Below are 72,089 nucleotides of genomic sequence, written 5' to 3'. Positions count from 1 at the left end.
GGGGAATGGGACAGAGGTAGGCTGCGTGATCTCTGGATTGTCCAGTGTTAGGATGGAAAATCGGAGGTGATTTTGGAAGGAGTCCTTTGACCTTTTACCCAGTTTTAGCATAGGCAAGCCTTTAGTGAAAGCTAGCCTGAAGGGCCGAACTGTCAGTGCAGTGGGTAGGGAAGAGAGTAGGTTAGCAAGTTGGTTTCCTTGCTGAAAAAGCTTCCCCTGAGCAGTGTTAGCCTTTCACAAGCCCCCACCACCACCACCACATCCCCACGCCAGTGCCTTGTTTTTGTGGGTTGTGACAGGAATAACTTCATTTGTATCATGAATTTCACAAAGCAAATGCACATAAAAGATGAAATAAACAAAAGTCAAAACCTTGTGGAAGTTGGTTCTCACCGTCTACCATCGGATCCCAGGATCTGCTTGTCAGGTTTAGGCCCTTCTCCCCCAAATAAACCAGCACAGTGTAGTACAACAATTTGAAAAATTCAAAACTTAAGCCACGTTTAGATTCACTTTCTAGCCATGTGGAATCCACATCTGTTTCTCTCAAGCTTATATTGTTTCGCTTGTCAACGTTTTCCCACCAAGTCTGCAAGGCAAATAAAATAAAAGTGAAGAAACTGGGGAGGAAAAGAACATGGAAGAAAAAAAAAACAGTATTTCAAGACAATTCTTGCCTCTAACTTGGTTAAAAATCAAGCTAAAAAGCAGAATTTCCTTATCCAAGTAGAAAAGTCAGGCCGCAGCTTGTTAACCTCATACTCGCTTTGAGAGCAACAGACTGACCTGTAGTGTTGGCTTTAGAAAACTGTGGGGTGGTGTGAAAGACCAGAGTACTGGGGGCAGCGAGGTGGGAAAGACCGGGAGTCCCGGGGTGCAGAGAAGCAAAGAGGGAAAATGGGGGGTCAGACGCAGGACGGAAGGGACCCCTAAAGAGAAGGTGGGAAAGGCCGGGAGTCCCGGGGTGCAGAGAAGCAAGGAGGGAGAATAGGGGTCAGACTCAGGCGGGGAGACGCTCCAAAAGTGAAGGCGGGAAAGGCCGGGAGTCCCAGGGGAGAAGCAAGGAGGGAGAAGGGCGGTTAGAAGCAGGTCAGAAGGGGCTCCAAAAGTGAAGGAGCGAGTAGGTGTGGTTGGTTTCTTCAACTCGGGGAACCTTCTGGAAAGTGGTCTGTGTGCTGCTAGCGTTGTGTTTAAAGACAACACAGTCTTGTAAAGACCAACAGAACTCCAGCGTTCCTTTCCCGAGAGAACTGATCTTTTTGTCCCCTCAGCGATGTTAGGATTGCAGCACCCGGAGTCACAGACCAGAAGCCCAGCAAATGGGAGGCAGAATCAGTGAGTTCGAGGCCAGGCTGGTTCACACAATGAGAGACAGCTAGTGCTGCAGAAAAAAAACCCTGTGTCAAAACAAAACAAAACAAACAAGCAAGCAAACAAACAACTCCTCCCCCAAGATTCTGAGTTAGTAGAGGAGCCTGTCTCCTTGACACAGAAGGCTGAAGTTTGAATCCTGTGGGAAAGGAATGACAACATCTGTGGATTGGGAGCTGCCAAGAAACATCATGTTTTTGAGAGTAAAAATGATATTATAGTTCAAACCTTTTGTGTAGAGAAATGTTTCCATAGCCACAAGCACTATCTGTGAACACTATTTTAGATTGAACCTTGACCTACGTGGGCCTCAATTCAATCCGATAAATAGCTTGGCCTAGAGCTGTGTCTTTGAGATTAAAAAAGAAAAAAATGACCTTGCTCTTAGGTTTTGTTTCATTCTCCAGAGAAAACTTTAATTTAATCATTTGGTTACCATGAAATGTAATTGTTGGGCTCTTTTCAGAGAGACTCCCTGATTGAAAGGCAAGCATGCATTCAGTATGGAAATAGATTCATTTGTGTTTATGGAGCGATGGTTGGTAACTCATGATCAGGCATTGAAATACCTGTGGTACAAAGAGAGTGGGTGTAACAAAGAACTGGAATCAGAAGGCAGTGCTGTTGTGTCTTGTAGTACAGTTAAATTTCCTCAGTGAAAGTGTAAAAATTGTTCGTGTTTGTAGACTCCTGCTCATTGGTGCTTACTGCATGACCTTTAGGTTTCGTCTCACAGAGTGAACGCGGATGGAGCATGTAACCCGAGTGATTGTGCACAGCACAGGGCCTGGTGCAGAGTGAACACGGATGGAGCATGTAACCCGAGTGATTGTGCACAGCACAGGGCCTGGCACAGAGTGAACACGGAGGAGCATGTAACCCGAGTGATTGTGCACAGCACAGGGCCTGGCACAGAGTGAACACGGGAGGAGCATGTAACCCGAGTGATTGTGCACAGCACAGGGCCTGGTGCAGAGTGAACACGGATGGAGCATGTAACCCGAGTGATTGTGCACAGCACAGGGCCTGGCACAGAGTGAACACAGATGGAGCATGTAACCCGAGTGATTGTGCACAGCACAGGGCCTGGTGCAGAGTGAACACGGATGGAGCATGTAACCCGAGTGATTGTGCACAGCACAGGGCCTGGCACAGAGTGAACACGGATGGAGCATGTAACCCGAGTGATTGTGCACAGCATGTAGTCAAGTTGGAAAACTTATCATGTGGTTCCCACCAAACCTGTGTGAGAAGTGATAGTGAGTTACCTGCAGCTCCAACAGACTGAAAAACAGGTGTATTACAATGCGTGGATGAACAAAACTACACTCAGGCAGAGACCTGGAGGGGAGGGACCTGGAACTGGCTTTTGAATCAGAGGTCAGATTGTTTCAGGGCAGTGATTTCAACATAGGGCTGGAGAGGTGGCTCGGGGTGGAGAGTGCTTGCTCTTTCTCTGAGGACTGAAGTGTGTTTTCCCAGCACTCACACTGGGTAGTCAGAACCACCTGTAAATACAGCTCCAGGGGACCTGACACCCACTTCTGTCTTTGATGGGAACCTGTCCTATCTCAGTTACTATTCTACTGCTGTGAAGAGGCACCATGACCAAGCCAACTCATAAAAGAAAGCATTTAATTGGGGGCTTGCTTACAGTTTTAGAGGTTAATCCATTATTATCATGGCAGGGAGCATGGTGGCACACATGGCAGGCACGGTGCTGGAGAGTTGGATGAGAATTCCTCATCTGGGCCCACAGCCAGAGAGAGAGAGAGAGAGAGAGAGAGAGAGAGAGAGAGAGAACTTGTCATTGGCTTTTGAAACCACACTTACTCTGACAAAGGCCACACCTCCTAATCCTTATAATCCTTTCAAATAGTTAGTGATGACTAAGCTTTCAAATACATGAGCCTGTAGGGGCCATTCCTATCCAAACCTCCATAGCACCTGTACAAGTTTGTACGTGTTGTCTGAGGTTTCTGTCCTGCCCGGTTCCCGCAGTCGTTAAATCCCAAAGAAATCACACAGAGGTCTACATAGTTATAAACTGATTGGCCTATTATCTCAGGCTTTTCTTATTAACTAATTCTTATAACTTACATTAGCCCATTATTCTTGTCTGTGTTAGCCACGGGCTCGGTACCTTTTTCGGCAAGGCAGTCACATCTTGCTTCCGCTGCGGCTGGGTAACGACTCCAGACTGAGACTTCCTTATTCTCCAAATTCTCATTGCCCCACCCCTATTTCCTGCATCCCACCTATACTTCCTGCCTGACTACTGGCCAATCAGTGTTTATTTAAAATATAATCGACAGGGTGGAGAGCCTTGTCCTACAGCATGTACATATAGACACACATAAATTAAAAAGCATAAGATAATTTCATCCTGAAGAATAGTAGGTATCAACAAGGGGAAGGTCTTTGACCATTCCTGCAAGTTCAAATGATCTGATGCAGTGCAGTTTGTGCCGCAGGATGTGGAAAGAGGTACGTGAGGGTCCTGATCTTGGTCTAACGACATCTTGGTAAGATCCAGTCCATGTTAGAGCTCGGTGTCCTTGATGTTGGGGAGCTTCAACAGAAATGCTGTCTCTTTCTTCCATTCTGAAGAAGACAACCCCCCAAATATCACTGTCTTTTGTTTATTAATTTTAAATGCTTATTTATCCTTAGTTCATGTGTATGAATGTCTTAACTTCACGTACGTCTGTACTCCAGATGCATTCCTGGTGCCTACAGAGGCCAGAAGAGGCCATTGGTTTCACTATGACTGGAGGTACTGATGGTTCCAGTCATCTATCAGGTGCTGGGAACTAAACCCAGGCCTTCCATGTCTGTTTATGCTGAACCATCTCTCCAGCCCTTATGTTTAATAGTTTTGGGGGCTGGCTTTTGTTGTGCAGTCCAAAGTAGCCTCAGATTCCTAGAGATTCTCCTAACACTTTGAGAGTGCTAGGTTTATAGTCACCTGCATCTCGCATCTGCGAGTATCTTTTGAGTTTAGGGTTTTTTTCTAAGATCTGTTATGCCTGCTGACTAGGCTTCCCGAATCAGGCATACTTACCACCTCGGGATGGGGTTCCAATGCTACCCAATGGGTCAGCGAGGTCCCAAGAGGAGGTAGGTCATAGTCCCAAGAGGAGGTAGGTCATAGAAGTTTCTGTTTAATGATTATCTTCACAGTTTACCAGACAAATAAAGCAGCCCTGCAGAAACTGCGTGCCTAAGAGCAGAAGGGAGTTTCTAAACAGCCCCAAAATGCCTTAATGTTCTAGGCAAGAGAGTAGCCTATGGGTGGGTTCAGAATGGAGGAGATTGGTGTAGCGTGAAGAGGTAGCTGTAGGTACCGGGCAACTGTGGCTTGGCTCCCTTAAAGGACTTTAGAGCTTCTCCCAAAGGCTGTGGGGGAGCGGTGGTGACAAAAGTGGAGGCCAATCATCAGCCTTGGCTAATCTTCCCAGAGGGGAGGTGATGCAACGCCAGAAAATGCGTGGCCGTGGATGTAGAGACTGGAAGTGGAATATGGTGTTCAGGAGGTTGACTGAGGGGCATAGGGAAGAGCTAGGGGCTGACGGGAAGGAAGGAAGATTGGGCTGCTCAGAGGGTGTCATCAGGTTACCGACGGAAGGAAACCGGAAGTAAGAGTAGTAGGGATGACCTGAAGGCGGCATTGGTAACAGTGCAGGATGGTGTTGTGTGGTAATGATGAAGCTCGGTTTTCTCCTAGGCCCCTGAGGTCATGCCAGCAAAGGAAACAGTCACTGTGAGGGTGTGGAGGGTGGAAAGAGTTAACTCTCACTCCTGAAAGTGAGCTGACCCTCTCCCCAACTCTAGTAGTTAAGTTACCTGTGTGGGGATGAGGCATTAGTTTCAAGGGAGGTGCCAGCACTCTGGGGCTGGGCTGGAACGATGGTAGGAAGAAATTCATGAAAGAAAGGGAGGCAGTGAACAGTCTTTTTATCTGGGGAGGGAGGGAGCTCAGCCCTTCTTTCCCTGAGAGTCAGTTTAAAGGGAGATAAGGCAGAGTGAGGGCCCAGAGGACTGACAGTGCTGTGTGAAACTGGTTCCTCTTCACTTTGTGTAGTTTGGGAAGCCATTGGAGCAGCCAAGGAGAAAAGGATTGTGGTCCTTTTCTGAGATCTCTGGAGAGCCACACTGAGAGGGCTGGGGTGAGCAGATGCTGGAGGCCGGAGACTGTAAAAAGACAACACAGAGACAGACACCAGCATCTGAACGACGGGGGATGTGAACAGTGGATGGAGGAGAGGCGGTGTGAACCCAGACTCGCTCCCCATTGCTGGGAGGTAGAACTGGTGCTGCCTTTTCCTTTCCACCTGACTTTGAGTCTCCCGTTGTAAACATTTGCTATGCCTTAGATATCCCCACCGCAGATCCACAGGCATGCTGGGAGCAGCCCTAACCCCCTTCTACCCGTCAATATCCTACCTCCATTCTATGCCATCCTGTAATATACACCAAGGTTTAATATACTGTATATATTTCTCTTAATTTGTTCATCCATTTCCCAAAAATTTAATCTCACCAAGGATAGAATAGTGCTTCTTTTCTTTTTTTGGCCACCACTATGTTGTCATTGCCTAGAATAATTTAGACCAGGGGTTCTGATTGTTGGTTCGATAATGAGAGTCATGTTACTCTTGGCTGAAGTAATAAGGAGTCAAGAACAGATGTCTCAAGGGAAGGCAGGAATGAAGACTCCCATGGAGCACTCTCCCTAATTCGTCTCTGATCATCTTCCTTTCATATGCAGCACTGGGAAACATCTTGGTCTGCATCTAACTGCAGACAGATAAGAGCTGTAATAACGGTAGAAGCACACCCCGCTGTACGGAGTAATGACTTTCCGCAGGACTTTGGTTCATTGCTATGAGATGTGTCATTACTCAGAAATGAAATTTCTGTTTTGCTCCTGGCAACTGCATGATTTCAGCCTAGCCTTTGGAGCCTGGAGTCCAGCAACGCATTTTCTTGTATGTCCAGGCTAGTTGCTGTGGCAACAAGATGTGAGCTCCCCAGAAGCTCAGCCTCCTGGCAATCTATTATAAGTGACAGAATGGTTAGGGATGTTCAGGTGATACACTCAGTTACAGAGTGTTCTTCACCTAGCCTGTGAAGAGCTGGGGGCCGCAGAGTTTGGGCCATTTAGTTCCTTACATTTGTAGGGTCATGGTTGGCATTCGGGATGCTGGGGCAGTTCTTACTCTCTAAGAACCTTGCTTTCTACACTGGAACATGCAGACGAGCGGCCCCTCCTGTTAAGAACCGTAGGTGCTTTACTGAAAAGGTTGTCTGGACACTAAAAGGACATGTGGCTGGCACAGACAAGCATGTTCTAGCAACCGGACAAAAATTGCAAGCATCGGTGGAAGTATCATTATACGCAGACAATACAGGGAGTGATTTGGAAGCATAAAGATACACATTTTCACATCTTTTGAAATATATGGTTGGCCAGTTTTACCAAACAGATGTTCTATGACAGTGAGCAATCTGTACAAACTCCTACTTCGGTGTGAATCTAAGTAAGAGTAAATTGTCTCTAAAAATACTCACCTGACACAAACCAGCAGACTCTCAGCCCCTGCCCCTCTCCCTGAAAGAACCATGGCAGAAGTTCATTGTCTACCATGTAACTCATAGCCAAGTGGTAAAGGTAGAGTACTTCAAATAAGGTGGTGTCTTCACGAACTGTTTCTGTGTTCCTTGTTTTAGCATGGTTTTCAGCTCAGACCTTTCTGTGTTGTGTGCTTGCACACATAATTCAATTGTTAGATAATTGAATGAAATACCATCTAACGAGTGTGTGGAATACTCAAGCAGTATTACCCTGTGTCCTTGTTAGTTAGTCTGTGTCTGATAGTTGACTACAATGAGTAGTTTCTCATGGATTGGTCCAGAAACTTTTGGGTTTGTGTCAACACATAGGAAGATAGCCTCTTCTGAGAAATACAGTGGAGATTCTGTATCGCTGTCTTTGTGCCCTTCTCTTAATACAGGACACTTCACCCTGTTGGTATTCAACAGGCATTGCTGAGCAATTGGACAAACTTTGGCGTTTGCCTTCAGCTGTGTGTGCATCCTTCTTTCAGTGGGTAGGAGGTCCGTGCTTTATGAATGGCTGTCAGTGGGTAGGAGATCCATGCTTTATGAATGGCTTTGGCTATTTTGAGCCTGTTGTAGTTCCATATCAATTTTAAGAAAGTCTCATCAACTTTTGTAGAAAGTAAAATAGGATATAATTTGTTTTCAATGCTGGCAATAGAACTCCAGGCCTTGAGCATGCTAGGCAAATGCTCTATCACTGAACTACACCTTTTGCTCCTTCATGCTTGTCTTTGAACAGAATGCCCTTTCACTATCTACCTAATAAGTGGGTAAATTTTTGAAAGTCGAGTAACTCCTTCTAAGAGTATTACATGTAACATTGTGATCCATGTTGCCAAATTGCTCTCCAGAGAAGCAGCCACCAGAGGGAAAATGTTGACACTTTCACCTGGTTTTGACTGGCGATCCTACTAAGTTGAAAAGAGTAGTTCAGGTTATAGAAAAGGTAGAGCAAAGGCTAGGCGGTAAAAGTTCTCGGAAAGCTTTAGGAACGCTGCAGCAATAGTAAGTATGGATTTTATTGTTGAAGCTGGTATGAAATAGCTTTAGAAAAGCAAGCTGTGGTCCCCCTACTATGTGACTGGCTTCAAAGACCTGAGTACAGACCCCAGAACCCATGTAAAACTGGGTCAGGTAGTCCATACAATCTCAGTGTTGGGGAGGCTGAGGTGGGAGGACTCCTGGGACATGCTGGCCATCCAGTCTAGCCCAAGCAACAATTTACAGGTCAATGACGGGTCCTGTTCCAAAGAACATGGTTGACAACAACTGAGGAACGATACTAAGAGAGGATCTCTGGCATGCACGTGTGCACTCTCTCTCGAATTCACACACATACACACACACACACACACAGAGACAGAGGCATTGAAGTGTGTTGTTTTGTCTTTCTGATTCTGGATGTGTCCATGCTTGTAAGGTATGCAGTTTGATTGTGGAAACTTGATCAACATCCGTGATGTTGGCGGTGAACTAGCTGAGAAAATAATTAAATATTGAGCCGTTCAGTTTCACAACTTCCCTGTGAAAATCTATTGCTTGATGAATTTTACAGATTTGAAACTGAGTTTTTCTGAAGTAATCTAACATGTTTAAATATAATTTTTAAAAGATATTTTACATCGACTGCCAGAAGCTTATTTGTGGTGCAAGGAGCAAAACAACACCAATAATGTCCTCTACAAAAATCTCAAATTTTTCTCACTTCTTTTTGTATTGATGCTAAGGTTTTGTTTAGACAAGGGATCATCTCTCAAATGCCTCAGAGCCCTGAAGGCCCTGTAAATGAAAATGGCCACCCGCTGAAAGGGACACACTTAGCCTGTAAGACTGGAGTCTGGACAGACAGCAGAACTTACCACAGGTGGGCGTGGATCAGGGTTGTACCTACTCATGTCGTCTTTGTATGACTTCTGAGTTCTACGTGAATTCATCTTGATATTGACTCAGTTTTGAGACTTGATGATAGCTTCATTTGGCCTAAGATTACCAACACATGTATATTTTAGTTAACTTACCTACTCATGTCATCTTTGTATGACTTCTGAGTTCTACGTCAATTCATCTTGATGTTGACTCAAGTTTTGAGACTTGATGATAGCTTCATTTGGCCTAATATTACCAACACGTGTATATTTTAGTTAACCTACTTACTTTAGGCTAGCAAAACTCATTGAACAATTTAGGTATGAATCTCATCTATGGTTTTTAATTCCTTAGGGAAAGGACAAAGACAATACTTTTTCAGAACTGCCGTTCGAGGATATGTGTGATCACCCCTGGTGCACACACTGGGTGTGATATAGGAGGCTGATGAATATGGCAGTGCGAGTTGAGCACCGATCTCCCTAAGACAGATTTAGAGCTCAAACTAATAAGTTGTCATTTCCAAAATATGAAGACTTTAGGAAGTTTTTAAAAATTCTCTATCTTTGGATCTACAAGGAAACCAATGCTAATAAGAAAAGTATTATTTGTAAGTAAAGAAGGAAAAAACCCCTCAATTCTAAATAAATCACATGTAGAAAAATTACAATGCAAGTTTGAAGATCATTCAAGGCCTATTTATGTCTCATCCACTTTTCACAATTCCGAAGGAAGTGGCAGATGCAGGTTTGAGGTCTTAGAGGCACGGTCACACCATGGTCCTTTGAGACCCAGTCCCTTGTGAGTCTCAGTAGACAACTTGTGACAGGTTTGAGGTCTTAGAGGCACGGTCACGCCATGGTCCTGTGAGACCCAGTCCCTTGTGAGTCTCGATAGACAACTTGTGATTAGGCCAAGAGGTGGCCGACTTCATGCCCACACACTTGCTGTCAGTCATCAGAGGATGGTGTCAATTACAATAGCAAGTCAGTGTTTTCCCTCGCAGTGGTAGGAAAGGAATTCCTAAGATTATTATCAATCAGGTCTCATGAATTTACTAAGACTTGTAATTATGCTTCATTAACACAGTAGGATGGCTATGATCGATCAAAACCCTTTTACCTTTGTATGCTTCCTTTGCCAGTTACAAGGCCGATAAAATGCTTCTAAATATATTTTAGATGCTTTTATAAACGTAATAAATTATCCTTCACAAAGCTTAACATTTCCTCTACAAATTAATCCCCAAACAAATAAAGATTCACGGTAGAGCCTTGCGAACACTGCAGTGCATTTTCTCATTATTTCCAGATAGTGACAAATTTGCCAGCCCACTTGTGCCAATTTCCTGATTCGTCATCTTAATGGGGTTGTTGCGGAGGTGGATGGAAATTTTAAGCAAATGTGCCGTTTATGGAGAAAAAGATAACTGCAGGTTGCTTGGATTGTTCTGTCACAGCAAAAGGATCAGAGGGGGGAAAGCAAGTGCTGTCAATATGATGATATTGACATAATCTTCAATTATGATGAAGATGAGACATCACCAGATTTGTAGACGACGTTAGGTGATGATTTTCCCTGATTATGAAATAAGATCATGTTTGCTCAGTAGATTTTGGAAAAGAAAAGTTATTCATAACCCCATCCCTTAGTGATAATAACCAAGTACAGGGGTACTCTGAAGCCAGATATGTCTTGGGTTTGAGTCGTCTTCACTTCTTATTTTATTTATTATAGACATTACTTTTTATCTAAGTTTTATTTATACGTTATGTGACTGTATGCCATGTATTAGGGGTGCTCATACAGAGATGGTTGCTTGGAGTTGGAGTTACAGGCGGTTATGGGCCGAATGATGTTGAATGATGGAACTGAACTTAGGTTCTTTGGGAGTACAGTAAATGAACTTAACTACTGAGTAATCTCTCCAGCTTCCTTACTATTATTTTAGAAAGTAGATCATTTGGCCTTTTAGAGTATTAATCTCTTAATCTGCAAAATGAGCATGACAGCAGAATCTTCACTGTAGCTGTTGTCTATAGAATCTACACTGTAGCTATTGTCTGCAGGCGGCTACACTGTAGCTGTTGTCTACAGAATCTACACGGTAGCTGTTGTCTACAGGCAGCATGGACAGGTGGCACATAGTTCCTACTTACAGAATCTACACTGTAGCTATTGTCTGCAGGCGGCTACACTATAGCTGTTGTCTACAGAATCTACATGGTAGCTGTTGTCTACAGGCGGCTACACTGTGGCTGTTGTCTGTGTCCCAACCATATTTTTATGGAGACCAGGTGGCTTCAGACTTGCTATGTATTTGAAGATCTCCCTGAAATTTTTATCCTTAAGCCTCCACCTCAGTGGTACCACAAGTGTGCACTATCAAACCCAGTGTTTTGTAAAGTGCTGGGCATTGAATCCAGGGTTTTACACAAACAAGGCAGTACTCTGACAACGGAGCTACCTACATCCTCACCCCCAACACTGATTCTTATTTGTAATTAAGAAAATCATAAATATTGATACAATATATATTAATATAATAGTATATCGACTTAATACCACATCATAAGTGCTGTCTTGTATAAATTCAGTTGAACAACCTTATTTTAGTCTGCTCAGAACTCCGAATTATTTCTTTGGGGGTAAATTTGTAGATACCATGGGTCAACTGGTTACAGCTATGCATCATGCAGAAAAACTCTAGCAGGCAATGATAGATCTAGAATTTTGATCTTGCCAGCAAGGCCTATCTGATGGGGAAATGTCACATCCCTTCCTGATGTATTAGTGAATCTTAAGAGAAACTTAGAAGAAAGCTAGAGGAGTATGCCAGGGTGTTATAGGAGCAGGCTCCAGAGCCTGCCAGCCTGTGTTTGAATTTGGTCCTGCAACTTTGTCAATGTTCATAATCTCTGTGAGTCTTTGCTAGGCAATGGGGTAAAAGTAATACCTATTTCAAGTCTGGTGATTACGTGGTTTGTTATCTAATTGTAAACCATAGTAACTACTAAATGAAACTTGATTTTTCTGTATGTGTTTATTTTTATTTTCTGTTTATTAATGTTTTGCCTGCATGTATGTCTGTGTGAGGGTGTCAGAAACCATGGAATTAGAGTTACCGACAGGTGTAAGATGAGAATTAAACCCAGGTCCTTTGGAAGAGAAACCAGTGCTCTTAACCACTCTAGTCAAACTTAAAGTTTGTTTTTATAATTACAATGTGTGAGAATAGCAGTACTTTTCACAAGTATTTGATATTTAAACTGTGAAATATAAAACTAAGCAAAAGAAATATGTTTAATTTAATTTGAATTATTTATTTACTTCCTTTTAAATATAGCTGAAGTAGGAATTTGAAAATAACCATCTTCAGTAATTCAAAGACAGAATGTGGCTTGCATTTAAATTCTTTTCTTTTGGTTAATGGATTGTTCTTGAACTTGTGATCCTCCTTCCTCAACCTCCTGAATAGCCATGTTTACAGGTGTGTGCTGTTTACCTGGATCTTTTTGTTTTTCAAGAGAGGGTTTTTCTGTGTAGCCCTGGCTGTTCTGGAACTCAGAGATCAGCCTGCCTCTGTCTCTCAAGTGCTGGGATTACAGGTGTGCACCACCCCTGCCTGGCAAGCTGTATGACTTTTATACTTGAATGTAAACATCACATCTGCAAAGATAATGCCACCATTTTCTCCAGAGCACTATGCACTGTCTACTGCAACTTCCTTTCTCTAAGTTCTACTGTGTTTATTTTACTAACGAGGACTAACAATGTTCCATGAAAATGCTTTTGTCGGTCTCATTTTATGAATGAGGAAACGGAGACAAAAGGAAGTTTAAAAACTTGCTTATGGTTATATGACTATGGAGTAATTTCTTTTATGTGTTCTTTCTGCCCTAGATTCCATGATTTTTAAATCACCTCATTATAGTACTTAATAATTGTATTCACTTAGTATATTTTATTCAGAAAAATTGTTTAAATGCATTAATGATGGATAGTTAGAAGATTTCATCTCTTTTGTAAATATACAGGTATCAACTCATTTTTTTCTTTTAGTTTTTCAGTTATGGAACAAAAACACTGTATCAAAGCATTGATGCTCCCCAGTCTAAATTCTTCCAGCCCCGTTTAAAGCCCATGCTACCACCTAATACTTTTCAAGGAAAAGTGGCTTTCATTACCGGAGGAGGCACTGGCCTTGGCAAGGCAATGACAACTTTTCTGTCCAGCCTGGGTGCCCAGTGTGTGATAGCCAGCAGGTAAGTGTCACTTGAGGGTCTGTGAAGAAACCATCTGTGTCACAGTATCAAAAACAGTATTCCAGGGCTATTTGATTTCATCTTATATAAAACATTCTGTAGATTGATTGAAAACATCTTCCTGGAAAGATCTAGTTGCAATTTGAGATGTAAAAATAGTAACCACTGGGAAACTGCTGTTGCTTGCCGTTTTCGTTTTCTGAATATGAAGGTGAAGTTCAAAAGGGCCACATTGAGGTGGTTTTGATTTCTGTTGGGTTTCTTATCTTTCTTACTAATTCAGTTGGAGGTTAACGATATGCCAAAACAATGGATGCAACCCTAAGGGTTGCTTTAAAGTGGACAAGAATTTCAAAATGCATATTATGGTGAACATAAAACCACACAGGGACAAGTTCTTATGTAGGTATAGCCTGGTGCCATCTTTCTATGGACTCTTTGCTTAACTAGGCAAGGATGTGTTTCCTTTGTTTAAGTTGTAGAATATTGCTATGTGAAGGTGTGTTTCATCTGTTTATGCTGCTTTTGTTAACAATGTGAAGATGTGTTTCATTTATTTATGCTGCATTTGTTAACAATGTAAAGATGTGTTACATTTTTTTTTATGCTGTCTCTGGTAACAATGTAAAGATGTGTTACATTTGTTTATGCTACATTTGTTTAATTATGTAAATATGTGTTATGCTTTCATCTTGCCTGCCTAAGGTGTGTGATTGATCTGAATGGCCAATAGCTAGGCAGAGAAAGGATAGGTGGAGCTGGCAGGTAGAGAAATCTAGACTTGAGAGAAAAAGGAGAGAATGAGGGAGAAAGAGAGGGACATGCCCTGGGCCAGAAGCCAGGAAGTCGACAGCCAGCCAGCCCTGGACACAGCAGGAAAGTAAGATATACATACAGAGAAGGAAAGAAAGAAAGAGAGAAAGAAAGAAAGAAAGAAAGGAAGGAAGGAAGGAAGGAAGGAAGAAGAAAGGAAGGTTAAAAGCCCTGAGGCAAAATGTACATGAAGAGAATGAAGAGAAACAGGTTAAGTTATAAGAGCTAGCAAGAAACCAGCCTAAGCCAGGCTGAGCACTCATAACTAGTAGTAAGTCTCCATGTCATGATTTGGGAGCTGGTTGGTGGCCCAAAAGAAAAAGTCTAGTATACCATCTTACTATGAAATCTGGACCTTTAAGAACTTTGCCCAAGTAGTCACCTAAGTGACTGTTAGTATTTCATTGACAGATGTAAATCAGCTAGAACATCCATTATGTTCTTAAGGTAATAGTTTTGAGAGTTTAAAAATACCTCTTTAACTTTAATGCTAAACAGTTCACATTCATGGTTTGTGTTTTGTGTTTCTTTCAAGGATATAAGATTGAACACAGGGTTATCCAAACTCATAAAATTAATCTGAAACCTGTGTGGACTATAACAGCGATAAAGTTCTTTGGTTAAAGAATGAACATAATGATTCTAATCGAGGAAACAATTTAAATGGATAAGTAAGCAGGTGTGACTGCACACGCTTTAACCCTAGCCCAAGGGAAGTCGAGGCAGGAGGATGAGGAATTCAAGGCCACTGTCTGAAGTGTAGAGAATTGGAGACTGGTCTGGACTTCCTGAGTTCCTGTTTCCAAACCAAACCAAACCAAACCAAACCAAAACCCTCCACATAATTTGAAATATAAACATGCTAAAGTTAGAACTAATTCTGTGAATTAGTTTCAGATATATGAAAATTATTTCAACTTAGTTTTAAAAATGAAATCAACTTGATTTTTCTGTAAGTACAATTTTCACACTTTAACAGAAATGCTTTTCTTTAATCTGCCACTTCTCTGTGTTCCTTATCTTAGGAACTTAAAAAGGAAAGTATAATATGAGAGCTTTTTAGAACTCATGAGATGTTTCCTGTGTTTATTTCTAGGAATCTTGATGTTTTGAAAGCTACTGCGGAAGAGATTTCTTCTCAGACTGGGAATAAGGTAGATGGAAAAGCAGCTCTTTAAATCTGATGTGCAGATGATGATGTTTACATGGTTTCTTTGAAGTTCTGGTTTAGGAAGCCTGGAAATGTCTGAGTTCTTTCTTCTGCTCGCATTCATTGTGCAGGTGCACGCAATCCGCTGTGATGTACGGGATCCTGAGGTGGTGCGCAACACCGTGCTGGAGCTGATCCAAGTGGCAGGGCTTCCTGATGTAAGCATCATGGGACTGAAGCTTTTCATAGCCCCTGAGAACACCATCAGGACACACAGAGGGAACGAGCTGTTGATGTCAGTGAGAGCCAGGGTGGGAAATGCTGGCTGGGCTTAAAGCAGAGCAAAGGCTAAGTGGACTGCTCTCCCTTCGCCCTACGGGACTACCTAGAGAACACATTTGTAATTGTAGAACAAGCTTGATTTCAATTTATTTAATGAGATTATACAATAACAAGAGTAGAGTCGTAGCCGATTAATTGGGTTTGCTTTTCCTAATAATGATCCGTGTCTCTCAGTGGAGGAGATTGGCACAGAATGGGGAAGTCATGAGGAATTCCACATTTCTGCTATCTAGACCTTAGAGGTGATGACTACTTTGCTGTTACTTGATTAGAGAAAAGCTATTTCCTCCCATCGTCTCAAAGAGAACACTTTTCTCTGATAAAAGCTACTTCAGAGAGCCCTGTAGTCCTGAAGTACTGCAGAGCCCAGCAGACTGCTCCCTGGGAGAGAGGGAGTGACCACCAGTTGAAGAAGTCCACTACCAAATATTAGAGGACAGTGTAACTTAAAAGGCTTCTGGGGATTTCATATGTGGGTGGAGGTTGGGATAGGAATTTCCTCTCCATGTAGCCCATGCCAGCCTGAACTTCCAGTGTATCACAGGCTGGCTTGTCATTTTCTCAGTCCTCTCGTCTCATCTTTCCTGATGCTGTCATTACCAATCTGTACCAACACAGCCACCTCCAAGACCTCCTATGATTAATGAAGTAAAGTATAGTGACATTGGACACACTCTTCCCTATATCCATTGTCTCTAGAGTCTATGCTAACTTAAAGATAGGACTCAGGGATTCTGAGATTAGGAAATTACAGGTCGATTCTACAGACTCAAGAAACATAAAACCAAGTGAATCTCATGGGATTGCTTCGTTGCTGACTGGGACATTCAGATATACTTTCTGATGCTTTGCTGTAGTCAGGGGCTGCTTGTTCATTTCCCTGCTGCCCAGACCCGAAATAATCTCACAGAAACTGTATTAATTAAAACACTGCTCAGCCTATTAGATCAAAATTCTTATTTATTAACTCTTACATCTTAAATTAACCCATTCCTATTATTTTGTATTTTACCATGAGGCTCGTGGTTTACTGGTAAGGTTCCAGGGCAGGCATCTTTCTCCTTCGGCAGCTACATGGCTTCTCTTTGACTCTGCCTTCTTTTCTCCTCCATCTCTGCTTGGAATTCCCACCTTGCTCTATTCTGTGCTGCCGTAGGCCCAAAGCAGCTTCTTTATTAACTAATGGTAATAAAACACATTCACAGCATACAGAGGGGAATCCGACTTCACTTTGGCTTTATTTATTTTAGGTGGTGATAAACAACGCAGCAGGGAACTTTATTTCTCCCACTGAAAGACTGTCCCCTAATGCTTGGAAGGCCATAACTGACATTGTTCTCAACGGTACAGCCTATGTGACTCTAGAGATTGGGAAGCAGCTCATTAAAGCACAGAAAGGTATGTCTGTCTATTCCTCCTGTGTTCATTGCGCGCATTCCCAGCCGAGTCTGGGCTGAGCCCTGCATCCCTCCACATGTAAACAGACAGCCTGAACTTGCACACCTCACGGTTGCTGTGATCCACGTTTACCAGAGGTTGAGGTGTAAGTCATAGTGAATGCAGGTTTCAAGGGATCTAGAAACTCTGAGACAGGGGTGACAGCTTCTTCCTGTAGCCCGTGATTAGATCCAGAAATAAGATGCATTTGAGATTGTTTTTCAGAAATGTACCAACAGAGAAAGAGGACGAAGACTCAGGATCATCCCTGGATAGAGGCCTGGTGGAGGGGAAGGGCAGATGTATTTAGAGACCAACAGAGAGTTGGATGTGGACAGAGAAGGGGAGAGAGGAGACAGGAAGGAGTTGTGGGGAAGAGGCTTGACGTGTAACTGGGAAGGCTAGGTGTCTTGTGAAGAACAAGGGAATGCCACTGGCTCTGTGGTGGGCTGGGAGGTTTGGCGTACGGGAAGATGCTGTGGGTGGTAAGGCAGGCGAAGTCTCGAAACTGCCAGCAGCATGACTTACTAGAGGAAGGCTTTTGACTGGGCTGAATAGTTTTGATGAAGGTGACGTCTTTGAGACGGCAAACTCCGGAGAGACCTAGAACACTGCCAAGAGACTGGATTTAAATGGATGTTATTAGAACATTTTTGTCATAACTGTGAACCAAATCCTTTATTAAAATTTATAACTATATAGAAAGAAAATGTGTAATGCCTGTATATATAAACAAACACAAACACGGGGCGGGGGAGGAAATCCCTAGAGCTAGACGGGTGTTTTGTTTACTAGATTCTCACCACGACTTTATGTAGCAGGCCTTGGGAGGTGCACCCTCTGAAGCAGAGGTGTACAGCATTGTGTCTCTGAATAATTTGGGGTCAGAACTTGAAGCTTGGGGCTTTTTTTTCTCAGAGTAGGTAGAGCACACGACCAAGGCCCAGGGCTGTCGGTGTGTGTGTGGAGGAGGATGAGAATGTTATACCTGACCTTTGTCCCCTCTCTGGTTCAGAAACTTTTGTCTGTGAGGTTCAATTTCTTCTCCCTAGTGTGGGTAATTCACAACCTGGCTTGAGCAGGGATGATCATAGAAACAGAACAGTGAACAGGATTATAGAAAGGCACAGCTTTTTAGAAGATGCTAATAATCTCCATCCTTTCCCCAGCAGCCAGCCCAACCCTCACTCCCCATTTCCATTGTAGCAAAGTGGACGAGATTTGGATGAGGACTTTTGGGACCCTGTCATTTTATTTACTGATTTATTTTTTCCCCTGAGAGATAGACTGGGGAGGAAAGACGGGGCTGTGGATTGACTCTGCATGCCTGCTCTTTCTTTTTGTCTCCCCTGTCTTGTTGGCTATGTGGGTTTCTTTTCTCTCTACTTCCCGATCTCCTCCTTCTGTAGGTTCTCCATGTTTGGTTCTCTCTGTTTCTTTCTGTTTCCACGATCACGTTCTTTCTCTGCTTCATGATCTTTTATCTCTTCCCTTGTTCATCTTCGGGATCCTTGGTTTTCTGACTGACTCACTCCTCATTATTGTCTTTCATTTTAACGCAGACTCCTGTCTATTTTTACCCATCACACTGGATTAAAATTCTATGGGCTTCATTATAAATGTATTAGGTAAGACTTTTTAAAAGTTGGAAGCCCATTTCTATCCTTCCAAGACTCCTGTCAGTTGAGGCAGTGTCCTGACAGTTGGTGTTCTGGGCAGGAGAACTGTGGGTCTAACCTGGTACTGGATGAGCAGTTGAGACTCTCAAGAGCTCATGATCTCAAGCATAGCAATTTGGGTTAGCCTGGATGTTGCTTCATGGGGGAAGCAATGCATGTAATCCTCCACCAAAAATATGTAGGTAGTCCAACACCTAGAAAGACTACCTAGGGATGTCATGGGGTAGTTGTCTAACTGATGATGAAGGCACCAGCTTTGGGTGCACTGTGGCTTTCTAAGGGGCAGAGAGGGGCACAGCAGGTGGGTGAGGGTCAAGACCAGAGTAGCTGGAGTTGGCAGCACAGCTGCATTGTTGGTAACGTGATAGGGACTGATGTAGCTGCATTGTTGGTAATATGATAGGGACTGATGTAGCTGCATTGTTGGTAACGTGATAGGGACTGATGTAGCTGCATTGTTGGTAACGTGATAGGGACTGATGTAGCTGCATTGTTGGTAATATGATAGGGACTGATGTAGCTGCATTGTTGGTAACGTGATAGGGACTGATGTAGCTGCATTGTTGGTAATATGATAGGGACTGATGTAGCTGCATTGTTGGTAATATGATAGGGACTGATGTAGCTGCATTGTTGGTAACGTGATAGGGACTGATGTAGCTGCATTGTTGGTAACATGATAGGGACTGATGTAGCTGCATTGTTGGTAATGTGATAGGGACTGATGTAGCTACATTGTTGGTAACGTGATAGGGACTGATGTAGCTGCATTGTTGGTAACGTGATAGGGACTGATGTAGCTGCATTGTTGGTAATGTGATAGGGACTGCTGTAGCTGCATTGTTGGTAACGTGGTAGGGACTGATGTAGCTGCATTGTTGGTAACGTGATAGAGACTGATGTAGCTGCATTGTTGGTAATGTGCCCTTTCACTCCGCAGGAGCTGCATTTCTTGCTATCACTACCATCTATGCTGAGAGCGGATCAGGCTTCGTAGTGCCAAGTTCTTCAGCTAAATCAGGCGTGGAAGCCATGAATAAGTGAGCATTACTGTGTTAATTGTGTTGCTGAAAATAGATCAAAGTTCTCAGGTCTCCGTCAGGAGAAGGTAAAAGAGGCTGATTTGGAGCAACCGTGTTTGATCACATGACCCCGTGCCCCAGGACTGGTGTTACTGACCTGGACTCCAACGATGCTCTCGGACTACCTTAATAGGCACCCTGTAGTTTTATGAAGCTCACTGACTTTTATCTGTTGCAGTCACAGTGTCTTAAGGTCGTCATTATGTCACACACTGTAACGGCGTAAACGAATGCAGACAGATTGTAAAAATATATATACAGCTTTAATGGCGAAATAGACTTACAGAACCACCATTCCCGCTGGGAGCATGCTTGCCAAATTTATAGGCAAACATTAGCCTGAGGCGAACACGCCCCCCAAGGGGCGGGACTTATCCCTACAACACACATTCTCCTTTTATAAACCTCTCAGGAGGGAATGTTTTCCTGAGTTTTATACCAAAACCAGTTGCTCTTCTGAGCAATCAATATGCTGTTCTCACCGGCACTGCAAACTCCAAGACTGACCAGGCTTATCATTTTCACAGGGTCATGGTAAGAGGATGCAAATTTGCCATTATATACAACACGTTGAGGGGTTGTGTGTTGAAATTGGGTTTCTTTACACAGCCCCCTGTGCTGGAACTCACTCTCTAGACCAGGCTAGCATCACAGAAATCCACCTGCCTCCCGAGTGCTGAGAGTAAAGGGGTGCACCACCACGCCTGTCTACATAAAACATCTTAATGTGTTGCTCTTAGCTCCATTTTGGCTCCATTATGCTTCCTTGTCTGCTTTGGCCCATCCCCCTTCTTCCCTTCTGTCATCCCCTCCTTGTTTGCATGATTTGTATCTTTTAAGGGAACTTAAATCCTCCTTTTGCAACCATGTTAAGTACATATATGTACAAATGTACACACAAAAAGCATACCAGTGCCATCTATCAAATATGATCATGTTAAACAATAGACTGTCAAGTGTATTTCTAAACAGGCCACCACAAGGTCCCATGTTTGCTCTTGGGATTGTGTTTTGGTTTTAGGGCATTCAAGGTTTTGTTTGAGTCTTATTCCCTTTGAAGTTCAGTTTAACAGTTATGGTAAAGCCTAGTTAAACAAGGCTGTGTTAATCATTTAAACCTGTGTAGTCCATGTCTTCCTCAGGTGACAAACCTGTGCTGCCACCTGCAGACACTGTGATCCCAGTGCATGAGCTGGAAAGAAAAGCCACGGCCTTTGTAAACGTAAGCCGGGGCTGCAGACAGTGGTGAGAACGAGGAGCCCAAAGCTCTCATGCAAACCCAGCTGACTTTGAACTCATAGAAACCCATCTACTTGTGTCTCCCGAGTGCTGGGATTAAAGGCCTGTGTCACTATGCCTGGCATATTAGATCTCTTATTGTAATCTGCAGACGGTAGATGTTGCGACTAAGGGCATTGAGACGTTAAGTGTTAAGTTGTGTAGTAGAGGAGGTAAGGATGCAGTCATGGCTTAGACTCCCAGAGGCCGACAGATGACCAGCGTGACCCCGAGGAAAGGTTGTCTTTCTGGCTTCAGTTACCTGGCTATTTGTAATGTTCTTCCCTGTGGGTGTGCGATTCCTGGCAAGCGGTGAATGTGCAGTGTAGTCCTGGGTAGTCTTGTTTGAACACACAACACAGTAGTTTACAGTGTACTTTGTTTAACTTTTAGGAGTCTTGGTAAATATGGAATGCAATTTACTATTTCATCTTCTTTGATCTTTAGGTCTCTTGCAGCTGAGTGGAGTAGATATGGGATGCGATTCAATATAATTCAGCCGGGGCCTATAAAAACCAAAGTAAGTTTTATTTGACATATTATAACACTGTGATTGATTAAAAGAGTTAAACAGTGGTGGATGCATTCTGACTGCTGTGTGGGGACTTTCCAGAGATGCCTGGATCAGAATCTCTTGTAGGGAAGGAGTGAGTGGGACTGGAATGAATATATATATATATATATATATATATATATATATATATATACATATGTGTGTGTGTGTGTGTGTGTGTGTGTGTGTGTGTGTGTATAGGGGCTGATTTATTGGGAGCTCACCAAGGCCAGCTGGACTGTGACTGAAAAAGCATGGGATAAAACCGGACTCTCTGAACATGGCAGACAATGAGGGCTGATGAGAAGCCAAAGACAATGGCACTGGGTTTTGATCCTACTGCATGTACTGGCTTTGTGGGAGCCTAACCAGTCTGGATGTTCACCTTCCTAGACCTGGATGGAGGGGGGAGGACCTTGGACTTCCCACAGGGCAGTGAACCCTGACTGCTCTTCGGACTGGAGAGGGAGGGGGAGAGGAGGGGGAGTGAAATGGGAGGCTGGGAGGAGGCGGAAATTTTTTCAATAAAAAACTATAATATATAATAGTATTAATATTAACATATTATGTATAATGTTATATGTTAATATTAATACTATTATATATTACATATATACACATATATATGTCTAATAAAACTAATGGGAAAAATAACTGAAAGACAAAGCACACAGTTCTCATTGCCTCTGTTGCACACTATCCCAGAAGAACTAGAATCCTAAAGTCACAGAGGCCTCTCTGCTGCAGTCCAGTGACTAGGAGACTTCATCTGCTTCATGCACTTATTTGCCTTGTATTTCTTTATTATTTTTTAATTTTTGGATTTATTCAGTTTTATTTTATATGCAAGTGTCTGTGTGTGTCGGCCTGCACGTACATCTGTGTACCACTCACATGCTTGGTGCCACAGAGGTCAGAAGAGGGCAGAAAGTCCCTGGAACTGTAGTTAGGGGTGGCTGTGAACCACCCTGTAGGAGCTTAGATTGTACCGGGTCCTCTGTAGGAGCAACAAGGGCGCATATCTGCTGAGCCATCTCTTCGGTCCCTGCATTGAATTTTTTGGGTGCCCCCTCCCCCCCCCCCCCCGTATACAAAGGTATTGTGAGAGCGTTTGTGTCAGAGCGCTTCCCAAGAAGAGAAGCTTGGAGTGGAGACGTGGGGATAGGGGTTATACCCGACGTTAAAGAGAGAAAAAGCTGAAGCCCAGAACTTTGCTGGCGAGATATGATGGAATGTGGACTGCCTTAGCTGGTGCTGGTCTCTGTGGCTTTGCCTTGGGAGACCTGCAGGCTCACCGGGCCCCTCTAGGGGGAGCCCTCTCACCTGTGTTAGGAGAAAATCCATTGCATAGGAATAAGTCTGGAAGAGAAGGAACCATCATTTTTATGAGTCTGTGAACACCGAGCTCACCTTGCCGAGTTCCACACGTCAGGCACAGATAGAGACTCGCCAATGTAATTACTGCTTGCTTTTTCTCAGATGGAGTTGGGGTTAGTAGCTCTTATTTTACCTTTTCTAATAGAGAAGAAAGGAAGTTCTCTTTAAACATTTTATATTTGAATTACTTTTTTTTGAATTTACTCAACGAAATAACAATCCCACTGTCTCCACCGCACAGAGTAATCTCAAAGTTCTTTTGGGTGTATTGTTTGTTCATTTGAGTTTTTAAAAAATAACAAATTTATTTTATGTGTATTGGTGTGAAGGTGTCAGAACCCCTGGAACTGGAGTTACAGTTATGAGCTGCCATGTGGGTGCTGGGAATTGAACCTGGGTCGTCTGAAAGACCAGCCAGTGCTCTTAACTGCTGAGCCATCTCTCCAGGCCCTGCTCATTCGATTTTTAGGAATGACTTGCCGAGATAGGAGAAATGAAAAACTCACATAATTGCATTCTTGATAGATATTTTTCTTTTAAAGGGTACATTCAGGTAAAATGACCAATTTTGACAGACAGTAACTGTGGAAGACCTTGGTGACATTCCTTTTACAGAGTCTAAGGTGTGAATAATATGCTATAGTACAAGTTGTATTTTATATAAAATTGAGAAATTAAAGACATCTACACACACACACACACACACACACACACACACACAAACACACACTTGCAGACACACACTAAATAAATTTTTCTTTTTTTTATTGCCAAGGGTGCCTTTAGCCGTTTGGACCCAACCGGGAGATTTGAGAAAGAAATGATTGAAAGAGTTCCCTGTGGTCGGCTGGGGACTGTGGAGGAACTTGCAAATCTAGCCACTTTCCTGTGCAGTGATTATGCTTCTTGGATTAATGGGGCGGTAAGCATTGGTGCGTGTCTTTACTTTTGGGGGTGTGTCAGGAGCCCTATTTTGGAATCAGACATAATAATGCTAAATATAAATATGATTTAAAAATATTTAGTTAGCTGTAAATCAGATAAAATATTTATGCGTTATTCATCTTAAACATTCCTTCCTTGATATATTAATTTTATTAAGTTCAAGTTTCCTCGGTGGATATTGTTTAAAGATGATGTTTAAATTAGGTCAAATTTTGTGGACAGAGCATTCTAACCATAACAAATAGATTGAGATTATACCTCAGATCTTTTCATTTGAAATTTGAGCTTTGATTGAAGCCACCCAAGAGACTTCATTAATTTAGGGTTTGAGGGTGGATGATTGCTGAGAGAGTTCTCAAAAGGCGTGAAAGGGTTTGTGGTATCTCTTTCAGGTCATTAGATTTGATGGTGGAGAGGAAGTATTCCTGTCAGGTGAATTCAACTCTCTCAAGAAGGTAATGCCTTTGGTTCATACATGACTACAAGCCAGGATACTGGGCTTTACATTGTGTGTAGAGCCGATAAAATTGACATCTTTCCCTCCCTCAGGTCACCAAGGAGGAGTGGGACGTAATTGAAGGGCTCATCAGAAAGACAAAAGGCTCCTAGGATGGTTTCGTCTTCACCTGGGACAAGAGGGACACGAAGACGAGGCAGACGGACCACTTGTTTTCAGGGTTCATAGATGTTTGCTTAGATGATTTCTGTAGCTGACCTCTGAGCTGCACCTGAGCCCTCATGGACGGTTGGACAGGCATCGAGTGCACGCGATGTGCCAGATCTGGGGCGGTCACTGTGTACCGAAGGATAAAATGGGCAGGGTAGCTTTTCTTTAAAACAAAATGATAGAAACAAAAAGGAGTAAAGATTTCTTTTCTAAAATTATTCTTGTGTCAGTGAGATGGCTCTGTAGGTAAAGGCACTTGCTGCTAAGCCTGATGATCTGGGTTCAATCTCAAGTACCAACATGGTAGGAGAGCACCAGCTCCCCAGAATTACCAACTGACAGCTACTTGTGAACTGAGCATTCCTGAGCACGTGCGCATGTGTGCACACGCATGCACACACACGCATGTGCACGCGCACACACAATGCAAAATCATCTTTCACAGCTTCATCCATATGCATGAATGGTTTTGTTATATTCAACCTCTCCCATTATTCTCTCCCATGGAACCTTTTCTTTCTACCTGTCCACTCGTAATTTCAGGGTTGTTTCCATTGGCGTGGGTGGGAGATTATTTCCTTGAACAAGGGGATGTCCGTATACCTGAGGAATTTGACCTCTTCTCCCCAGTGACCACTAATTGCATGAACAGGCTGAGCTTTCTTATAGAACCCAGGATCGCCAGCCCTTGGATGGTACCACCCCCTAGGGGCTGGGCCTTCACCACATTAGCCACTAATTGGGAAAATGCCTTACAGCTGGATCTCATAGGGGCATCATTTCCTATCAGCTGAGGCTCCTTCCTCTCAGATGATTTTAGCTTGTGTCAAGTTGACTCAAATCCAGCCACTTCATGCACTCCCTCATCTGCCATACGGTAGGGAAAGATGCCCTCCCCCTCTGCCCTTCCCCTGTAGCAGGTGAAAGAGCTGGACCCTGGATCAAAAGGGTTGGAGAACTAGCCCAAGAGCGGGGACCCTGCACCCCTTCAGCGCAGCAGACTAGAGCTAACCTTGTTGTGTGTGTGGGAGGGGCACAGGTGAGTCCTCCTGAGGGCATGAGAATAGGGGAGTTCACCACCATTCCCCCCACTCCGTATGCACCCCTACAGTAATCAGGAGACAGGGTCCTTCACCTTTCTTGATCAAGACAACGGAGCAGGCCCTGGCAGTGTGAGTGTGGGTGAGGGCCTGAGAGCAGGTGAACTGGTCCAGTTCCTTGCGACAAGCAGTGTTTCAGAATGTGTGTTTACGAAGGGGGAAAAACTGGCGGACTGACCAGCCCAGCTACCACCCAGGCCCAGAACCAGGCCTTTGAATTAGCGGACTCCAACATCCCCCTTCATCTATGAACTGTTGGAACATATGATGGAGACGAACATGCAGATTCAAAACTGCAGGATCTCCATGACACAGGACAACAGGGTTTCCAAGAGGAGCCCCAGTGAGAGCCTGTTATGGATGGTGTAGCAGACGTCAGAGGCCTGGAAGGGGAGTGTGTGACCCACTGGGTCAGCACAGTAGCTTCTACCGCGGGATTCTTATTTTTCCCTTTTGGTTTGTTTTGCTTTGTTTAGTTTTGATTTTTCTTTTAAATTTTGTTTTGTTTTTTTTGGGGGGGCGGTTGCCGTGGTGGAGGTTAGATATTGGGGGCGAGATGGGTAGGATCAGGATGTGTGATAGAAATCCGCAAAGAATCGAAAAAAGGTAATATAACCCTGTAAGGTTTCATCATTTCTTTCCTTTCCCTTTTTTAAAAAGATGCATTTTATTTATGTATGTATATCTGTAATGTGTGGGTATATGCAGAAGCTAGAAGCGGCATCCAATCTCCCAGAGTTATTAAGTTATAGGTGGTTGACAGCGACCCACTTCTCATGTGGGTGAGCTGGCTTTCAGGTATTGTTGAGCCATTTCTTTAGCCCCTGTTTTCTTCAGCAAAATACTAGGTTGTGATATCTTCTTCATGTGGTTATTATGAAGTAAGATGAAATAAAATTGTTTTCAAAATACAAAGCTCATCAATGAGAAATTGACCTCCCCAACTTTTTTTTTCACTTTCCTTTTCTTTGTTATTTTACTTTAAAATGATATCTTAATTTTTCTTATTTAAGGCTATTTTTAAATTTAGATATATTTTGATTATCTTCTTCCCCTCCAAGTCCTTCCCAGATCCTTTTCCCTTCCCCCCTTAAAGAACTTTAAGTTCTTTTTCAGTAACCCCCCCCCAAACAATACAGCAACACCCTCCTGATGGGGAACCTCCTTCAGCCAATGGCCTTTAAGAGGCTGGACCAGGTTGGGGGCGTGACTTAGGGTACCAAGAAGCCACGGTCCCACCCAGCTCACTCTCTCTCCTCTGGACTACACCTGGATGTCCGACCCAATTCATATTTTCTCTGCTGTAATCCGCGAGTTCCCTTTTTATAAAGAAAACCTTAGAATACTCTATACGGAGTTAGCTTGGGATCATTTGACTTGCGCTGGCTCCATTTGACACATTCTGCATCACCCCCCCCCCCAAACCAAGAACACACCCACCACAAGAAAAACCCAGATAAAAACACACCAAATAAAAAAGCACACTAAAAAACTGTGGAGTTCGTTATATGTTTGGCAGCTACGGAATGTGAGGCTTGTCCTTCGGTTGGTTGGTTGGTTGATACACCCAGTATCTCTCTATTGGAGAAACTGATTGATTGTTCCACTCCCGGTAGGTATCAGTGAAGCTTCAGTTGTTAACCTTCACCCTAGCAGCTAGGTTTTCACTCATTAAAAAAATATAACTAAGTAGAATATAATTAGATAAAACAAAAAACTATCACACCAAAGCTGGACAAGACTACCAACAGACGGTAAAGAACCTAAGAGAAGGTGCAAGAATTAGAGATCCATTCTTTTGGCTCACTCGGGAATCACGTAAAAACACTAAACCAGAAGCCATAATATTTATGCAGAGGACCTGGTGCAGACCCGTGTAAGCCCTGTTTATGCTGCTCCAGTCTCTGTGAGTTCATTTGAGTGTTGCTCATGTTGATTGAGGGGTCTTGTTTTCTTGGTATCCTCCATCCCCTCTGGCTTTCACACTCTTTCCACCTCCTCTCTATAGGGTTCCCTGAGATCTGAGGGGAGGGATTTGATGGAGACATCCTATTTAGGGATGCGTGTTTCAGGGTCTCACAGCATACAGAGGGGAATCCCACTTTGGTGATCTAAATGAAACCAGCAAATAATGGGGTAATGGGAGGGGGGACAGAGTTCAAAGTGGACTATCTCCTGTCACCAAATGAAGCTTCTAATACTGAGACTGGGTTACATTGAATTGAGTTGTTGGCCAAAGTGTCCCCATGGGAATCCCCAAACAACCTAGGCTGCTGCGAGGACTATAGGTTGTTCTCCATAGACTTACCACAAGGCCCCATTGCTGAACACGGCACCTACACAACCCATTGAAGATGGAGATGTTGATCAGGAGCCTATGTAAATCCTTTACTCCTACGCCAGCATCTTTGGTACAAGAAAGTACTTGTTTTAAAGATGTGATTATCATAGACAGACTAAGAATACCAAAGAATAGAGAAAGAAAACTTGATAATCTCCTAAAAAAGATGTTAATGTCTGAGATTATTTGATCTGACTCTTTCCTTTTTAATTAGTTGCTTTTATAAAAGCATATGAAATTTACCCAAAACGTCTACTTCAGCCCCTATTCTTCAGCTGACTTCCCTTAACAATTATCTTTAATAGTTTCTTTTCCCCCCAGAATATAGTTTTGCTTTTGAAAGAACCATACTTTGTTATTTTTTGGGGGGTGGGTGAAGCCTCCCAGTTTTCCCAAATATATTGGCTTTCTTCCGTGGATAATGATTTAGCTTGAGTCTCTACCACATCCTCCTTCGCCCTCTCACCATTAACCAAATACACACAGATAGATCAGATCCCCCTCTTCAATTCCATTAAGTCTACCAATACAGTCTCAACCCTCTTTTTTTTTTGTTAAATGGATACTGTATTGACCTTTTTATGATTTACAAAATACAGCTTACAATGTTTTCTTAATTACCTTCCTTTCTTTTAATAGTTCATATTTTATTAGAACCAAGGAAAAACTTAAACTCTAGTTTTACTTGGCTTCTTTTTGACTTTAGTCACTGAAATAGGGGGATGGTGAGTTGGTTCAGGTAGTAAAATGTCTGTCACATGACTGTGAAGGCCTGAGTTTGGTCCTCCAGTGCCCATCCCTCAAAGTTAGACATAACGGTGTATATCCATAATCACAGCCCTGGACATTGGAGCAGTGGAGACCGGAGGATGCCTGGGGTTTTCTCCCCAGCCAGACTAGTCACTCGGTGAACTCCAGGTTCAATGAGAGACCCTGTCTCAGAAAACAAGGTTAAGAACAATTGAGAAAGGCACCCGGCATCAACTTCTGCCTTTCACAAATACAGCCACACGTATACATTTGCACACACAACAATCACTCTCTTTGGAGGTCACCCAGCTGATCAACCTGTTTCTAACTTAACTTTTGGGTAATATTTCCACTTAATTCTGTAGGTAGTCCTGTTAATAATTTATGAAATTTTGTCTGAGACATTAATAAGAGATTGACTTCTTCCGTAGTGACCTGATTCTTTCCTTTTCCCAAGACTGAAGTCACCAAAATGAGAAGATATGTTCAGGACTGAGAGGGACATCATGACCCACAGATCACCAGCTAGTAGGTTCTACTGGTCTTCTTCCAGACTGTCATAGCAGTGCCTAGATGTATTTAGCCATCAGTTCTTCCTTAACCTAAGCCTTCCTTCCTTCCTTCCTTCCTTCCTTCCTTCCTTCCTTCCTTCCTTCCTTTGTGTGGGGTACAAAGACCTTAAAGCTGCAGCTGAATGAAGACAACCTTTGTTGACCAAAGCCTTCCATTTTTTGGGGGGGAGGGTTGCTGGTTTTCTTTTGTAGGCAGAGCCCAGGCTGGCTTTAAACTTGCTATGCAGCCAAAGAAGACTTCAGGCTTAGGATCCTCCCTCCCTCCACCTCCCTAGTGCAGGAACACTCCATGTTTACCATGCTGGGATTGAACCCAGGACTTCTTGTCTGTTAAACAAGCTCTCTACCCAGTTGTATTCCCAGTCCCCAATCAGTCTTTTCTCCCATCCCAACAACTTGTTCTCAAGTCTTTTCTATTTTTTTTTTTTATGAGACAGGGTCTTACTATATAGCTCTGGCTGTCCTGGATCAGGTTGGCCTAGAGAGTATTAAAGGTGTGCACCACCACACCCAGCTGTTTTGGGTGGCAAGGTGTTAAACCTAACCAGTGGCAGCCAATAAATCAGGTTCTTCTTTTTAAAAATATAAATATGATATGTATTCTGATATAATATATATCAATTTTTCATTCTTAGAACTAGTTTCTTTTATAATTAAATTATTACCCCCCTCTCAGGATACTTGATGGTCCTTCCTTATCCGGTGGATTTTTAAATCAATATTTTTATTGATTCAAACTGTAATTGGATATGTTTAAGGGGGATAATTTGATATATTGATATATTTGCACAATGTGGAATTGTTTTAACTCAGTAAATAAACATCCATGGTTTGGTTGACTCATATAGTTTTATGGTAAGACTTCTGAAATTTACTTTCTTGTTTTGAGATGTGATGTTCATTACGATTGGCTGTAGTTACTTTGCTGTGTAGTAGATCTTAAAATATTTTCTCTGTCCATCTGAAATCCTATGGTCAACTTTACATTTCCGTGCACCCTGCACAAACATCTGGAAACCAACATTTTACTCTCAACTTGATGAGTTCCCCTCTGCTGCGTTACATATATAACCGGGATCTACATTACCCTTCTTTTCCGGTGTTTTAAATGAAACTTTTAGAAGTTGTGTGTGTGTGTGTGTGTGTGTGTGTGTGTGTGTGTGGTTATGTGCTCAGGTGTGGGTGTACCCTGTGTACATATATGTGTTTGTGGAGTCCAGAAGGCAGCTTCAAACATCATTCCTCAAGAGTGATCCACCTTGGTTTTGGGACAGAGTCTCTCACTTGGACCTGGTGTTTGCCTTTTAATCTAGGCTGTTGGCTAGCAAGCTGCAGGGAGTGTGTCCGACTCTGACTCCCTTTGCCAGAGTTGAAGGGCACATCATACTTTGCTTCTTATGTAGGTGCTGAGGGTAGAACTCAGGTCCTTTTGATTTGGTGGTAATTACTTTCCCATCTGAGCCATCTCCTCAGCCTCTCCATATTGATCAAAGGTTAAGAAGCTTTAGCATTGGTAAAATAGTTTCACGTATTTGTTCTAAAAATGCATATGAATTTATGACCCCTGAGCAGTGAAATGCCTGCTATCAATGAAAACTACCTATTGATAAAGAACAAATCAGAGTTCACTTAAGAATGTGTTTGGCGATTTGGTTAGAGTGCTTGGCTAGCGTGTGTTTGATTAAGTTTCTATAGTTGAGAATTTTGAGTTTTACTTGTTGATATTGAGGTATTTAAAATTTTTTGATGTGTCTGAGTTTGTATACTTTTTAAAAATCATTGAGTTTTGTAATTATGACTTGTGATTATAAGAGATGGACAAAAAGACGAAGGCTCCGAGTCTGGCAGAGGCGATCCAATGGGAGAGCATGGAGGTTTCCTACACTAAGATCTTTCTGTGTATGAAAGAGAGAAAACCTCCAAGATCAGATGAGACCGGGTGTGTTCAGGCACAGCTGGTCAGAGCTCACTCTGGACTGACAGCACTGGAATGAGCATAGGATCAAACTAGGCCTACTGAATGTGGGTTTTCTGTGGGCCAATTGGCAGTGGGACCAGATTTATCCCTACTGCTTGAACTGGTGTCTATGAGCACATCCTCTTTGAAGGGATACCTCGCTCATTCTATATAGAGGGGTGAGGGGAATGTTAGAGTTTACTGACTGCCCAGGGGAAACCTAACCCTTTCTGAGGAGTGGATTAGGGAGAGGATGGGGTGCAGGGAAGGGTGGAATGAGAGGAGGGAGGAAGTGGTACAGGGATAACTATGTAAAATGAGAAAAGATTGTAATGAGAAAAGATTGTATTTAAAAATTCTTGATAAAAAATACATTTAAAAAAAAAGAAAGAAAGAGAGAAAACTATTCATGGGTAATCAGACAGGCTACTCTTGGGTGGTAACTACATCCATTTTTTACCTTGAGAATTCTTACAGTCAGTCTTCTTGGTCCTTCTGGTAAGAATCCTTTTATTGTATCAATGGAAATGATAATACTGGCAATTAAAGTAGGGTTATTGATAGAGGTATCATTCATAATTGCTGTGTGAAAATCTCAGTAAACATCTCAAGATAGAGTGACGGTCACTATTTCCTTATTGTTCTTGTGGAACCTGGGGCAGTAAGAGCGTAAGTGACTGAGAAACAGAGCTGAGCAGCCCAAGTCTCAGAAGATAGCCTTAGGTGTTTTACAGAGGAGGCTACCCCCAAAGGCCCAGGCAAATTATATGGCTTGTACCAGGTCACACAGTGATCTGGTTAGATTTCTCATGAGTTCATAACTTAAAGATAATAAACAGGATTTAAGCTGTACTTATAAAATTTTTTAAATGGAAAAGGCCCATTTGTATAAACTTTTTAATTTAAGAAGAATCTGAACAAGGAGTCATCACAGAATCAACACACGCATATAACGTTCTGAGATAGAGTGTTGCCAAGAATCCAGAAACCCCACCTCTGTCCCTCACCAGGAATTGCTCCCTTCTCTTTGGGACTAGCCACTATCTTGACATTTAGTACAATAACTACATGACTTCTCTTGACACAGTGAGTTTGTGCTGCCCTATTTCTGGCTTTATTCCTTTGTAGAAGCTGCTCAGGCACTCAAGTTGGTTTATAACATTTCTTTGAGTGTATGGAGTGTGTGGACCACAGTTTGTCAGTTTTGCTGTGGATGGAAGTTGCAGTTGTTTCTAGTTTGAATCTGTCCTCAATGCCATGCTGTTGGGTGATGGAGATAGTATCAACCTGTCTCCAGTAGACTGATACTGTGTATATAATTGCTAGGCTATGGAAATTTGCTAGAGAATGATCAAATTTAGTAGGTATGGTAAATTGTTTTCCAAAGGGTTTATTCTTTAAGTTTCCATTACATAGTGGGGGGATTTCCACTATACGACAACCTCATCAACTCTCTTAGGAGCAGCTAGTAGGATCCCATTTTTAAAGTTTGTGTTTCTTTTGATTAACAATGAAATTGATTATTTTTATGTTTATTGGACAATGAAATGTCCTCTTGTGAATACCTAGTCAGCTTACCTGTTTCTCAACTGTGTTTATTTTAATGTTAATATTGAGGAATAATTTGTATTTTCTTTGCCACTTGTGTGAAAAATTCTGTTACTAGGGTGGCTAAGTCAAGAGGATCAAGAGTTCAAGACCAGTATGCACTACCTGGTGAGACCCTGCCTCAGAAAAATGAACAGATGAATTAAGAAACACAACCCCTAATAAAACATAAACCAACATGAGAAGAACTACTACAATTATATTTTTCTACTGTAGATTTTGTTCGACCATTATTGTAAGAATGCGAAACTTGGTGCCATTTTAATATCTATTTTGTCGAACAGCCGTTTTTCTATAAATTTAAAAAGATCTTTGCACATTCCTCTTGCTTTCAAGATCTTTCATAAAAAAATATGTGGCTAAATAACTTGAGAAAAAAGAACTCTTTAAATATTTGGATCTTCTGGGATTTCTTTGTTGGTTAATCACAAAAACTCTCCATATGTCTAAGCCTTATAGTCAGCCATTCATTGAACAAAGTTTTTTTTAGAGCCCTTAAGATATAATGATTCAAAATATCTACATTTCTACCCTAATTGATAATAGAATACATATCCACTAGCACTTTGGGGGGAGAAACAAATAGGAGAGAGTAATGTAATTTTCTTTATTCTTAATAGTTAAATTCAGTGTAACGCCACTGCTTCCAAATGATTCCTACAGCAAAAAGCCAGTCTGTTGTTCCCTCCCTACATGGGATATGGGGTTCTTTCTTTGTTTGTTGTTTGTTTTGTTTTCTGTGGCAGATCCCTTTTTATTCACTTGAGGGAAAAGGCCCACAATTTTTTGTTGTTATTTTTAAAAACTAGAAAAAAAGTGCTTAATAGGAATATTCTAGCTGATCCAGGCCTTCATTGACTCTTGAATGGCAACAATGAACTCATAGACTCTGTCATTGGGTTTTGCTTTGCAATAAAGAATCTAAGGTCATTAGTCATTATTTGCAATCTATAACCAGTATAGGCTATACTAGCTTAAAAATGCATGAAATTGAGCTACGTGTGAGCCCATGAAGGTTTTAGATTATCATTTACTAGATAAGCTAAATGATTACACTAGCATTTCTCTTCTGATTCTATCTTGAACCTATCTGAGACTCTGGAGATAGGAGTAGAACTATTTTGAATGCTGATCTCAATATGAAATATAGAACCCACAGGATACACAAAAATTTTGATGAATTAACATTCAATAATCAGGTTGCTATGAATCTTACATTAAAATCAATTACATAGTAAAAATAGAGTAGTTATAGCTAAAAAAAAATATTTTCAGAGCCAATAGATACCCTTGGTGGAGGTCAACATTTCTACATAGAAAATCCAGGAAGTATGCAAACTAGACACCAGGATACTCAGTACATTGAATTTAATCAGAGAGTGTACACAGCAAATATGACATAAAACAGCAGTTTACTAGAATAATTGTCATCTGGAAACACATGAAAATAATTTAGAAAATGGGCTAAAGTCATATTCTCTGGCAGTAGACTTCTTGGAAATATAGACATAGAATCAGACAGATTTCGGTGTCATCTGGCTCCCTTTCCTTGTCACCAGGATTCAATAGTGTGGTTTCTATTCAAGCAGTAGACATTGTCACTGATCAGTAAACTAAATCTCTAGGGAGAATGTTTTATAATAAAGCCATAATTAACTAACTATTGATTGACGTTTTGTGCTTCAGATGCAGAGGCACCTTCCCTCCACTTGATGGGAACAATACAGAAGTGCTTGGTGGGACAGTCCCACGATCTTCTAAAATAAAAATGCTTGGCTTGTTATGATTTATATTCTATTCAGTGACAGTTGTGCGTTTGCACATCCAACACTAGAATTTTTTGACAAGAATGCTGGTAGAATTTTTAGGGAACTCCAAATGTTCAGCTGCATTTATGAAAGCGAAACCACGTTAGATTCATTTCTTAATCGACTGTACCAATTGGCATAAGCATGGACTTCCTTCTTTTCAATTATCTGGTTACAAAAACTGTACATTACAAACAGTATAGAAACAAGCAGAAAAGAATGTGCCACGCATCCTGGATAATTATCTCTATGCAGTAGGATTTACAGATATAAAAGAAAAATACAGCCTACTCCTTTATAGCGCACAGTTATGTTTTTAGATACAATGTATCACTAGCAAGTGGTTGTGGCCACCAACTCTAGTTGTCCCCAGCAGAAAGAATAAGAGCAAGATCTGTTCGGTAGAGCTTCCCTCCGTCCGACAAGGCCATTATATTCTTCTTGTATGTAGTAATATTATTAACATCCAGTTCCTGTATAGAGCACAGACAGTATTGCAATCCAATGAGATTTGGAAGTTAGTTAACCACTGGCCAGTGATAAAATGTGAGAAACTGCTTGTTACATCAACATTAAGAAAAGATTAGGGTAAATTTTTTAATAAATGCGAATAACCACTAGGTTGTTTTTAGCCCAAATCTGTTTGTCACAACTTACTGATTTGGGCTGGACTCAGTTTGAGTTAAGAATTAAAGTCTGCTCACGCTCCTCTGCAAAGTCTTTGAGTAGATTCCCACAACAGATGTGTGGTTGTTTCTGGGTACTTCCCTAAAGTCTGCTTAGAAAATAAATTGCACGACAACCCAATTACCTGTTTGTTCTTCTCACACAGATCCTTCAGTAAAGCATCCAGCTCATTTTCATCTATGTATCCATTGCCGTCCTGAGGGAGGAGAAATAAGATGGTATATGTTAGAAGTAACTGTGGTCCTCAGAAAATCCACCTCCGGGAGGGGTCTAACCGGTGCATCTGGCTCTTAACACAGCTTTACCGCAGTTGCAAAACAGGTGAGCACTTACGCTAGTGAAATCGATCAAAAATTTCAAAACACTCTTGTATTTAATATTTCACTTTATGTTAGAAGCCTTTTCAGTAGGAATAAGTAAATGAAACTAGACACGTTCCTGTGGCAGAGGAGAACATTGTGGCCTACAGGAGATGACAGCATTATATAGAGCCTAGATCCAGGTATATAGAGAAATTAGAAGCCAAAAGCATGAACGAGCAAGCTCATAAGCAACTTTTCTCACAAAAGTTTCTCAAAAAGTCCCCCCTTTTTAAATGTGGGAAACTTCTGTGGAATGTTTCCCCTTACTTAATGTCCATTCAACCCTTCCAGGGAATGGCATTCTTGGCTCCTGTTTACAAGCAAGTCGGTGGCTCAGAGGATTTGGCTCTGATTTCAGAGTCTCATAGCAGAAAAGTCTTAGGCTAGCATCTGAATAAGGTCATGTGATGTGAGATATGATAGAGCAGGTTTTCTGTGGAATGAATGAATCAGTTGTGTAATTTGTTGGTCATGATTTCTTTTTAGTTTGGGGCTTTTATCTTCTTTTGGTACTTTCCAGGTTCTCTTTATGGGTGAAATTATAGACCAGAAAAAAATTGAGAAGGAAGAAGTAGTAATATGATTTTTAAAAATAGAAAACTCTCAAGATAAAAAAAAATGATGGCATTATTGTGTAAATTAAGTATAGGCATAAAATATAAAAACCTACATTTAAAAATCAGTTCTGTTTCTATACATTAACAATTAACTATATGGAAGGAAAATAAAATCTCTTTTGCAATACACTAAAAGAAGAATAAACTGCTTAGGAGTAACCTTAGCAACGGAAGTAGAAACTCATGTGCACTGACAGCTGTAAAATGCTGATGAGAGACATCAGAGGCGTAAACCGATGGAGAAGCACCCGTGCTTGCAGCTTGGCAGACGTAATACTTTTACTGTTAAAGTGTTCATACTATTTAGTTCTAACAATCAATGTGATTCCTTCCCAAACACCGGGGGTATTTTAAGATGAAATATGCAAGACACAACTAAAATTTATAAACAACCACAAAAGACCTAAATCTGAAATAGTTTATAGGAAAAAAAGGATGAAAATGAAGGTGTTGGGCTGGTAAGATGGCTCAGGGGCTAAGACAGGCTGTGGCATGCTTTTCCTCCCACAAGCAAACAAACACACAAATACCAAAAAGGCAGCAGTTTCTGATTTCAAAATACAGTACTTAGTTACAGTAGCTAAGGCAGTGTGGTAGTTACTTAGACACTGGTTTATAAACTAATGGAACAGGAGAGCTCCGGAACTGGTCCACAGTTACAGTAGCTAAAACAGTGTGGTAATTACTTAGACACTGGCTTGTAGACTGATGGAATAGGACAGAGAGCTCCGGAACTGGTCCACATGCAGAGAATCAGCTGACCTTTCATTAGGAAGCTGAAGACAAGGACAAGGATATTCTCCTCAACAAAAAGTACGGGGAAACTATGTATCCATCTGGAAAAGGGGAGGAGCTGGATTCCTGTCTTTGATATGGACAAAACTTAACTCAATGCAAATATTTCAGTTTAGAAGATACAAAACTCCTAGAGGCAGGTGTGGCAGTACACATCTTCAATCTTAGCTCTTGGCAGGTATAAGCAGTAGACCTCTATGAGTACAAGGCCAGTCTGGTACATATAGTGAGGTCCAGGCCAGCCAGCATGCGATCCTGTGTCAAAACTAAAACCAAAACCAGACAACAAGAACAGAAACTATGCCTAAATATAAAATAGGTGAAAACTCTATGACATTAGTCTTAGCATAGAGCTTGTGGGTTATGAGCCCAGGGCACAGACAACAGGGAGATAGTGGAACTCAGCCTAAAATCTGCAAGAACCATTCAGAGTAAAACATGACCTGCAGCCTGGGAGGAGAGAGTTGGAAACCATGTAACACATAAGGCACTAAGGCTTTCGCTGAAGGAAATGTAATATTAAAATATGTAATCTTAAGAGGATAAATTTCATGTCAAATTACTTTTGTAAATTTTTTTAAAAGAAAAAAAGGAAAGAAATTACTTTTACCTGATCATATAACTCAAAAGCCTTATTGAACTCTTTCCCACACATTTTGATTCCCTAGGAGACAGGAGAGAGGTTCAGTTAAAATGTGATCTGTATTTCAGCTTGTTTTTCTTGACAAATCTCCCACCTTTTGACTTTTTAAGAAAAACACTATCTATTGTAGAGAAAAGTCAATTACCTGGAACTTAAGAAGGAAATTCTCCTGCACTGGTAGTAACCTTTTGGGAGAAAAACATTTTATTAGTCGGTTGGAATTTTAGAGGAGGACCCGTTTATTCTACTACCACCTATGCAATCCCAAAACTCACCTGGCCATCTCTGTCAGCTCCAGCTTCCCATCATTATTTGAATCAAAGAGTTTTAGCTGAAAGACATTGCCAACATTGGGGCCATTGAGTTACGAATTACTGAAGGAAGGGACAAGCATTCAAAAATCATACATCTTGAATGCATGCAGCATGAGCTCTTGAACACTAAATTATTTTAGTGTTTTATTTTTAAAACAGCCTGTTTTATTTCTAAAGCAAAAAATCAACAAATGCAGTAAGTAAACAAGGCTAAGTTATTTCAAATCATTTCAATTGTTTAATTTTCCATTGGGAAACTTAACGATACCTCCTAACTTGGAAGTACACTTGCATATCACATCCCGAGGTGTGCACACACATAAATACTCACATAGGAAGCATTCAGACTTTTAGAAAGCAGTAAATCGTGCCAGAATGAAAGTAATGCTAACACAAAATATGACAAATGTCATGTATATATGGAAAGGGCTGTGGTATAGTCAGTGCATAAAGGTTTAGAAAGGTGTTTCCAAGGGAAAAAGAAAGGACATTCTATGGTTTGAGAAGGTCTAAGTATCTCTGTTGGAAGTACATCAGTGTTCAGGGCTCTTTACTGACAAAACATCTTTCAATCCATTGACCGTAATTGACCTAATATTGTTGCACTGTCTACCAAGATACTGGACAACTAGATCACAGAGTGTTGTGTCCATAGGGAAATGTTTCTTCACCTATATATTCAAATTTTAATTAGTTCTTGATTAATTTGTTTCCTGGATTGGAACTGGTTTATGACATTTAATCAGATCTACTGGGCCAGTCCAACAGGGGGAAGCTCCCATCTGAATCGTTTATGAAAGGCGGCTTCAGACTCCTACCTGGAAAGGCAGTTTTACTTTAAATAGAATCCCTTAAGATTGAGACAAACTAGAAAATTGATAAATGTGGGTTATTGTTCACTTCCCAAAGAAAGGGCCAAAGAGAAGTTAGGCCTTGCCTTCAGGACACTGCAAGAGCATCCCTCCAGCTTGCTGCTGCAGCTGGAGCTATATCGAGGAGTGCAGAGATGGAGCATGAACCTCAGCGCTCCTGACTAGAACAGCAACTCAGAAGATTGTCCTTCAGAGTACCTCAGAAGCCAACACAGCGTAGAAGTAATGTTTAATGATGTGCTTACTTAACCCACAGGGTAAGAACTCACAATAACTGTATGCTATGTAGAGAAAATACAAGCATATATATTGCTTGCTATCCTATAATGTCGATCCTATCCTATAATATGTTAAGATTCACAAATGACCCACTTGAGACAAAGTACGAACATTTACTTTGTCTAGAACCTTGCTAATTTATTTGCAGTAGGCACTTTTGTGGCTATAGTGTTCATATTTTATAACAAATCTTGTTTATACAGTTATCAAAACATTAGGCTTAAGGTGCTATGGATCTCATTCGTAGCACTGATATTATATCCCTAAATAATAAAAATCAAAGGAGAAGAAACTCACTTTAAGTAATTTAATGAATAAAGTAGTTAACAATTTTCATTAGACTTTAGAAAAGTCTAAGGTTTTTTATTTTTTTAATTTTTAATTTATTTTTATTTTTTTTCATGACAGGGTTTTTCTGTGGCTTTGGAGCCCATCCTGGCACTAGCTCTTGTGGACCAGGCTGGCCTCAAACTCATAGAGATCTGCCTGCCTCTGCCTCCCAAGTGCTGGGATTAAAGGCGTGTGCCACCACTGCCTGGCTAGGTTTCTTAAACAACAGTAAAAAACAAGTTCAGAATTCCTTTGAGCAAAAGGTGATGTCATTTGTGTTCTATGTATAAGTATAAGTTTCATAGTGTATAAACTATATAACTTAGCGCTACGATCACTTTGGCTTTTAAAGAAAAGTCTTTTTTTGAGGGATAAAAGTGATGCAGTGTTAGCAGAAATGTTCATCTGTGGTTATGTGATGTGCAAGCTGTGATTTGTTTATTCCATCCTGGGTAGCAAGACTTAACAAGAACACAATGTGTTCAATGAGCTCTTTGGCCAAACCTTTTCCAGTTCAGTCTTACCATGAGGTCTGTGTACTCAGCTAGTTTTGTATCATCCACGGTCTTGTTTGCTTTCTCTAGTAGGTCCTTTAGAAAGTTCTGTTGAGAAAAAAAAAAAGAGCACTCAGAAATTTTCATGCCGTTGATGATATGTAGTCTGCAACAGAGCATACCTGGAGGTACACAGAGAAGACCTCTATGGCAGAGCCAGGTGAGGAGAGGATTTGGTTAGTCTGGTGGACCTTGTGGCATCCCAATAATGAAACTACCTTTGCCAGGCACAATACCTGCCTCTTACTGAGACCCAGTTTATCCCAGTCAGAGCTGTGTTGTGCTCTTGTGACTACAGTTAAAGGAGGATGTGGGCTGTGTGGTGAGAAATGCTCTGAATCAAAACTTAGTCAGCCCAATGGATGCTGCTCTTCACCCGTATCCGCGTGCTCTTCCTGTTACAAGTGTAAGGCCCCCGTCTGTATCTCTCTAGCCTGTGTGAACAATGTTCAGCAAGCTAGATGGAAATATAGCTACAATTTAAAATGCATTTCCTGCTGCATCCCAGGCTGTGTTTCCCTATTAGTTTGCTGCTTGTGCTATGCTGTTCTCCAAGACCGGCTGGTGGCTAGCTTTCTGAATCCCAGGATCTATATGATCATTGCTCAAATGCTTCCGCTGATGGTACAAGCTACACCAGTTGGTAATATCGAATCCTTGAGGGACATATGAATCATACTAACGCAGAAATTAAATGTGGGAAGGGTGAAAACGATGATTATTAACTCCACAGTTGGAACTGGGGAGTGAGTTTGATTTTTGTTTCACGGAGATGAAAGCTTTACAAAGCCTTGCCACGTAAACGCCGGTGTGAATACCGAGGGCTGTAACAGTCTTTCCTTTTTGCCACTGTTGTTCATTTGTAACTCTTGGATTTCCTCAGGAAACGAATTAATGCAGCTATGGAAGCCGAGCAGAGCCCGTTCCCAGAGTCCTGGAGGGCCGTCTTCCTTTGGAGCCTTTGAAAGCGCTCTGTCTCCTTCTTGAAAGGGAACTAGCTCTGTCAGGGGGACCCGGCTTCACAGTTTTCAAGGAAAAACCCCTTTCTTGGCTTGATACATTTATTTCCACATTGACCACTATGCTTTAGATCCAAAGTGAAGCACAGAAAACTCAAAGTTATCCGGTGGGGGTGAGTTTTATTTTTGAGCCTTCTGAGGTTTTCTTTTTGTCAGAGATTAATTGGGTTAAAAAGCCTCATCAGACACTGAAATGGTGGTCACAAAAATAGCCGTGGAGAAACCTTGGGACACTAGGATTCAAAGTCGTGCCTGAGAGCAAGCGATGTTTTACTCTATTATGGATCTTAAAATTAGCTTTCTTTCCTTAAAATTAGCTTTCTTGAAAGATCCATTAAAAAAGAATGCCAACTTATCTTAAAAATTCTCCAGGGAGGAGGACTTCTATTTAGAATTTCCTTTCTGAGAATAGAATTTAGAACAAAGAGAGAGACTCGGGGGATATTTTGAGGTCAGTACTGAAGTGTGCTAAGGTTTTCATTACATACTGGATGGGATGAGTTTTTAAAAAGCATTCTTTTTGTCTAAAAGAGCAAAACCATAACAGCTTCTCTGTCACCTTGCGGGATCTAGAAGCAGAGCAGTTTCTGAAAGACATTGTTTTGAGGAACTTTACATCAAAAGTGTTGGCTGCCGCTGAGTCTGTTCCAGCCATTTCACAGTGGCACACACAGACCAATCTGTCCTGCTTAAACCATGTCGAATTATGATTAGGAAAGCAACACATCCATTTCCCCACAAAGCAGCTGCAGAAGCAGCTCACAGCGAGTGAAACCTGAGGCACATAGTGCTGTAGTGCTGTAGAAGAAAAAATGGCTATTGATATTAGCAGACGCTCTAGGGCCAAGCCTAGGTTCTCTTCCCAGGCAGGCGTGTAATTGTGAAAAGTTCCCCAGGCATTCTAAACTTCTGTCTCTCTATATATTAGGCATCACAGTAAACTGCCTTGCAGATTTCCTAAAGAACAAATGCTGAGACGCATTTCACACTCGGTACTGTGTCTGTGACATAGAAAGCACACATTTGGGCTTAAGTTAAATATTAACTTAAGCTTCCCTTTCAAAGATTAAAAAAGTTGTTTAGTGTGCATGCATGTGTGACAGAGTGAGAGTGCATGGATGCGATGGCCCACATGTGCAGCCCAGAGAACAATTCTCTTCCCATCATGTGGGGTCCAGAGAAGCAAACTCAAGTTGTCAGGCTTGCTAGTGGTTGCCTTAACCGACAGAGCCATCACGCTAGCCCTTGCTTCCATTCAATCACTCTGTATTCTGAACTTAGAGGAAATAGGTCCTTTCTGACTAAGAGGTCTTCTGGTTGGCCGGAGGAAACGGGGTGGACTACTGGTTCCCACTGCTGAATGGAGTGTTATATGTTTGTTATGCTGTGCACTTGACACCCCACTGGGCATATCTCAGACTCCACAGAATCATTGTCCCTGCCTTAAAGATGATATATAGTAGAATAACATGGCGATTTGTCCAGAGCTTATATCTGATTCAGAGTCCTTTTCCTTATATTCCTCTTCAGAACAACTTCCTCATGACTTCTGTGAGATATGAACTGGTAGATTTATTTTCATAATTTCAGTTTTCTACAATCTAGCTGTGTAATTTATGTTGTTAAGAGTCAGCAGGTCATAGGCTATATCTAAGGCCTTGGATCTGGATGGATCTGGGATTAAACCTCACAGCCCTGTGTCTTGTTTCTGCATGGTCTTCGGTAGGTCTCAACTTTTAGTAGTTTTTTTTTCACTAGAGCAATGCTTGCTTCCTATAATATATGCAAAGATGAAATAAATATGCATAAGGCACAACACATGTCTCTGTCGCTTGTTTTTGCAAAGAAAAATCTAGGCATTCAATGTATAAAATAAAATTTCAGATTTCCATGAGAGTGGTCGCCTATTTGTTGGGCATAGCTATCTACCTCTATCTGTCTGTCTGTGTGTATGTTTGTCTTATCACCCATCCGACTTATGTAACCATTTAGGAACACCACAGAGAATGCTAATTTCCTGCAGAATCTCAAGAAGCACATGAAGTCTGTCTTTCGATCTGGTTTTTCGGTAATGATGTGAAGAGTGGGCGCCAATCGGCACTGCTCAGCATAAGTTTCTTTGGTGGGAGGTTTTTTAAAAAGCTATGAATCCCTTAGCAGTTCATTGCTGCATCTGGAAGGAGCATGCTTAGCCTCAGCTTTGAGTCACTCACCTTGAGTTCCTCGGTTTCTATGAAGCCGCTGTGGTCAGTGTCATACTTTCTCCAAGTCTGCAGGAAAGTGGAGACAGAAAATGAGGTTTAAATAAATCAGTCTTACGGAGCCCATCGACTTCCTGACTTTCAGCACCTGTCTTCCAGGGCGTGTGATTTTTACCTTCATGAATTCCTCACAGGACTTCAGTTGCTGGCATCGGAAGAGCAGCAGGAAATTCTCTTCTGTGGGTAAGACATGAGCCAGCTGGAAAAGATGGGAAAACAGAGATGAGGAGCCTGGAAAGAGGCTGGGCCACCACCTGCTGCTTCAGCTTCACCTTAATGTGTTCTTTGAGCAGTGATATTGACTGAGGAAGTAGGAGCCAATAAGTGTCGGCTGACTAATAGAACAGACAGATGTAATTCACCTTTCCTTTCTAACGCTTTGCTTCTGAGGTAAAAACACCTAGGCATGTTCCAATACCTGTGCCCTGAGGACCTGGCTGCCCAGTTGAAGAGATGGCTATGGTGGACCCGTTTTCATCTGCTGCACACACAAGCAGATGCCTCCTGAGGAAGCACTATACCACTGATCAGGTCTCAGGTCTTTCTGCGTGCACAGGATGGCACACACTATGACTCTAGATTTCATGGGAAATGAGAAATTGTGAGAAACATGAATATAGGTGAAAGGAAGGAAGAGAAAATTATACATATTTAATTTGGGAGAGAAACACAATGGAGGAGGACCAAAGGCAACAGCTGAACAATAGGAAGAGGTAGAAAGGCACATCACATAGGCACTAAATAGGAAGAACTAGACACAAACAGGGGCACTCTTAAATTGTGGTCTCTGTCAGAGTATATGTGCTGCTTGAATCTGGGGCTCAAGGTAATTTCTGTTTTTCACTGCTTGATTCTGTGACATTTCCCCTGAGATCTCATTCTGTAACTTCAACACCTCTCCCTCCCTCTCTCTCCACCTCTCTCTCCTCCTCTTTTGAGGAATAAAGAGCCACAGATCCCATTTTAAGACTAATATAATCTATTGCATGTGGAGAAGGAGGGAGCTGGATTGATGGCTCCGCTGCCGACGTGACTTCTATTTCTGGCTCTGCTGCTAATGAGCTGTGGTCCCTGACAACTTCCCCAGCTGCCCTGGCCCTTAGTATCATCATCACTAGGAGAAGGAGGTGAAGGAGAAATGAATGTCCCTGGCTCAAACTGTGCTGTTGGGATGACGGACTCTTCACCACTGAAGAGTAAATCTTCGCATGCAACGTCAGACTCATGTTCAGCAGTGGGTAAATTCCCTGAAGCACAGACACGGACCTTTATCCTTGTTACACTGACTTTAAACCTATCTAAAACAGCTACTTAAATTTCTCCCACACATATCCCCTTTTCTCCTGAGAAAGTTTTATGTGACCCCAGGCGTTCAAAATATAAAATTGCAAACAAACATTTACTGATAAGAAGACATAACAATTTAGTTTAAAGTAATTATTTTATATAATTTTATCATTTATTAAAGATGAACTAAAATGTTTTTATCTGAAGATTAAATCTCAGCCGGATGTTTGATACTGCAGGGTGCAGAGCATCTTCAGTCTTTTAGAATGGATCCATCTGCGACAATTCCAAGAAGCACGGTAAAATTGTCACTACTGTGAACAGCATTTCACATAAATGTGAAATATAAAATGGTACTTCCATGTTTTTACATCATTACAGAAATTGTTGAAAACATTGTTCTTATCCCAAACTAGAACTTAACAAATTTTTGTGAAATTCAATTTGACAACTCTAACAGAAAACGTTAAAATCAAATACTGCAACATCATACAAAGATGTAATAAGTTTGTTGTGTGCTGAGGAACGACAGTAGGAAAGTATTAGGAGTCTCTGTTTTTTTTGTAATTAAATGATTGAGTTTCTCTAAGAGCAGAAAAGTTCATGCATACAGCAAAAGAGACTGCAATTCACAGCACGTGGCAGTCCTATGGGGGGTGACCTGGCAATGCTTGCAGTGTTGCCTGGTGCAGCGCATGGGCAGTGCCAGCTGAACACGTGTGGTCGGCATCAAGGCTGCAGTCGTACAAGGTGGGTGATCCCAGGAACACCTTGGGGTCACTACCCTCTTAATTCTGAATTAACTTTTGTTTTTTGTGTTCTCAGAAACCTTGTACTGTTACCACATTGATGGTGACCCATGTAGGTCGCTCTCTCTGATTTAAGAAGCCGAGGTTGAAATTAACATTAACGTCAAAAGGTGTCTGAAATGCTCAACTAAATCACCTACTTAAAAGTTTTCCCAACTTTTGGTCCCATTGAAGTTTGGAGTTTAATGTAAATCATCAGTTCACTCTACGTGCAAGCCACCCCATGTTCCTGATAGCTGTGCAACACGTGCTTTCAAGTGCTCTGTTTTCAGATCTTAAAAAAAATACCTCACATTACAACAGTTCTGTCCATAGTCCTTATGTATGGGGATTGCAACAAGGTGAAAGGCAAATAAATAAACCTTGCTAGACTATTTAGTAGAATTCAGTCAGAAAACATCTTAACTAGAAGCCAATGCCACTAGTGTGGGTAGATGATAATGAACCTAAAATATGAAAATAGGGCTTTACGATTTGGCAGTGATTTTAGAAATTAAATCAGGGTTTAGTCTATAAATACACTTATATTACTGTAGTGTGCAATTGGATATATTATGTATATATATAATATACATATATTTCAGGTATCTTAGTACTACAGTCAAGTCTTATTTGATCTGCATAGTTGATTGCTTTACCTACAAAATTCTGTGTCCCAGAAATAATACAGTTCAATATAATTCAAAGCACAAACTTTTGAATTGAGGATGCTGAGATTGAGTGATCTGCCCTAGTGACTTGGAGACTCTGGAACTCAATTAAATTTGATTACTTAATAAATTAAGACTGCAAAAAGCTGTGGTGGCACATGCTTTAATTCCAGCTCTCAGGAGGCAGAGGCTGGTAGATCTTTATGAATTAGAGGCCAGCCTAGTCTACAGAATGAGTCTAGGACAGGCTCCAAAGCTACACAGAGAAACCTTGTCTCAAAACAAATTAAGTCCACACCACGCTCCTTGATTACAGTAGGAGGATGACTTGGTTGCTCCTTCGCTCTTGGAATGCAAAGGAAACACTTATTCGTGATTGCTACTGTTGTCTGTGAGAAGCCATGCTTCTTTATACTCAATGAAATCTAGAGCTCATCTTCTTCATGAGTTTTTCTTTCCTTTGCACCTGTATGTGGGCCCCTAGTAGAAAGTTACTGTAAATGATTTTCAATATCAAAGAATCATAAGTTAGACCCAGAGAGCAGGTCTCCCCTAAAGCTAAGAAAGAAGAGAAGAAAGGAAAGAGAGAACTGGATACGGAGAGGGTCTCCAAAGAGAGGAGAAATAGTCATGCTCCTAAAGACCAGTGTACAATACAGAATGCATTCTGGAGAATGATTCTTTTAGGGCTTCAGAGGATGTGAGGAGCGAAGGGAGGAAAGACTTATCCAGGAGAGAGATGAGGATGAAGTAACAAAATAGAAATTCTAGGTCATAAAGAATGAGGAAGCATGTCAGTGATGAGTCAAGTTGACCTACGGAACTTGATGGTAGCGGTATCTCTATCCTATAGAGAAGGTTTAGTGTTGTTCTGCAAGTCTGTGAAATGTCACAGCTGCAGATAATGCAAGCACCTGTTTAGGACTGGAATAGCCAATCTCAACTCTTCCTTTGCTTATTGGTATGCAACTTTTAATGTTTGGAGTGGATCTTTCGCAGGCCATTTCAGGAGCTCAGAGAATTTCCAGTCTTCATGATTTGCCCATCCAGAGGCAATGGAACCCAGCATATTGCATGCCTAGAACACATGCTTGTGATTTCTTTTAAAATTAGAAATACTTCGTTGACAGGCTATAGAGTCAACAACCTTTACTTACATCATTTTCTGTGTTACTTGAATTTTATAAAATATCTGTTGCCTTAAACTAAGAAATAATGAATTCTCTTAAAAAGGATACTTCTGAAAATCCACCAAATATTTAAAAGTAGAAAAGTAAAAGACTATACAAGTAAGTAATGTTTAGATGCAAGATTAGGAAAATTTACCCAATTTGTTTTGCAAAGTTTATGTGACTCACGTAATGACCAGAGATTTTTAGAATGTCAAATATAAAGAGAGTCATGGTCTCATACTCCTCCTCCTTTTCGTTTTTGTCAATACAAAGTTTCTCTTTGTAGCTCAGGCAATCTTGGAATTCACTCTGTAGACCAGGCTGACCTCAACACAGAGATCCACCTGTCTCTGCCTCCTGAGTACTGGGATTAAAGTTGGGCACCACCACTGCCACTGTCCCTTATGGATAATATAGATGCATATTTTTGTGCATACTGTTTTGATATAAATTAGAAAAATATTGATTTTATCTATATGCAAAATGTTCTCTTTAAATCTAATTAAACTGTTAAGGTACTTGTTATAGTACTATCTTATTTAAAAAACAAATGAACTTTACTGACATAAAATGTTATTGTGGGACAAAAATAGCCATTTCAAAACAATGTATGTGTTTGCCTGATGTGTGCCTGGGGCAAATAGAAAGACTTCATTTTCAAGGTGAATTCTACAATATCATGGTCCTGTGTTGTCTGTTGATCCTTTTGTCAATGCATAGTAATCATTATTCAAATGATTATTCAAATCATTATTCACATGGATGTGGAGATTCTCCATCTGTAGCAATTAAAGACAAGGAAGGTCTAGGATATGCCAAAGGTCTTTCCCAGAAGATGCTCGGTAGGATGGCTTTATTCTTAGATTGGCTAAGTTACTAATGTCCACAGAAATTCCTAGTCCTGCTTTCAGGATTGTTGGTAATTTTTTAGTCACTGGCTCACCTGACTTTCCTTTCTTGAAGTCCTCAATCTTTAGTGTGAATTGCAGAAAAATAGTAGAATGAGACAAGGGGGAGAATGGAAGGCAAGACAGACAGCTGTGAATACAGACAAAACTCCTTAGGTCTTTGCTTATAGAACTGGTTGCTTGGCACTGACAGTGGAGGAACAAACTTCTTTCTGCTTACCTGTATCCTTGAGGATTTTCTCGATTGTTTCTTTGCCTAGCAACTGCATCAATAAATATTTTCCTGATGCAATGAGTGATTGTCAGCTGTAAACCCAGGGAAGTAAAGTTCCCTTGGACATGATTCAGCTGATGCCTGGTCTGTGGATAGAGGCTGGGATGGACCTTGGGAGATGCTTGCCTGGTCTGTGGATAGAGGCTGGGTGGACCTTTGGGAGATACTATCCGCAACTGCTTCTGCTTCCAGAAATACTGCTGTGTACTCAGCTGCCCCTCAGAGGAACTGTCTGGGCTGAAGATGCCTATGCCTCCAAGGAGACTGCAGTTCATGGTTAAACCACACAAAGCTTTATCCTTTTGGTCAAAACTTGGGATTTCTGAAGTAGCACCCCCACTTCAGAGCTCATTACAGAGAAAGCCTCCATTGAGGGGCCCAGCACCCTTCAGGCCAGGGGCTGTCTTTACTTCTGTAGCAAGTGATACCCACGTATTTCCTACGGAAACTCAGGTTTGCTTTCAGAGAACTCAACCCTAAAGGCGTTTCACTTATGTTCTTTGCCATTTCCTTTCCCTCGCTAGTATAATATGGGGCCCCTGCTTTAGAAAGAGTTGAAATCGTAGCCATGCCTTATCTGGCTGGTGAATTGTAGGCCACTATGCCGATTGCTGGTGATTCATAGTTACTCCCAGTCAGACTCTTACAGGAAGACAGATCTTTTCAAAAGATCTTTCCCCTTAATTTCTAAGCAAAAGATACGTACAAAAATAAAGCCAAATGCTATGTGTCAGAAGAGTACCCATGAGGGTGACTTCACAGAGAGACAAATAGCTACAACAGACATGTCAACATGCACGAGAACAGAATTCAACACATTTAAAGTGACTATGGGACATGTCACCTTTCCTAAGCATTTAAGACAAAGATTTCTTTTTATATTTGGAAGCCAAAGGAGCATTTTTCCCGCCAATGAGAAGCGAATCCAGGGGCTGTGGAAGGTAAATAGTCATGAACTTAAAAGTATTTGAGTTTAATAACTTGAATTTAATAAATTATGTAAGAAGGAGAAAGAAGCTTTTGGCATTTAGAACAATAGAGTAGGGTTTTCAGTAACTCATTTCTGTATTTGGTGATAATGCCAATATGCATACTAGGTTTTAACCATGGTCTATTTGTTTGACACGAATTATCTCATTTGATGTTTGTGCTCATAATAGACACATGAAGTTAGAACATAGTCATGCTTGCTCATAGTCCAGGAAGCAGATGTCCTGAGACTGTTTTTATGTAACTTGTAGTTTGAGGCAGTTTTGAAGTCAGATGGTCTAATAATTTTGGTTATGAGACATTGTTCCCTTACCATCAGCACCCTTTACTCAAATCAGTTATGAACTCATTTTAAAAAGTATGTCCAGAACAAAATTTCAAACCCTATTTTCCCAGTAATCAGTTTCTCCAGTTCTAAAATAGGTAAGTATTCTGCCCCCCCAATAAATCTTTTCCTAGGCTAAACGTGCACACTTAAATCCCACTGTGGAAGACAGGAGATGGCCAGAGAAGCGTCTGCTTCCCTTTGACTGTAGTTACAGTTTTTAGATTAAAATAGCTTTTAGATCTATTCTTTTTTTCTGTGCACTCACTGACCTGGACAGATAGAATGCTAAGTCTAGAGAGGCTGATAGATTCCTACACATTGCTTCAAGATTTGACATCTAGCAGAAGGAGACATCCACGTGTACTTCATGTGAGACCTAGAGAAAGGAATTCCATGACCTGCTAAGCCATTCATTCTCCCTCCTTAATTATTTTAATGGACCTTCTTTACAGCAGAACTATATTAGCCTGAATAAATTTAGAACATTTCTGATTGCCCATGGTAGTCGTTAAGTTATCTCAAATTATCAATGCTCCACTTTGGAGTTCATATTAACAGTCTTGTTATTTCTGAGCCATCTTCATGTGAATTTTGAAATCTAATAAGGTGATTAAATTAACGCATTCAGGATATTAGACATACCAACATTTTTCCTATGAATATGAGTAGGTAAAAATACATGTTATAGAAAGTGTCAGTTTATTGTATCAGGTCGGAATATTGAAAATTAGGTACTGAATTTCCTTTCTTTTAATTCATTTGGGTAGTTCCCACAGGGAAGCGGATTACTGCATACTTATTAGTTTCCTTTGATTGGACTTCAATGAGCCTGGGGTCCAACTATTAAAAGAGTATAACATACAAGTCAATTCAACCCCTTTCTGTGAACACTAAGGCAGCGTGTACTGGCTAAGAAGGAGATTATGATGTACTTGGGAAGCATGGGGGTTTTGCTCTTGCCTAGCCCGCTAGGCTTTTGATATTGGAGCACCATGTGATAGGCAGGATTTCTCAGCAGGTGAGATCACGTATCAAGTTGGGTATGGGATAGATTGCATTTAGTACCATTTTCTGGTGATACGGGAGGGCAAACCGTGAGTGCACACATTCCCCACAGTCTCCCTGTTTTCTGCAACATTTTACTTCTTTTTCCCAGGCCTACCTCAAGACTTATCTTTTCTCCTCTCTTACTTAGTTACCCTTGACATGCGTTAGGAACCACTGCAGCAATCTCCTTCCTATTCTTTCATTTTTAAATTCTCTTCTCTTTAGAGAATCTCTTTCAGCTGCTTCCTCCAAAATCTTGGCTAATAACTGATAAGGGCTCACAGCTGTACGGTGCACCGTGTCACGAGGGTATGTTGTTTGGCAGGTTTACTATTCTCTCTCTCTTTATTCATCTTCTTTTGCTTCCATTTTTTTTATGCACACAAACCCCTTCTTGCCTAACAGTTCTTATCTCAAACTTGTGGAGACTGCATTTCACTGTATCTTAAGACAGTACATCTGCTGAGTGCTAACTTCTCATCCACATGAAATTTGAAACGTTATATCTGAAAGGGTAGGACTGTATCGCACACAGCATAATCTGTATCCATCGATTCTACCTATTTAAAAATGTAACACCTTGTGAATAGACCCCATTCTTTTACTATGTAACCTTACAACACCCAATAAGTGACTTATAATAAAGAACTGAGTCCATTGGAAGGCTTCAAGGTGAAATTGCTAAATGTAAGATGGCAATCTTCCTTCAACTAGAATTATAAAGCACTCCAAATTCTGAAATTGCCAGTTTAGAAGAATCACTCATATTAGACTTCCAAACTAGTTTTGAGTAATTATTATCTCATCTCACTTACATTCTTAAGCATAATTTTATTATTCTTGTCTTGATTAGTCGGCCTCTATATCAGCTGTAAGTTCAATGACAGTTGTCTATTTATACAGTAATGAGCCGCGCACAGGCAAAAGGGAGAAGCATACACTCCAGGGAGAAGTTTTAATTACAAAGATAATAATAGTCTGTCCCCCCTTCACTCTATCTGTAGTAGGCATTTAAAAGTCTGTATATTTCACACTGGCACCACAAGTGCCCTAATACGATCAATTATTTGGAAACCAGGTTAACTTTCTAAATAAAAAGTGAACTATCCACAAACTTTTGAAGGCCAAGGCACTTCACAACTGAAGAGACTGAGGAGGCTTTATGAACATAATTGTGACTGTGATATTTCATATTTTGAAATATGTTCTTATTTATTTTTCTAGAAAAAGCTTTCTACCAAGATTGTAATAGATGACGGAGCTATACAGAGCTGAGGTATCACCAACAGAAATAAGGGAAGCAGCAACTATTTTGCAAGTAGACACTATAGATGGATAAATAATTGATTTCCTTTCCCTGATTTATAGACATAATTCAATGTCTTAAAGAGGAGAAGTCACCGTCAAAAGACAAGATTCACTGCTTTAACTTCTTTAAATGTGTACCTGTACCAGATCATGAAGTGTTCACTCATGGTGGAAAAGTCCTTGTGCTTTTGATAAGGGCACATCTGTCAATATGAAATAGAATTCCAGAAACCAGGATGCAGCCTTTTGCCACCACACCTTCTCAGCACTGAAAGCATTTGGTTTTAAAACAGTACAGAAAGTTTACCCTGCTAATCATTAACAAATTAATTGGGTACTTGGCCACTGTGCTGAGGGTGTGTGGGGTGGGCAGTGCTCACCCAGAAGATGGGATTTGCTTGTTCTGCTAATGTCAGCGACAGGACTGGGAGAGAGACAGCGTTTCTCTTCTCAGTTTCCTTATAACACTTTTAATCTAGGACTGGGACTGCATTAAACTCTTCAGCTTCTTCTCAAGTTTATGCCATCTTAATTTGGTGTGTTGAAAGAGAAGATAGGATGTTGACATCGAACGGCCTCTGTCTGTGAGGTACACTTGACTTAATGACTCTATAAATTGCAAAGTTCATGTTCATTCATTAAATCAGACAAGCGCTTAGGTTTCTTACCTCTACGATTCCTATTTTTCCATCATCTCTCTGCCCGTACTGATCCACAAAGGTTTTCATCTCAGGTGATAACTCCTAAAATAAAAAAAAAAATCAGGTAAGATGTTTGTGAAAAACTGTCCTTGTAATGACGTTGATAATTCACTGCAGAGAAAAATGAAAATTGAAATAGAATCGCTGTTAATATACTTTAAAAAGTTTGCTTTATGGAAGGTCTTATTTCATTTTTTCTGCACAGTCTTGTCATATAACATCTCCTTATTTTAACACAGTATCTTGTCTATGAGAGTTGGAGTCGGCATTTGACTTGGACAAGAGAAATATGTATATGTGGAGGGATCCCGTTTGTGGGCAATGAATCTTTTGGGCTTGAAATAGATGTTTGTTCATTACATACAATTAGAAAATTAAATGTTGGGAGAGAAGTGTGAGAGAAGAAAATGACCTAACAAATTTGTGTTTCACTAGGAGTTGGGCAATACCGAAGACCATATTTTAGGCCACAAATTATACGTGTCTGAACTTTGCCTTTCCCAGGACCATGAGAAACAATTTTCCAAGCTGCCCTTATTTACCCTTGCCTCAAGACTATTCTACCTTTTCTTTTGACTTTCCTTTTTAAATCTCTTTATATATTGACACATTAGAAAGTTATGAGTTGTAAGCTATTTTAGCTTTTAACCCTTGGGTCTTAAGCAAAGCCCAATTAAAGTGTCTCTGTTACATGAACTTGTGTATTTAAAATAGGCCAGTTGTTACTAATACCCTATTCCATCTCTTTGGGAAAGCAAATTAAGGTCTCAATTTTCACCGTAACAGTGTCAGTCATACAAATTTATGGTAGATAGCTGGCCTAATACAATCTGGGCCACATAGAAGCTCTAAAGCATCAAGACCAGCACTTAACCTTTAGAAACAATTGTAAATATGTAATAGAACTAAAGTAGCAAGCAACAATAAATTAATTTAATTACACTGTGGTCCTGAAAGAACCCTTCTACTAAGGGCACTTTTCAATTTGCATCTATCAAATTCTGTTACAGAAGCAACTATAAGAAAATGAAAGTGTCTGGCTCAATAGTGTCAAGAAAGGGAATAGGAATTCCAGATATTCATATACCTCTAAGTGAACAAAACCAAAGTTGTATTATTAAATATTAAAATGATATGACATTACTGGCTCTAGAAGCAGACTTGGTATGTAGCTTGGAAAGTTGCTGGGTAGCAAATGGATTGTAATATGTGTTTTAAGTAACGAGGAGCATGTATAATCAGTACCATCAACTGAAGACTCATGAAGATGAGAGTAAACCCAAGATGAGACCTTGTTTAAGCAGGAGAGTGAGCTCAGAAATGGTCTCCTGGGCTATCATAGTCACTTGGTGGAGACGTGAAATTTCACATTATTATGATGAACCAAATAAATGCTTCTCTTTGTCTCAATAAGTCAGAATATGAGAAGAAGTCTGGGTTATCAGGTCGGCACATGTGTTTTTTTTTTTAAAGAAAAGAAATATATAAAGGTAGGTTTATGGCAGCAGATCACTAGTATAAATGAAATGTGCCCAATATATATGAATTCTTAATCTAGATCTTAATTTAGAGATTTTAGTTATCCAACCAGTCTATTACATAATCCATAAAAATACCCAGATATCAAGGTATTAAGCAACTTGATATGACATATACTTTTGCAAAAGATGAGACTTATCAAATTATAATATGATTAAGGCTTCTTACAGATCAAAATCAAATTAGGAAGCAGAAAAATAAGCTTAAACTCTATATATCCCACCCAAACTCTGCTTTGTTTTTTTTAATATTTTTAAGTATATATATGTATATATACACATACATATACAAAAAGTAGAAGTGTTAAAATGAGGAGAAAAAAAATCTATGAAAAACACAGAACTCATGAATATTTGTATTTATAGGATGGAAGTAAATCTCTAGTAATACTAAAGTTACTTCTGGATAATTGAAATATGTTCATTTAGCTGTTAGAAGCACTATCCAAGGTTGTAATTATAATTTATATGAGAAACAAAACTTTCCATATGTGTTTACTCTATTTTAAGTGAGGAAGCAAATTACTTTAATCTCATCAGCTAAGACCCAGAGGCCCACAGTGCTAGCATTACATGAGTTTATTTGCATGGTAATGCACATGGTGGAAATGGGGCAAAGTGCATAGAAGACATCTTTATTGGATCTAGTTCTATTACACTTTTAGATTATACTGTATTAGACTTGAGCTAAAGACTCCCCAGAGCATGATCCAGTTTACAGTCAGTCTGGCAAGATTTTAGCGACTTCATAATCTGCTTACATTAGAGTACATTACAACCTTGTGGGATTTCCTTCTGATATGTTGTATAAGGATGCCTATTATACAAGTTTCACCATAGACAGAAGAATAACAAAACAGCAAACATAGTCCTGTTAGTACATCACACCCCCAGCACTGAAAATGGTGGCATGATACATGATATCTAGGAATGATATGGATATCATCTTCAATGTAAAAATGTATTTGTAATCATAGTCTAAGAAATGAAGAACATTAATATTTAACTACTCCAAATCCAACATTGCTGTCTGAAAGGCAGTCTTACATAAATGTCAACGGACCTGTAAATTTCTCAATCTGTTCTCTTTTTTTTACAAACATCTCATATGATTAAAAGCTGGCTGGATACATTTTATTTTTTATGTTGACATCATCTTTTCCCAACAAATACATTTGGCCCAAAGGAATCAATTTATAACCAATAATTACCATTTGTCTAACCAATGGTTTAAGTCAAAACTATAGCTTTTTAAGAATCATTTCTAATAGTTTCTCAACAGAATTTTTCCATTCTACAATACATTGAACTCTTAAAGTGCTTTGTTTTATTGCTTTCCTGATTTTAGAGTTTCTCTCCAACAAAAAATAAAAAAAGTTTCTTGCCAAATTCTCATTCACACTTATGTTACAAGTTGGTTATTTTTTTCTCAGGGATAAGGGTGAAGGCAAGCTGTTTCCTCAACCCCCATCCCCCAGCTACACCGACATCGCAGCAAAAATTGGCAATAGAAACTGCAGATCTACTCTTGGCCACAAAGGGGCAGAAATGTATTTCTACCCCCAACTTAGTGTCTAAGAAAGAGAAGTCAAAAATCATCCAACCAACTCAGCGATACAGATGCACATCTGATAAAAGGTCTCACACATCAATGTTCCCTTTTAAGACCTATTAAGGAAAAGACGGATATAGACTATATATGTCCGATTTAAGACAACAGGGATTTTTTTAGACTCTCCTACCCTGCACACACACACACACACACACACACACACCACACACACACACACACACACACACACACACACCACACCACACTTTTCCTCCTGACGCAATTTGGAAAGACGTTCTTTCTTGCCTTTCTTAGTAAGTCTTGACTTTCACCCACCAAACCTCTTTCATGAAAGACAAGAATAGGTATGTTTTAGACTTTCACAAGCCCAAGCCTACCAATCCAGCCTTCTTTCGCGCCTGCAGAAGCTCCTGGATCAAGTTCTGCAGCTCCTTTCCTTCCAGGTAACCACTTCCTGCAAAGACAAAGAGGTTTTGTTTAAGTTTCTTCTTGGTCCTTTCTAGGATAGCTGTCCTGGGAGGCTAGGTAGCCTGAGCCCTGATTAATCAGCAATGGGGACAGCTGCTGTAGCGCTCTCCTGCAGAAGTGTCAAACTTCAACCACATTGAGGGCAAAGGAAGAGAGTGGGGGTGTTTGGGGGGAGCCTTTGAAACTTTTGGGGGACAGGGTTTCCCAATTTTTGCTCTCTGTCCTACCATTGCTGTTCCTAGAAAGGCGAACGCTTACAGCGTGGGGGTGCCATACAAGCAATGCAAACTTCCAGGCTGATGGATCGTCAGCCACGGGTGAAAAGACAAGATGAGGCAGGATGATGGAAGAAGAAAAGGGCGGTTGAGATGAAGAGGATCACTGGAGCGAAAGGGCAGGGAAGGAAGGAATGGGAATGGGTCTTGAAGGGGTTAAAAAGAAAATAATCACCGTCAGCGTCGAAATGAAGCCAGATCTCGAAAAACTGTGAGGCTGTGATCAGGGATGATTGCAGGTGGGATTCTGCCATGGTGCAGGGGCGAGTTATCAGAGCGCGAAGCAGGAACCTCAGGGCGAGAGGGCAGCGCAGGCTGAGCTGGACGCGGAGCGGCGGGCGCTGTCCGCGGTGCTGCTCCGTTCGGGCGTCCTCCGGAGTTCTCTGCACCCCGCACCCAGTTCTCCGTATTTATCCGGCCGGCCCCAGGCCGGGCCACGCCTCCTCCTGCCTCCCTTTCCTAGCTCCCGCCTCTTGCTCTCGCCAACCTTTCCCCCTCCCCTTCAGATTTCTCTCTTCCCTGGAAATAGATGGAAATGGAGTTTTGGAGTCAAGAAAGCAGCAGGTGGTGGGGATCCCTTGCTTAGACTTCTTTCTCCTCAGAGTACCCTGGTCCAGGGAGACTCAGTCCCCCTTGCCTTGTTTGATTTTCAGATGGAAGGGAAAGCTGATGGGGGGTGGCGATTATGGTTGCTTATTGTTTATCCAGGGAGTCCAGTATTTGTTTGGACAGCATCAGACTGCCAGGTATTAGTTTAATTTGATTAATGTATACGATGGGCTGGATAGCCTCAACAGTGCCTCATCTTGAGCTAACGAAGACCATCACGTGGCTGTTTAAGATGTGAGCTGTCCTTACAGACTGGAGAATGCAGGATTACGCTGCTTTTAATGTTGTTGCTTTTTCAAGCTTGAAGTAGAATCATTGAAATGCAATAGAATTAACTCATAAAAATTTAAGATGTTAGGAAGGAAGCGATTTTAGCAATACCATTAGCTTCTCCCTTGAATCTTACAAAGTACAAACAGAAGGAAATGTGACTCCTGGTCACCAGGTAACCAGTGACTCAGAAAGAGCCCCATTTACTGCTTTTCTCCTAAGATTTTCAGAAACTGGAAATCACTAGAGGTGGAGAAAACTATGCAGTTACATGTTACATTTGGCATTTTTTAATATAACATATGCTGTATTTGGGTTATCATCTACATTAGTACATCTGGGTTGTCTAGACGTCAATCTTTTGAGACCTTATTGTCTGTTAAAAATGTGTCCCAAGCGTCTGGTTACAATAATGCAAAAGCAAAAAAGTGTGCTAGAAACTTTCAAAACAAGCTCACCAAGCTCCACATTTTTCAACTGTGTAATCGAATGTGAAGCCATCCACATTTGTGTATCTGAGACTGTGAATCTCTCCAGGGGTGGAATTGTGAGACTTTATGAAATCGTTCACAACCATCATCTCAAGACTAGGAGAATTTCCTTTGGCTTCTCCACACAGGTCTTGTAGTCATAATACTTTACAGTTCCATGAATGTAAATTCTTTTTACTTTCTTCACTTGATCAGATTCTCACATATGTAAGAGGCAAGCTAAACTCTAAGAGGTTAGCAACTTTATATTCTTCTAAATTAAAGGGTTATATACATGCCCAATTGCTCATACTTTTATTTATTCAATAAGCTTAATACCTTTTATGTCAAGTACTCTGCTAGATCCTGGAAGTAATGAAATAAAAAGCATTGAGTTTAATCTTAGGATGATGTAGTCACATACCCAAATGTGACTGGGTGTTTTGATGCAATGCATATAAGTTACTTTTGTGCTCAAACCTCCTAATTTCCAGGGAAAACTGAAACTCAACTTACCCAAGTCACATCCTCACACAGAAAAGCCTATTCCGAGGTAGACACTTTGGGGTCTAAGGAGGAACAGTCAAAATGAAACACCAACGGCTCAAACAAGTTGATTTCATTCCTAGAAAATTATTAAAATGGCCCATTTGTATTTATTAATGTTCTATGTAAATTTTGGCTGATGTGGAAGATAGACTTTGAAATTGACAGGAAAATCAGTGTGGAATGACTTGAGACTCATTAGGACTCTTCCTTATTCTGATAGAGACAGTAATGTCTAGATTTGATTACTCTTAAAGACAAAGAGAAATATCACAAGTTAACTAACTAAACAAACATTGCCTGAACAAAGAAAAGAGAACAATGCTTTACTATTTTCATAATTATAACTAATATTTTACCTGAAAAGATAAAACAAAATCTTCACAAGTTGTAGTATATGTTTATTTAAATTTTTAAATATTTAAACTTTTTTAAAAAATAATTTTATCTTAAATTGTAAGTATTAAAAGACAATTTTAAGAAGTTAAAATATTATATAATGATCACTTTTCCGAACTCATTATATGAAAACCTTTTTTTTTTTTTTTTTACTTGTCACTAGGAGACTTCATAATCCATGTTGGAATGCTTATCTGCTGTGGCTTGCTGAGAAGTAGGTGGGAAAGAAATACAAAATTTGCATGGAGTTGTGGGATAAGGAAGTACATTCCATTTCTTTCATGCTGAATTATTTTGGGGGACACTTATATAGAGATTTGAATTCCCTTTAAGTTAGTGCTTAGTGCTGTTCCGAGGTCATCAGCATTAAAAATTCCAAGCTTACAGACATAAAGATATATACATATGATGTTTTGGTTATTTGCTTTTAGAGAAAAGATTCTATATATCATCTTCTGTCTAAGTACTAATGGAAGGGTACCCTTCCAGCATTATCACCAGTGTCTAACCTATACTTTTAGAGGTTTGGCTAATATTTTATTGATTTATTCTAATTGTAGTAGACATTCTATGTCTTCTAGTGAAATAGTGTTCCACTATGGCAAACACCTGAAGATATTTATTTCAGATGTACATGGTTTCTGGTTACGATGTACTATTGTTGGTTCAAAAGCATACATAAAATAAAATTTAATTTTAATGAGAATTTTTAGGTTAATTCTTAAAATTTGTATCAGTTAAAATTAACAAGCAGCAAGCATGGGATACTCATCATCTTTGAATATTATTGTCTCAATTCTTTAAGTTTACATTTTGGTTTTCTAAAGTCATTTTAGTTTTCTTAAAATTTCTTTTTAAGCAGAAGAAATGTAACTTCATAAAACATCTTTCTCTTTTAAAGTACTGTTGGTTCTAGATTCTCATTTCAAATCCATCTCTTTTTAGACATATTTTGGGGCCATTTCAAAATTGATTTCTTCTTAAGAGCACGAAAGACTGTTTCAGTTCTACAGATGTGAAGTAACTTAAGAACTATGTCTGTCTTCTGCCCCCTGAGGTTTTCAGTACATTAGCCAGGGTAGGGAGGATATTACTTTTCCAATGTTCAGGAACCTCTCATTTTCTAGGATTCTGGGAGAAGTACACACTCATTGAGTAATGAGATTGTTCCATAAGATTACACTTTCCAAACGCATGTCAAAGCACTTTTATGACTTGTTTTATAGGCCTCATTACCCAGCATCAAGGTGAATGGGTTTATGATCCCACATGTCATAAAGGTAGAAAAAACAATCTTCTGCACAATCAAACTCTTTTGCATTTATGTTGCTGAATTATTGCTTCTCTAGGCAGACTCAGGCCTCTATCGTCAGTTCTAATCACTATGCATATGGAAGGTCCAGAACCTCCCAGGTTGAATGAATGCTTTCTTAGCCTTCATTCAGAAAAGCAAACTCTCAGATATTTTCCTATAGATTCCAGTACATGGAAGAAGGACTCTATCACACTCTCCTATGAACTTGTCCACACATAGGATCTTTTAAAATTAAATTTATTCATTTATTTTACACCCCACCTCACTTTCCAATTCCTCCTATTCTCCTACCTCTCACCGCCTCCTTGTTTCTGTTCAGAAATGGAGAGGCCTCCCATGGATATCAGCAAAGCATGGCATATCAAGTTGTGGTAAGACTCAACACCTCCCCTTGTGTTAAGGCTGGGTAAGGCAACCCAGTATGAGGAATAGGTTCTTAAGAGCCAGCCAAAGGATTAGGAGCAGCTGCTGCTCTCATTGTTAGGAGTCCCACAAGTAGGCCAAGGTACAGAGCAATAACAGATATGCAGAGTGCCTTCCTAGGTCAGTTCTACATAGGCTCCCTGGTTGTAGGTTCAGACTCTGTGAACTCCTATGAGCCCAGGTTAGTTCTACTGTGGGTTATCCTTTACTTAACAGCTAATATCACTTACGAGTGGGTATATTCCAATCTTGTCTTTCTGGGTCTAGGTTACCTCATTAAGTATGATCTTTTTTCTAGATCCATTCATTTTCCTGCAAATTTCATGATTTCATTCATATACCACATTTTCTTTATCCATTTTTTGATTGAAGAACATCTAGGTTGTTTCCAGGTTCTGGCTACTAGAAATAAAGCTGTTATGTACAGAGCTGAGCAAGTGCCCATGTGGTATGATTACACTTCCTTGGGTATATGCCCAAGGGTGGTACCTGGGTCTTGAGGTAGATCATTGCCAATTTTGTTGGAAACCACTATATTGATTTCCAAAGTGCCTGTACAAGTTTGCACTCCTACTAGCAATGGAGGAGTGTTCCCCTTGCTCCACATTCTCTCAAACGTAAGCTGTTGTTTGTGTTTTTGATCTTAGCCATTCTGACATCTGTAAGATGGCATCTCAGAGTGGTTTTGATTTGCATTTCCCTGATGGCTAAGGATATTGAATAATTTCATAAGTGTCTTTCAGCCATTTGAAAGTCTTCTGTTGAGAATTCTCTGTTTAGATCTGTACCCAATTTTTAAATTGGATTATTGGGTATTTTGATTTCTAGTTTCTTGAGTTCTTTATATATTCTGGAGATCAGTCCTCTGTTTGATATGGGGTTGGTGAAGATCTTTTCCCATTCTGTAGACTGTCTTTTTGTTTTATTGACTGTGTCCTTTGCCTCACAGAAGCGTCTCAGTTTCAGGAGGTCTCATTAATTGGTTGTTGCTTTCAGTGTTTGTGCTGTTGGTGTTATATTTAGGAAGTGGTCTCCTGTGTCCATGTGTTCAAAGCTTCTTCCCACTTTCTCTTCTATTAGGTCCAGTGTGGATGGATTTATGTTAAGGTCTTTGACCCACTTGGATTTGAGTTTTGTGCATCGGGATAGATATGGATCTATTTGCATTCTTCTACATGCTGACATTCAGTTATACCAGCACTGTTTGTTGAAGATACTTTCTTTTTTCCATTATAATGTTGGCTCCTTTGTTGAAAATCAGGTGTCCAAAGGTGTGTGGATTTATGTCTGAGTCTTCAAATTAATTCCATTTATCCACCTGTTTGTTTCTATGCCAGTACCTTGCTGTTTTTATTACTATAGCTCTGTAGTAGAGCTAAAGATCAGGGATGGTGATACCTCTGGCAATTTTTTTCTTTTATTGCACAGGATTGTTTTAGTTACCTGGCTTTCTTTTTCTTGCTTTTGTTTTTCCATACAAAGTTGACTATTATTCTTTCAAGGTCTGTAAATAATTGTGTTGGAATTTTGATGGGGATTGTGTTGAATCTGTAGATTGCTTTTGATAAGATGGCCACTTTTACTATGTTGATCCTACCAATCCAAGAGCATGGGAGATCCTTCCATCTTCTCATATCTTCTTCAATTTCTTTCTTCAAAGACTTGAAGTTCTTGTCATGCAGTTCTTTCACTTCTTTGGATAGAGTTAGCCCAAGATATTTTATATTATTTGTGGCTATTGTAAAGGATGTAATTTCCCTGATTTCTTTCTCAGGCTGTTTATCATTTGTACATAAAAGGGCTACAGAATTTTGTTGAGTTAATATTGTATTCAGCTTTGCTGCAGGTATTTATCAGCTGTAGGAGTTCTCTGGTAGAATTTTTTGGGTTGCTTATGTATACTATCATATAATTTGAAAATACGAATACTTTGACTTTTTCCTTTCCAGTTTGTATCCCCTTGATCTCCTTCAATTGTTATATTATTCTAGCTAGAACTTTTTAGTATTATATTAAATAGATATGGAGAGACTAGACAGTTTTGTCTTATTCCTAACTTTAGTGGAATTGCTTTGAGTTTCTCTCCATTTAATTTGATGTGGGAGGTGCACTTGCTGTATATTGTTTTTATTATATTTAGATATGTTCCTTGTATCCCTAATCCCTCTAAGACCTTTGTCATGAAGGGGTATTGGATTTTGTCAAAAGGTTTTCAGCATCTAATGAGATGATCACACACAAAGGATTTTTTATGATTGATTTCCTTTATTTGGACTATAATAAAAATGGTAGACTAAAAAAAAAGCTGAAAAAGAAAAAAAATTACTTTTGCAGACAATGTACAAAAAGGCTGCCAGGTTCAAATTTAACATTTTTAAAAGTTGTGTTACTCCCTCTCCCGATAAATGAAATGACTGACAGGAATGTCCCTGTCACCCCTTTTTAACGGATGTCGAATCAATTTAATCTGAAATGAAAATGAGTGTTTTATATTTACCCTAACATACATAGGATTTTTAATAGATTAATCAAGCCTTTAAGGTGAGAGACTTACTATATTAGCAGCTTGTGTTTGCCAAAAAGTTTTACAAACCCTTGCCTAACAGTTGAAATGTTTTTCTAGATGTTTTAGTAAGAGGACTCTATGCCTTTGCTATCTAGGTGTGGGGGGAAGTATGTTTCTTCCAGGGTGCTAACGTTTCTGAACAGAGTAAAAATGCCTGGGAACAATAGTTTGGCTTGGAGAGTCTGCTTTCACGCATCTGCAGGGCTTACCCAATGAGAGGGAGCTGACCTAATTGGAAGACAGCTTTTGCTCACCGAAGGCATCTTTTACTGCTGTTTAAACAGACTTCTCAAGTTCATAGCTCTTCATGAAGATGGATACTTGTATATGAGTAGTATATTTCCTCACAGGAGGCCTTCAGGGACACTCATTCATTCAAGCACATTTATTGATCACAATATATCATCTAGAAGGTACAGTGGGGAATAAGACTGAGTATTTCTGTCCTTTCTGGCTTTGAAGCTTAGCTTTTACTTAGAGGGTAGTAATGGAGTTTACAGTTCTGGCAGGCATGAGAGCTGCCGAAAGAATACTGACTTGAGGTGCTTTGACACCACAACTCTGTTTCCTTCCCACCTTTTTAATTTCATAATTTTGTGATTACTTGTTTTGGTCCATTTTGGGGTAAATATCATGAATTTGTACAACAGATTTCTAATAAGAAGTATAGGCTATAGACTTGAGAGGCAAAGTTTTGATTTTATTTTTCAATATTTTATTTTTATTTTTAATGTGTGTGTGTGTATGTGTGTGTGTGTGACTTTGTGCATGTGAATGCATTGCCGACAGTGGCAAGGAAAAGGTGTCTATCCATTGGAGCTGGAGTGAAATGTGGTTGTGGTCCATCTGACATGGGTGCTGAAAATCAAACTACAGTCGTCTATAAAGAATGCGACTTCAACATCTGAGACATATTTTTCTTTTCTTCTTTCTTTCATTTATTTCTAAAACAATCTTTTCTAATTTTACATCCAATCCCAGTTCCCTCTCCTGCCCCTCCTCTCAATCCCGCCACCCTTCACCCATTCCTCAAGAGAGGAAGACTTCCCATGGGAAGTCACAAAAGCCTGACTCATCACTTTGAGGCAGGACCAAGGCCCTCCCCGATATCTAGGATGAGCAAGGTATCCCTTCAAAGAAAATAGGCTCCAAAAAGCAAGTTTAGGTATTAGGGATAAATCTTGGTCCCACTTCCAGTGGTACCATAGACTGCCCCAGCTACACAACTGCCACCCACATTCAGAGGGCCTAGTTTGGGTCTATGTAGGTTCCCCAGCTATCAGTCCAGAGTCAGTGAGCTCCCATTAACTCGGGTCAGCTGTTTCTGTGGGTTTCCCCATCATGGTCTTGACCCCTTTGCTCATCCTCTTTTTAACTCGACTCTGGGAGCTCAGCCCCGTACTAGCTGTGGATTTCTGCATCTGCTTTCATCAGTTGCTGGATACAGTTCTATGATGACAATTAAGGTAGTTATCAATCTGATTACAGGGGAAGGCTAATTCAGGTACCCTCTCCAATATTGCTTAGGGTCTTAGCTGGGGTTATCCTTGATTATTCCTGGTAATTTCCTTTGTGCCAGGTTTCTTTATAGCCCCATAATAGCTCACTCAATCAAGATACCTCTTTCCTTGCTCTCCCTCTCTGTCCTTCCCCCATCTCAACCATAGACTTGGGTATGTTGTGCATTCCTTTTCATTGAATTATAGGAAGTCTTTAATTTCTTTCTTTCTTTCTTTCTTTCTTTCTTTCTTTCTTTCTTCTTCGACACAGGGGTGAGTAAATTGAGCACTGTTAAATTTCTATGACTTTGTAAGCTTTCTGCGATTAGCGTTGTTGAATTCTAACTTTTAGCCATGATGATCCAATAAGATATAGGGGTTATTCCAAATTTTTGTGCCTGTTGAGGTTTGTTTTATTGCTGAATATGTACTCAATTTTAGAGAAAGTTCCATGAGGTGCTGAGAAGAAGGCATATTCTTTTCTGTTTGGGTGAACTGTTCTATAGATGTCTGTTAAGTCCATTTGAGGCATGGCATCTGCTAATTCTCTTATTTCTCTGATAAGTTTCTGTCTGGCAGACCTGCCCATTGGTGAGAGTGGGGTGTTGAAGTCTCCTACTATTAGTGTGTGGGGTTTGATTCGTGATTTAAAATTTGGTAATGTTTCTTTTACATATATGGGTGCTCTCGTATTTGGAGCATAGATGTTCAGACTTGATACTTGGTCTTGATAGATTTTTTTTTCTGTGATGAGTATGAAGTGTCCTTCTCTATCTCTTTTGATTGATTTTAGTTTGAAGTCTGTTTTGTAAGATTTTAGGATAGCTACACCCACTTTCTTAGGTCCATTTGATTGGAAAATTTTTTTCCCAACCCTTTACTTTGTGGTAATGTCTGTCTTAGAGGTTAAGGTGTGTTTCTTGTATGAAGCAGAAGGATGGATCCTGTTTTTTATACCATTCTGTCAACCTGTGTCCTTTTATGGATGAATTGAGTCCATTGATATTAAGAGATATTAATGACCAGTGATTATTAATTCCTGTTGTTTTTCCGTGGTAATGTTTGTGTGTTTTTCTTCTTTGGGGTTTGATGGTGTGAAGTTATCTGTTGCCTATGCTTTTGTGTGTGCACATAACTTCCATGGATGGGATTTTCCTTCCAGTACTTTCTATAAGGCTGGATTTCTGGATAGGTATTGTTTAAATATTTTTTTCATGGAATATACTTTTTTCATCAATTTTGATTGGAATATTTGCTGGGTATAGTAGTCTGGGCTTTCATTATGGTCTCTTAGTGTCTGCAGCACATCTTTCCAGGACCTTCTGGCTTTCAGAGTTTTCACTGAGAAGTAGGGTGTAATTCTGATAGGTCTTCTTTTATATGTTACTTGGCCTTTTTCCTTTGCAGTTCTTAATATTCTTTCTTTACTCTATGTTTGGAGCTTTGATTATTATATGATAAGGGAACTTTTCATCTGGCCCAGTTTTTTTTTTTTTTTTTTTTGGTGTTCTGTAAGCTTCTTGTACCTTAATAGGAATATCCTTCTTTAGGTTAGGAAAGTTTTCTTCTATGATTTTGTTGAATATATTTTATATTTTCTGTGCCTTTGAGCTAGTGTTCTTCTTCTTCTATTTTTATTATTCTTAGGTTTGGTCTTCTCATGGTGTCCCAGCTTTCCTGCGTGTTTTGTGTGAAGAGTTTGTTGGATTTAATATTTCTTTGACTGATGAATCTATTTTCTCTATCGTATCTTCAACTCCTGAGATTCTCTGTTCTATTTATTGTATTCTGTTGTATTTCTTGTTATGGTTGCAGCTGTAGTTCATGTTTGTTTACCCAGAGTTTCCATTTCTAGAATTCACTCAGTTTGTGTTTTCTTTATTGTCTCTATTTCAATTTTCAAGTCTTCAACTATTCAAACTGTTTGCTTCACCTGTTTGTTTTTTTAATTTTTTTAGATTTCTTTAAGAGATTTATTGATTTCTTCCATTTTTTTTTGTTTGTCTTTTTCTCCATTTCTTTAGGGGACATTTTTCATTTCTTCTTTAAGGGTCTCTATTATCTTCAAAGTTATATTTAAAGTAATTTTCTTCTGCTTCTTTGGGGTTAGGATGATCAGGTCTTCCTGTTGTGGGACTACTAGGTTCAGGTGTTGCCACCTTGCTGTTTAGGTTGTTGAATGTATTCTTGCATTGGTACCTACCCACTTCTTCTTCCAACTGGTGCTGGTAGTCTTTGCCTCTTGGTCTAACCCTTGCAGTCAGTGTCTGTGTCTCAGGAATCCTCTCTTAGACAAGTCTTTGCAGTTCCTGTCTGTGTCTCAAAGAGATGCTCTTGGTCCGCTCTGCAATCATGATCTGTGTCTTACAGAGCCACTGAGTTTGCCAGGGATAGGTGGGTTTGGGGGCAGAGTGGGACTCATAGATTATAGGGTTCAATGCAGGGGTGTTGGAGTAGTCTGTCTCCTGAGTCACCTTTCCATCCTATAGAAATCAATTTCTTGATGACAAACTAGTACACTTCCAGTAATTATGAAACCTTTTGGCTCATTAACTTCATCAATTTTCTGAATTACAAAAATTAGTAAATATTACAAATTACACACCCATGGCTTCGGTTTACTTGTTCACTTGTTCATTTGTGTGTGTGTGTGTTTTGTTGTTGTTTGTTTTAGACAGAGTCTCTCTACATAGCCCTGGAACTACAAGTTCCTTGAACTCACTGTGTAAACCAAGCTGGCCTTGAACTCAAAGAGATCTGTCTGTCTCTGCCTCCTGAGTGTTGGGATTAAGGGCTTGCACCATCAGGCAATAATAGTATGTTCACCATTTAAAACACAGAACACAAAATTTCTTTTTATTTAAGAGAAAAAGATTTCAAAACGGGGGACTTATTTTCTATAATTATGTTCAGAGGCTTTTGCAAATACAACTACAGATGAGAACACAAATTCTCATCAATTCCGCACTATGTCTTTTTCCCCACATTTTAATATTTCTGAAATGATGAATCTAACAGTTAATGTTCTGCAATTATCAGGTCAATATGTGATAATCAGCTGCATTTTAAACATGAGGAAATCTGTTGATTCCTTCTAACTTCTGTCAGTGTGGGATTGGTGATCTAGGACTCCTCCGGTAAAGCACCTGCTCTGCAAGCCTGATGGACTGGATTTGATTCCCAGGATTCAGCTGGAGATGGAGGGAGAGAACCTATGGCAGGAGAGACGCTTGTTTGTTCCTGGCTGCTCAGCCCTGAAACAATCACACAGAAACCATATTATTTGCAATACTGTTTGGCCAATTGCTTAAGCGTATTTCTGGCTATCTCATATCTTAAATTAACCCATCTCCATTAATCTGTGTATAGCCATGGGGCTGTGGCTTACCAGGTAAAGTTTTGGTGTCTGTCTCCAGCAGGGCTACATGGTTTGCCCTGACTCTGCCCTTTCTCCCAGCATTCAGTTGAGCCCCCATACTAACCAATGGTATTCACAGCATACAGAGGGGAACCCCACATCAGGAACCGACACAACAAAGATGTCTTCTGATGTGCCTTGGCATGTGTACATACACAAATGATACAAAATGCAATAAAATCTAAGGATTTTTAGTGGTTACTCACTTTCATGAGCAATAGAAATTAAATCCTTATGCCTAAATTCAAACAGATATATATTTTAATATCATTTCCAACACTGTCCCTGTGATATCTAACAACAAAATCATGTTTATCTTTTGGGTATGTTTTTGATCTCTGGGATATCTTGTGGTCCCTCCTTGGTCCTTGCCTTGTTGGAGCAATACTCACACAGCTGTCCATCTTGTCAGGTTCTCTCTCTCTCTCTCTTTTTTTTTTATTTTTGGATTTTTGAGACAGGGTTTCTCCGTAGTTTTTGGTTCCTGTCCTGGAACTAGCTCTTGTAGACCAGGCTGGCTTCAAACTCACAGAGATCCGCCTGCCTCTGCCGCCCCAGTGCTGGAATTAAAGGCGTGAGCCACCACTGCCTGGCTCTCTCAGGTTCTCTCTTACATTTTACTAAGAGATAGTATTTCTGAGTTGGCGTATTTTTAACTACTTTCTTTATCTCTGTCTTCCTTGCCTGACCCCTCAATTGGAAGTCCAGTTATTCACTAAGTAATTTAAGGAGCTAAACTAAAAACTATTAAGTTCATGAATTAAAGTCAGCCAGTAATGGTGGGAAGTATTACATTTTTCTTTTAATATGGTGGCAAATTAATATCTGGCTTAAATAAATTTACTACATGTTAATATCTTTGAATTTATAGTTGTCATTTTGGTAAGCACAAATGAGACAGGTCTCATGGAAAGTCCTCACCAAAACATGAAATGAATGGGAATATTAGCCATTTGTTTTTGCTTCTGTGGTACTGGGTTGGAATCATGGCCTTGTGTGTAGTAAACAAGTGTTCTCCCACTGCACGACAAGCCTAAATCCCCAAACTACCACCTTAAACATATAGTAGGATTTGATAATATGCAGGGGTATGTATTTTTCAAAGTTGGTGTCTGTGTTCCTTCTAGATGCACATCTTCTTTGATATTTTCTGTGTGGTGCCTCTACTGCAGCTTTTTTGGTTTCCCTTTGCACAAACAGTTACTCTTCCTGAAACACCTTCGTGAACTTCTAATCACTGTTTGGAAGGAGGGTCAAACATTGTTTCTTCAAGAAGTCCTTATTGAATTTTTCTGCTGTTACATAATTTTTCTACATACCCAGACAAGATACTGAATAATTATCATATCATAAAATGTCCCTTGGTCTAGTTATCATTTTTTTTTTTTTGTCTACCAGAACAAAGGTTCTGTGAGGTGATGACCGAGTCTGTCTTTGTCTTTATTGTTGCACAAGTGCCTGACTTAAACTAAATGGTCAGTTTTCTTGGCCTTCAGCAGGGCCTTCTCATGGTTTTGATGTCTCTGCCTCCTGACTGCTAGCACTGCAGGTGTTCATCACCGCGTGCCATCCCAACAGTTAAAAAGTAGTCCAGGATGTGTAAAAATTCAGATTTAAGACATCGTAATGAAAGGTCTAAACTTAGTCCTTTTTGTACCTCTGCTTTTCTGAGATCTAAATTTAAGAGTCATGGAGAACAGAGAAGGGTAGCGAGAAAGAGGACCAAGTGAAAATACAAAACAATTTATTCAAAGCAATTGTAAAAGACAATTAAAAATGATAACGGTGTCAAAGGATGGCTGAGGATAATCAGGATCGTAAACCTAGAGAAGCCACATCCAAAACAACTCATTGTATTCCACACCCCCTTCCCACACCTGTGTGCTTCTACTCAAAGCTTCACATTTTGCTGGTTGGGTAATTTATTTTTTAAATATGTTTTTAGCTGAAATAAAATTACATCACTTTCCCACCGCTCTCTACAGCCGCTCCCAGGCCCTGGCTCTTCCAGCCCTTCCCAAATCTTGTCCCCATTCTCAAGTTGATAGCCTTCTGTGATATTCCCTGAGTCAGTAATGCAGGCACTGTGCTCTAGCTGTCTCCACTGGGGCTGGGCTCCCCATGATCCATTGATCTCTGCATTGTGTCCCGTTGTGGTTTTCTGTGATGGTCTCCGTTTGCTGTGAAGAATGGCCCATTTGAAGTGGGCTGGTAGTCATATCTGCAGACATAAGGATAAGGTTTAGAATATAGTAAGAAATGATGCTGGTCTGGCAGAGTGTTGGTAGTAGATTCTTTTCTAAAGTCCGTGACTGCACTAGCTCTGGGAAGCTAGTTAGCTCTTCAGTAGCAGGCAAGATCTCCCTCCTGTTGACGGGGCCTTAAGTCTAATTAAATGGATCTTAGTTACCACCCATTTTGAGTGCCACTTGTTGCATCTTTGCGAATATCTTGGGTGGCTGGGAAGTGAACAAGTGGCCTCCCTTGACAATCCTTGTCTTTAGGTGTGTACCCAGTGGTGAGCCCACTCAGATTCACAGCTGTGGGCTCACACATGACATTTGCTAAACTCAGTGGGTCACAAAACATAAAGGACACAAGCATAGGCAAAGAAACGACAGGGAGATAATGAGTTTAATGGGCAGGAAGCAGGTAAGCGAGGATGGGGGAGCCAGAGTAAACAGAATGCATTACATACCCATGTGAAAAAAATCATCAAATAACAAATTAGTTAAAAAGTAAACATACACGTTCACATTATCTTGAGAGTGTATGCAGATATTGGCTGGCTAACTCAACTGAAAGAAATACGCTTATGTTTGAAGAAACTGCCAGATTGCATTACAAAGTGGTTGTACCATTTTACATAGCCACAGCAGGGCATGCAGGAAGGATTTTTAATACCTCCCTATCGACAGCAACTCTTCAAACATCAGCCGTTTCCCTGAGGATCTTACCTTGGGAATGGGAATGTGTTCATTTTCATTTCTCCAGGTGCCCTCTGTCCATACGCTGAATTTCTTTCTCAGTGGTTTTTAAAAATTTTTGGAGTGTGTGTGTGTGTGTGTGTGTGTGTGTGTGTGTGTATGTGTGTAGGAGAGAGAGACAGAGACAGAGAGACATAGAGACAGAGAGAGAGACAGAGAGAGAGAGAGAGAGAGAGAGAGGCAGAAGCCAGGGTCCAATGGTCTATAGTGGTCTAGTACATGCTTGGCAAAGTGCTCTACTATTGAGCCCCCAGCTGAACTCTGTGCGCTTACTCCTTGTTTGGGTTTCTCCTTTGGTAAAGTGCATGCTAAAGATCTTTATAAATTGTTTTTTTTTTTAATATCGAGTAAGACATTTTATCAAGCTAGTATTCTGACTATATGCCCTTGGATATATAACCGGATTTTCCCCTGGTCTATATTTTAAAATCACAGTGAAGCCCACTTCATCAACGTTTTTCTTCTGTAAACCATATTTTTGGTGTTTGGTATCTAAGAAATCTTTGCTTAATGGAACGATATTAAGATTTTCTCTCACATTCTCACCTTAAGCCACAGAGGAGTTCCCTGCGTGCTTTGTTTAAAGGTTTCCTGTGCTCCTCTGAAATGAACCATGAGACTGTGTTTGTGCCATTCAGAGGCCCCCAATCATGACGTCTGAAGTTCTCTGCAAATTTACCTTTGCCATCCATTTTCCCAATCCCACGCCCAGACCCTACCCCCAGCCCTTGGCACTGAGGACTGGAACTCAGCATTCTGTACATGCTAGGCAAGCGCCGTACCACTGAGTTAAAACGCTAGTCTCCCAATGTTTTTGTTTGTTGCTTTGTTTTTGTTACTTTTAATGTTTTATTTTGTGTGTAAGGGTGTTTTGCTTCATGTATGTTTATGTACCACGCGTGTGCCCGATGCCCACAAAGGCCAAAAGACACGGTTGGAT

General features: G+C 40.5%; 2 protein-coding genes across 3 annotated transcripts in view; one reads left to right on the top strand and one right to left on the bottom strand.

Moving 5' to 3' along the window:
• Decr1 (2,4-dienoyl-CoA reductase 1) overlaps window positions 1-24,668 on the top strand; it is a 25,195-nt gene extending 527 nt beyond the window's left edge. Inside the window, exons 2-10 of one of the 2 annotated variants that reach the window (XR_005974749.1) lie at window positions 12,925-13,127; window positions 15,037-15,094; window positions 15,222-15,308; window positions 16,683-16,830; window positions 19,489-19,588; window positions 21,356-21,428; window positions 23,614-23,770; window positions 24,176-24,238; window positions 24,333-24,412. Coding sequence is in view for 1 of the 2 variants with exons in the window: in XM_041657357.1 (XP_041513291.1) it covers window positions 12,925-13,127; window positions 15,037-15,094; window positions 15,222-15,308; window positions 16,683-16,830; window positions 19,489-19,588; window positions 21,356-21,428; window positions 23,614-23,760; window positions 24,176-24,238; window positions 24,333-24,392 (939 nt within the window). In the remaining variant the exon portion in view is untranslated. Of the gene's footprint in view, window positions 1-12,924; window positions 13,128-15,036; window positions 15,095-15,221; window positions 15,309-16,682; window positions 16,831-19,488; window positions 19,589-21,355; window positions 21,429-23,613; window positions 23,771-24,175; window positions 24,239-24,332 lie in introns of both variants that reach the window. The other variant, XM_041657357.1, reaches the window with a different exon arrangement.
• A 7,427-nt stretch (window positions 24,669-32,095) lies between these two features.
• Window positions 32,096-57,054, bottom strand: Calb1 (calbindin 1). Its single transcript, XM_041656694.1, has 11 exons — window positions 56,823-57,054; window positions 56,282-56,358; window positions 52,761-52,835; window positions 43,435-43,518; window positions 43,272-43,328; window positions 40,010-40,087; window positions 37,966-38,021; window positions 37,836-37,875; window positions 37,658-37,711; window positions 35,398-35,469; window positions 32,096-35,059 (listed from the first exon to the last, which is right to left on the bottom strand). The coding sequence occupies exons 1-11, from the start codon at window positions 56,899-56,901 to the stop codon at window positions 34,946-34,948; spliced, it is 786 nt and encodes a 261-aa protein (XP_041512628.1). The 5' UTR covers window positions 56,902-57,054; the 3' UTR covers window positions 32,096-34,945.
• Between the last annotated feature and the right edge of the window lie 15,035 nt (window positions 57,055-72,089).

This window comes from Microtus oregoni, unplaced genomic scaffold (genome assembly GCF_018167655.1).
Source record: "Microtus oregoni isolate MIOR12 unplaced genomic scaffold, Mior012 000008F_ref0000371, whole genome shotgun sequence".
In the NCBI taxonomy this organism is placed as follows: Eukaryota; Metazoa; Chordata; class Mammalia; order Rodentia; family Cricetidae; genus Microtus; species Microtus oregoni.
The sequence above is the reverse complement of the archived record's forward strand: the minus strand, read 5'-3'. Positions and strand labels throughout refer to the sequence as shown.

What these genes read in the sequence shown, in the direction of transcription:
- Calb1 (XM_041656694.1), bottom strand. Translation starts at nt 56,901, where the DNA reads ATGGCAGAATCCCACCTGCAATCATCCCTGATCACAGCCTCACAGTTT. An exon ending in CGCGAAAGAAGGCTGGATTG is followed by an intron (nt 52,836 to 56,281) that starts GTAGGCTTGGGC and finishes TTTTTATTTTAG; the next exon opens with GAGTTATCACCTGAGATGAA. An exon ending in ATTTCCTTCTTAAGTTCCAG is followed by an intron (nt 37,712 to 37,835) that starts GTAATTGACTTT and finishes CCTGTCTCCTAG; the next exon opens with GGAATCAAAATGTGTGGGAA.